At 38.2% G+C, this 62,665-nt stretch overlaps 1 protein-coding gene and 1 long non-coding RNA gene across 2 annotated transcripts; both read right to left on the bottom strand.

Annotated features, from left to right (window-relative positions):
* Nucleotides 1-2,290: 2,290 nt before the first annotated feature.
* Nucleotides 2,291-47,860, bottom strand: DMAP1 (DNA methyltransferase 1 associated protein 1). The gene is made up of 12 exons (XM_039323251.1): nt 47,763-47,860; nt 46,807-46,867; nt 45,351-45,461; nt 43,498-43,589; nt 41,145-41,340; nt 40,527-40,685; nt 38,998-39,165; nt 34,605-34,790; nt 29,385-29,456; nt 10,151-10,223; nt 9,106-9,389; nt 2,291-3,541 (listed from the first exon to the last, which is right to left on the bottom strand). The coding sequence occupies exons 3-12, from the start codon at nt 45,450-45,452 to the stop codon at nt 3,482-3,484; spliced, it is 1,392 nt and encodes a 463-aa protein (XP_039179185.1). The 5' UTR covers nt 45,453-45,461; nt 46,807-46,867; nt 47,763-47,860; the 3' UTR covers nt 2,291-3,481.
* Nucleotides 47,861-55,198: 7,338 nt separating this feature from the next.
* Nucleotides 55,199-57,003, bottom strand: LOC120298946. Its single transcript, XR_005554279.1, has 3 exons — nt 56,821-57,003; nt 55,430-55,510; nt 55,199-55,294 (listed from the first exon to the last, which is right to left on the bottom strand). It is a non-coding gene; the product is annotated as an uncharacterized LOC120298946 (long non-coding RNA).
* Nucleotides 57,004-62,665: the final 5,662 nt, after the last annotated feature.

Here is a 62,665-nt window from a genome sequence, read left to right as displayed (position 1 = left end):
CTGACAGTTAGAACAATTAATCAGTGGAACAGCTTGCCTCCAGAAGCAGTAAATGCTGCAACACTGGAAGTTTTTAAGAAGAGACTGGACAGCCATTTGTCCGAAATGGTATAGGGTTTCCTGCCCGAGCAGGGGGTTGGACTAGATGACCTCCAAGGTCCCTTCCAACTTTACTACTATTATTATTATAAATGGTCGTTCAACCGCAAATGGGGTCCCGACCCACAGGTTGAGAACCACTGCTGTAAGCAGACTTCTTTCAGTTCCTGCCTTGTGCTTTTGAAGAAGGGGAGTTGCCATAGGTAGTGGGAAGACACTAGTATGAAGCCTAGGCATCAGGCAACAGTTAAAAAAAAACCCCATGAAATTATTAAAGGGTTTTTGTGTGAAATGAGAATCTTGAGCTGGCAAATATTTACACCTCATCTCTAGCTCATTGCACAACCAGGGATAATTTGTACATGGATATTTTGATTCTGGGACCACATGAAATGGGAGAGCAAATTCCCTATCTTAAATATAGAAGTAAAATAGCATAAGATTATATATACTGCTAACAACTGGTCATTGATACTGCTTATACACAGTACAGATAGTCCTTCACTTACAAACACAGTTGAGCCCCACATTTCTGTTAATAAGTGAGTTTTGCACCATTTTATAACCTTTCTTGCCACAATTATTGATTCACTCTAGTTGTTAAGTTAGTAACACAGTTGTCAAGTGAATCTGGCTTCCCCATTGACTTTGCTTGTCAAAGGGTCACAAAAAGATGATCACATGACCCCAGACATTCGTAAATACATGTCAGTTGCCAAGTGTCCGAATTTTGATCACGTGACCATGGGGATGCTAAAATGGTTAAGTGTGAAAAATGGTCACAAGTCACTTTTTTCAGTGCCATTGTAAGTTCCAATGGTCACTAAATGGATAGTTCTTATGTCCAGGACTACCTGTACATATTTTTTGCACCAGTTTCAGAAATACACAATATGCAGTACAGCTAGGGCAGAGGTTGTCAACCTTGGCTGTTTTATGACTCGTGGACGTCAACTCCCAAAATGGCTGGCTCAGGAATTCTGGGAGTTGACGTCCATGAGTCATAAAAGAGCCAAGGTTGTCTACCCTTGAGCTAGGGCAAGAACTATAGGTTTTTTTAAAAAAACAATAATTCAGTTTTAAAGTAGTCAAACACCAAAGGCCAATGATTGCTAAGCATTTGTTGATTGCTACATGAGATCTGATTTGGGGAACAATGATAGATGGATGACTGGAAACTTCAAGTGTATGAAGAACATATTGAATGGTTGTTTAGAATCAGTGTTCATAGAATCAAATGATTGCTTAGACTTCGTGCTCTTTTTTTTCCTCCATGATCTATATTATAGCTTTTCAGTAGGCCTATGGCAGCATTCCTGTAGATCAGTGTTTCTCAACCTTGACAATTTTAAGGCATGTGGACTTCAACTCCCAGAATTCCACAGCCAGCATTGCTGGCTGTGGAATTCTGGGAGTTGAAGTCCACATGCCTTAAAATTGTCAAGGTTGAGAAACATTGCTGTGGATGATTTGGCCAATGGCATGTTTGGCAGTAGCATATGAGCCCATGACAGGCAGAGTCCATGTTTCCTCCCTTCAGACCAGTCCATCTTTACTTTGCAGGTTCTGCCCTCCAAGGCACTAGGGAATGTAACCAAGCCTCTTCCTTCTCAGGTTAGGGACTCAGGATCAAAGGTCACAGGGATTTTAATGGCTCCCTCTGTGTAATCACCTGATCAGTTTTATTGATTCAGTGTCGATGGAGTCATCTAATTAGTTTTCTATGAAAACGAAGAACTTGGCCTTTGACCTTTCTTTCTGCCAGCAAGAATGTAAATCAAAGGGCGTTGTCATGCACTATTGATTCCCAGTTGCACTTGAGGGGAAAAGGAGGCAAGCACATGAGTTAGGCCTGACAGCTGCAGGCCAGGGGTGTCATAGTCCTCTTTTGACATGTATCTGAAAGAAGATGAATATTCAAAAGGGGAGGGGAAGAAGCAGCTTTCTATGTAGCAACAGGGACATCCAGCCATTAAAAAGTCAGCAAGCTGGAGCTAGCTTTTCAGGCATTAGCAAACCAGGGTCTGTAGTGTTGATTTATTACTAAATATTTGAGTTTCCTATAGCCAAGGCAGGGCTAAATCACACAACCATGAGTTCCTCCATTTCCAAAGAATATTCTGAGTATATTCTGCCTTAGTAACAAAACTAGAATTCTTTAATCTAGATGAATTATGCATAAATACAGGTGTTTTCTATTTTGCATAGTTTATTCTACTAAGAAAATACCATTAGTAGTTTTACAAAGAGCCTCTCTGATAATTGGACCTCTTATTCTATATACATTTCTGGCTTTGGAGTTCTCACCTTACTTAATTCTCCCAACCAAAGCTACTCCCAAGTATGGGATAATAATGTTTTTTTTTTTTAACTAACCAGCATTTATTTAGCTCAGTGCTTTAGAGGAAGTGACACACCTGTCACACCAGACAGCAATTTTAGATGGTACAAATGAAAACTGGACCATCAACAGCATTACAATAAAAATGAGATCTTCACATTTCTCAATATCTATGCAGAACAAAGAGGAATTTGCTTCTCAGTAAATAGAAAGGTTTGTGCTGTGAGGAGCCTTAAGAACAATTATTTCATAGTATCCAGAAATCCCAACCCACTTGGAGGGCATCAAGTTAGAAATGGCTGAGCCAATGTTTTATGTAAAGGTACTTACAGACTAATCTGACAATGGATGCTATAATTGCAAAAGGAGTCTTTCAGTCCAGCAGAGAATGATCCTAAAAATAATGGTTATTGCAGTGTATATTTGCCTCACCAACTGTCAAGGGGGGTAAAAATTCCTTGCTTTAATACCGAATTTAGATGCAGGGACTCTGAATTAATAAGCAAGTTTTCTTTAACAAGATGAAACCTTGGGAGGACAATTTAGGTTGTGTGTATTCTATAAACTGGTCTGCTAAACCACAAAGAAACATATGCCAACTTTATGAGAATGGGAGGAAGCAGTTAGAATTACTGCTCAACCAGGGGTCAGTTTTCTCCACTGATAATGTGATACATGTCTACCATAACTTTAATTACACAGCCCTTGCCCATTCCAGTACAAAACTCCTGTTAACAAAGGGTCTATCCTTCTGCCCTTCCCTCTCAATGACTACTGATTCTGGAACAAGAGATTACAGATTCTATATTTACATCAACATTTACAAAACTCAGGAATAGGAAAAAATATACAGCAAAATCACAGCAACAATCAATTCAGGATTATGAGCTCAGCCTCTTCTTTACCAGGGCAGTAAACACCTTCTTCGTGATGTAAGCAAAGGCAAACAAAACTCTTCAACATAGGAGGAGACATATCCTTCTTTCGCTTGCAGTCAGTAATTTGGTCCTCCAAGATCCTGAACTTGGATCATCATGGTGTTCACGGCTTCTTCATTTTCTTGACAGACGAGGAACTGGAAGCAGATTCCCTGCGCTTTCTCTGTTCCAACAAGAAACAAATGAGAAGCGGAAGAGGAGTCAGTTTCTCAGGCAAAACTCCCTGAATCAATTAAAAACCTTGCTAAACAAAAAAATGACATATATTCAGGCAGAAAATGCAGGAGAAAGCCTTACATATAGATCCTATGTAGTTAAAAGAACATAACAACTTACTTGAGGCTATCCACAAGAAGAGGGAGCCAGTTGATCATTACAGGGACATGAGAAAAAGGACATTTATAATTCTGATAGACAAAGCCATAGCACGAAAAATATGGTTACTTGTGGCTTGTACATATTGGATAATGGAGGGAACATATGACATCAGCTTGCTTAAAGACGGGGGACACTACACATGTGTGAGGCACATAATTTCCTTGGCTGATCCATATTCTCTCCTTTAAGCAAACTGCATTTCCAAAGGATACAGGAATTCCACTTCCACTGTCCTAACGGGTTGTGGATATTTCATTTGGACTGCGAAGTGCCTAAAATAATAATTCAGTTGTTCAACAACTTGAAATCAAGAGGCCAGTGGGAAGAAACTGAATAATTTATTGATACGACCAAGGATTATAGAGCATCTTAATGAATGAATGAATGAATGAATGAATGAATGAAAATCCTTTTCTAAAGAACATCGGGGACTGTAATCAAGAAGAGAAGAAAATTGTAATTAGGTCTCTTGGAACATTCATTCATTCCCACCTAGGCTTGTTTTAAAAGTCTGCGGCATAAATGATTAAGAACTTCAGTAAATAAAGTCCATCCTCCCAATTTTTTTCCCCCATTCAATCATGTCTGATCTTTGGAGACTGCCTGGACAAGTCCCTGCAGTTTTTCTGACAAGATTTTTCTGAAGTGCCTGGCCTCTTGCCTCCTTTCTAGGGCTGAGAGAAACTGACTAGCCCAAGGTCACACAGCTATCTTTATGCCTAAGGTGGAACTAGAACTCAAAGTTTCCTGGGTTCTACAGATACTTTAACCACTACACCAAACTGGCTCTCATCTTATGGATGAGAGCACCTACTTCTTAGGAATGCATAATTGTATTCTCTGAAACAGCCAGGTCCTGGTGGACTCAACAAAGCAGCCTTTTATTATTTTGTTGTTTAAGTGGTACCTGCTAGCATTTGAGGAAATGAGATCAAAAGATATGCTTTAAATAGCCAGCACAATCTGAAAACAAAGGCACGGAAACTTCAGAGCTACTCAGTGAGGCTGCTGAATTAATGGGGATGAGTGCATGTGTTTGATAGTCTTGATATGGCAAAAGAGCGATCTTTCAAATATGTCACAAATTCATATCAATCACCTTCCCTAGCTTGGCTTTTCTGTCGCTATGGGCGAAAACGAAAAGTGCTTAGAAAAAAATGTTCTACGTTATAATTTGCAAGAATCTGGGAGCCTGCCTCGCTGTTAATGGAAAGGAATTATTTTAAAATGAGAATACATACATCCCCCTCTCCCGCCATGACAGACATACACATTTTATAGAGACACATGAGTGAGTTTTTCTAACTCCATCCTTAAAGGAAAGATTTTTGATGTTAACAATGTAACTCTGCACTTTCAAGTAGGCTCAGAAAACAAGGAGCCAGCAGGAGTTCAGATAAAGGCAGCTTAAAAGTCAAATGATTCTGACTCTGAACCCAAGACTTCTTAGAGGCAAGGTCCTTTCGTTTCCCCATTAATAGGCTGACTTGTGAGCCTAGGAACAAAGAGTGCTGATGTGAGGAATTCTGAGGAGAGTCAACTCATTATGGATGGGCAAGTAGAGTCTGAGTTGTGCAAATCAAAGGCCCTAATCTGGAGTAACTGGCTGTACTTGTGCTTGGAACTAATTTGTTCCAAGTTATAACTCACCTTTTGCCCCTTTAAGGCCTAGAGCAACGTCCTTTCTGGGTCAGCCAGAATGAGGGAGAGAATGATCTTCATTGGGAACCTTCAGTAGTGGACCTTGTTCCCAACTAAAAGGAAAAGTCACCCTCAAAATGTTGACCTCCAGCCAGCTGAAATCACTGACAGCAAACATGTATGGCTTAATCTGAGAATGCAGGTCACCAACTGGTCAGGAGCTATTTCTTTTTAAAGTTTTAGGTTGGAGAAGAAATGTTGTCAAGTGAAGAGAACCAGAAAAAATAAACCAGAACTTTTAGACTATGTAATCTAGATAAATTTGAATGCCTGCTTCAGATATTGTCTGGACCAGGGTGTCTCCACTCCATGCCTCTGATGAAACAGAAACTGTAATCCATGGATATATGTAGCAATGAATATCTTTGGTAAAAGAAGGGTCTATGTTTTACTTGGAAGACAAACAGCTAAATATTTAGAATCCCAGTCATGCCATTGATAGATGTAAAAGACTCATAGTTCATAGCCACTATCTGTCACTGAATATTTGGCAATGTGAACTATACTTTACTTCTACTACTTAAATTCACTCGAGACTCAAAACGTAACCAGGATAAGAACCCACTGCTGTGGCCATCATACCCTAACCATAACTAGCTCCCATGTTTAAATATGGCAAAACATTTGGAGGTTTTGACAGTGGGACAATCATCAGTAACTGAGTTAAGGGATTAAACACATGTCCATCATCCAACAAAAAAATAATAAAAAAAATAACTAAATAAATAAACTAAAAAGAAAAGAAAACTCAAAGGGCAGACTTAATGGACCTCTAGGTCCTTTTCTACCACCAATTGTTTATCTTTCTATTTGCTCATTGAGATCTATTTCATTCAATTGTCTACTTATTCACTCAAATCTTATGAAATATATTGTCAGTATTACAGGTAGTCCTCGTTTAGCAACACTAACAGGGACTGGAATCTGTCATTAAGTGATATGATTGCTAAGTCAAAAAAACACACGACCCCACTGCTTAGCAGTTCCAGCAGTCCGAGTTGCTATTGTTAAAAAAGAAATTTATGAAGATCTTGTTTAATCACAATTTCCAACTTCCTGCCAGCTTTGCATTGCCTTTCCTTCTGGGAAGCTCATGGGGAAAGACATAAATTGCAATCGTGTGATTGCAGGACATCACGACTTCTATATGAGGTTGTAACTATCACCTGTAGTAACCTTTTCCCACACCAATGAATCCATACTCTTTCTACAAGAAAAAAAATCAAGCTGGTTTCAATATTAGGAACTGGCCATCTCCTCAGCGTTATCTCCAGACTAGGTGCCAATCTTACAAAAATATGTCAAAACAATTGGACTCATGGTGCTTACCTAAAGTAAAGCCCAAAATGCATGTGAAATATGGTAAGTCTTTGCAACATGCTATCTAACTAATAGAATGGACATCCAGGGAGTATTCTTTTCCCCAAATTCATAAAGGAAAATTCTTCTCTACTCTCCAACCGATGCACGCCTCTCCTCTCCATCCTCAAAATAACAGCAAACCTTCTTGAGCTGCCCCCTCTTGTTGGGTGAAATTTCTTTCCTTTCCAAAGACGGTGTAAAGTGGTCACAGTGTGAATGCGCTTGACCTTTTGTCTTGAACTAATCTAATTGTGTCGTCTTTGTGTAACCAGCTGGTAAAGGTCAGAGCTGTATTTAACAGGGGGGCCTTTTAGGTACCAAACTTGCCTTGCAGTGAATTAACTAGATTATATTTCTTTCAAATACATCACAGTCCAGATCATGTTAACCCTCTTGGTGCTGTTCTCTCTGTTCCTGTTCCAAGTCCGGAATGAGAAAATCAAGTGCCATACAAGAGTCCAGCATTTTGTAATAGAAGATTGCTATACAGAAAAAATGGCTTGGTACTGGATAATAAGAACTGATTGTGAGAATGGCTAAAACCCAGACATGGATAGGACTTTGAGTTTCCCCAAAACAGCAGGGGAATGGTACTCAGCAACATGGTTTAGACCGGAGTGGATAGGTTGTGGGCTTCAACTTCAATTCTGGGATTTGAAGTCCACAAGTCATAAAAGAGCAAAGGTTCCCCAAGGTTTAGACCATTCCCAGGAATGCCTTCTATCCTCCCCCTAAAAATGAGCTGCTACATAAAATTCCCATTTAATCTCTTAACATTTTGTAAAGACTGTGGCATGCCATTATGCCAACGCGCTGGATAGCTGCACTACAATGAGCAAGAAGGGAGTAATGACCAGCTGACTAATAGCCTGATCACAAATGTAACTAATAACTCACTGACCCCATTATAATAAAGTTTGTATCTTAGAAATTAAACTTAGCAGTTGGAGATTTAACATAATATCAGTTTAAAGAGCAGGGTGATGAGGCCCTAGATTGAAGGGGGGGGGCATTTGGAGTACATTGCATATACTGAAGGAAGCATCCTGGAAGTCTGTCCTTGAGAAAAATGCCCATGTCTTTGTGATGTCATCAGATGAACCTGGTTCCAGGGGCTCATGACTGCATGGCAAATTGCTCCCTTCTTGCTTAAGGTTCAGCAAGCAGTTCTTGGGCAGACAAGAAACAATGGATGGAAACTAATCAAGAGAGAAGCAACCTGGCATTAAGGAGAACAATTAACTAGTGCAGCGGTTCTCAACCTATAGGTCGCGACCCCATTTGGAGTCGATCGACCATTTCACGGGGGTCGCCAAGCAAGGCTGTCCGCCATTTTTTTTCCCCTTTTCCGGCGGGTGCCTTACCTCCCTTGGGCTGGGCCAGCTGGTGGCCCAGCCAGTGGTCGGCCTGCTCCATCTCTGCCGCTTGCCAGCTACGCCTCGGCCGGCGCAGGGGGCGCACCACGCATGCACGACGCTCCCGGGCAGGGAAAGTCCTCGACTTACGACCTGTTTAAGTCCTCGGCTACAACCGGTTTAGTCCTCGACTTACGACCGGTTGGGGGTCGCGGCATTAAAAAGGTTGAGAACTACTGAACTAGTGGAACAACTTGCCTTGTGGGTACTTCATCACTACAGGTTTTTAAGAAGAGACTGGACAGTCTCTTCTCTGAAATGATACAGGGCAGTGATGGCGAATCTTTTAGAGTCCGAGTGCCCAAACTGCAACCCCAAATCCACTTATGTATCATCGGGTGCCGGATGGGAGTGACCCATTGGGTGGGCATGGTCCATTGGGTGGATGTGGTTGCAGTGGGAACAGCAGGCTGGGTGGGACTAAAAAATTCAATCAATCAATTCCAACTTTGTGAGATCTTTTTTTCCCCGCAAGAAGTTAAAATTGATTGATTGATTGAACCTTTTTTATTTTTTTGCACACGGCGGTGGAGGCCTAAAGTGAAAAGGTTTTATAAAACCCAGCTGAAAGCCTAGGACTGGGCAACGGCGCACGTCCCCACAGAGAGGGCTCTGCATGCCACCTGTGGCATACGTGCCATAGGTTCGCCACCACGGATATAGGATCTCCTGCTTGAGCAGGGGGTTGGACTAGAAGACCTCCAAGGTCCCTTCCAGCTCTATTCTGATTGTATATCTCCTGAGAGTGAAAATAAGCCTCTTTCCCAAAGGCCCAACATCTTGTTATTTCAAGTAGCTCCCCAAAGGCTGTATCTTCCGATGATAAAAACCAGGCAATGGCAAAAAAAAAAATCTTTCGAATAATACTCACTGAATTAGGGGTGAGGGGTGCTCCCACCACATCAATGATCTGCTCCTTGCTGTCACCCTTGCCTTCTTCTGTGCACAAGCCTGACTGTCCATCGGGATGTGAGCCACCGTCGGTGCTGGGTCCTGTGCTACCTGCTTTGGCTAGTGCCTCATAGCGGTGGCGCAGCATCTGCAGCTCATATTCACAGTTTGCAAAGGCTTGCTTGAGCTCATATAGTAGCACCAGATCACTGCGCAACTCGTTGAACATCTGAACAATTTCTTCTGTTGGCATCGGGTTCAAATCTAGGCAAAGCAGGAGAAGAAAACTAAATGAGGGAGACCCAGAACCTGTTTTTAGCTGTGTGGTTGCTGTAATCTTACTTTATTCTTAGCCAGCTAGAGGAATAAACCCAAACTCTATTGCCCAGGTCATTGGCCATACAAGGAATTTGCCTTCAGGCCAAGCCTCAAAAGTAGGAGAAGAGGTTTTAGATACTGGTTCATCTTGCAAGGAAGGCACTAACTGAACACTCAGTTCATTACTCAAGCTAACTGCTAGAGCCAAGGATTCCTAGACTCAATGAATCAAGGAAGCTGCTATTCTCTGGAGGTAAAGGTAGATGTAAAGGCAACTATTTGTGCTTTGGAGGTATTCACAGTATTCCAGATAGACCCTTGTTCTGGCCCTGTACGATCTGTCCAAAATGATAGGGGCAAGGTACTAAAAGGGGGGTCAGAGATTTTTGAGCAACGGTCACTGACTCCTTCCTAGGTACTTCTCTCTACATGATGAGATTTACCTCCTTAATACTCTTCCATGACTTCTGATGCCTTAAAGAACCCACACAAGAGAGAAAACGACAAAGACTATTCTAATACTTTTCTACCGGAAAAGTATTTTTTCTCCCCTTAAACAAAAATACATATTATTTTTCAAATCCATTCACATACAGTGTTCGTGAAGGAACTGGCTATATTACTCGGGGGAAAAATAGCCCATCTTGACTACAAAGGCACTGCTCCATGGGTCTCTCCCCCTCCCTCCCCCTGCCCTCTTTACTCACCTACTCCGAGTTCCATCAGCATCTGCTCCAAGGCTTTAATCTTCTTCTGTCCCACGGAGCTTGGCAGTTTCATCTGGAATACAAAGGTAGCAGCCACACAGCTCTGAGCTAGCCCTCACTCACAGCCGCCTAGTTCAAACAGCACGGGAGCTTTGCTTTTTACGGTGCACGGGGAAGAAAGCGAACCAAAGAAAGAAAGAGGAAAGGGAAATCAAGTGCTGAGAACCAGAGGCAGAGCGAAGGCCTGAAAGTTTGCAGACTAAGGCCAAGGGCAGGGACTGGAAAAGGCTGCTTGCGAGGGCTTTTCAGTTCTCTAGGCACCAAGATGCAGAGGGGTACGGCTTTACAGCTTCCATGGGTGACTGAATTAACAACAAAAGTTCTGCTCCGCTTGGCACCCTCTCCTGCAGTGCCCTGACCATCAAAGAGCTCAATTACACAGTAGCTAATGTGTGATGCTGCCCTACTTTACTTGCTCTTGCCAGCCTGATTAGGCTCACGCACTAACAGACTTCCTTCTTCCTTTACCTGCTGAGCCCAGAGCCATGGGATTCATTTACAGAGCCAGTTTTCTAACAAAAGATGCCAAGAGTCACAAAGCATGTCACACTCTTACTCAATTCATAGAAGTATGAGCATACATTCGCATTAGAGCCAAAGAGGCCACAAAGTAGGGGCTGGAAACCTACGCTTGGCATGAGATCATACTTAGCAGGACCCTCATGCTACAATTCGATGGATAGGAGCTCGGAAAAACTGTTGCAGATAAGAACGTAAGGATAAAAGCAACTGCAGATGACTGGACGGCTCATTTCAGGATGGTTTATTTTTTAGATGTTAATCACTACTGTCTCTTTTTTTACCCAAATCTCTCGAAGCGGCATAGTTATTCCTTTGGAAGTTAATAATTGTATAGCTCAAAATTTGGGAAGGCTCTGGAAACAAATTTTCTACCACCCGATTTAATAAAACCTAAAAGATCGGGTGGGCTTCAATATGGTCTACCTTTCTACCAAGCATAAAGCTCACATCCCTTGGAGGACAGCAAACATCTGTCAAGCATTAACCCATCAACCTGTTGAGTACTATCAGCAAACTGTTATGTTTCATATGTTTTATGGAAATTCCTGGACTGGCTAAGATGCCATAAAGCCTTAAAAAAAAGATGACTGGATTCTAACCATGTCAAATCTACCTGGAATCAGTACTGTAATCATCATAAAAATATACAAGCTTGCCCACGTTGTCTCTACAAGTAGGATTTTAAATCAGTCTTTTATTGGATCTCTACAGAGATGTTCTAGATCAGTGGCTCTTAACCTTTTTGAACAAATCGCCCCCTTGAGCCAATGAGGAAGTTGTCATCGCCCCCCCTCCCCCAACATAACCTCTCAATCACAACATAGGAAACAATTCTTCAATTTATGCAAACACTTTTTTTGTTTTCTTTAAAATTGTCATCAGAACATATCGATGCAAATAATTTATTTCCAGTCTTTTCCCCATAGCTCCCATATTCTGGCCAATGGCGTGCCACTGTATGGGTAGAGGCTGCTGTGCAATGCGCATGAAGATAAGTGATGCGTCACATATGTACGGCGTTCTGTACTGAAGCTAGCTGGAGGAACATTTGAAAACACAATTCAATCCATTAATAGCGATCATCTGATGTTTTTGTACGACAGATATACAGCTATTCACTGTACGAAAAAATCTCAAAAGTGTCCCCAAAACTTCTCGCTCCATTGCCCCCATATCGCCCCCTTTTCGTTCCTTCGCCCCCTTGAAAAACGAAATTGCCCCCTGGGGGGCCAATATCGCCCAGGTTAAGAACCACTGTTCTAGATGAAGCTTGGTATCTTCTCCATTAAACCATAATTACTTCTGCTTTTTAACCAGCTTTATAGTAACACTTCTTATGGTCAGATGCAATTTTCAGGAACTACTCTCTGATATAGTACAGGCACCAGAATAGTCTAATCTCCATGTCTTCTAACTCCAACATTATTTAAAGTTTGCATTTATTCACCAGTTGCAGACTTTTAACACTTTGCAATTTGATTACGCCAAACTAGCCAGGAGATATATTTCAACTTCAAATTTCAAACTCCATATCAGAATCGGGTAGCATATAAGAATTTTTTTGTTAGCATTACTCCAAAGTTTTATAACAAGGAGCATAATCTCAGTCTTAGTTACATACAGCAGGCAGAAATTTCTTCCCATTAATTATAATAAGACCAAAATGAAGATTTTTCATAAAATGTCTTCAAATCATACATGGCATATAGACATAAATATTATAGATCCAGTTACAAATATTTGCAAGGAATTATATTTTTTGCAACAGGTTTATGGAGGGCGCAAGAATATCCATTGTACTGCAACAGACAGACATTATTCCTAACTAAAGGTGGACATTATATCTCAGCAGCTATCAAAATCATAAAACTCCAGCTATCTCAAGTCTGTTCTTACCAAAGTGGAAGAGGTTTAATCAAGATTTCTTCAACCTCTGTTTCCAGTATCTTCCTGCATAACAAATTCAGCATCACAACTGGAAGCAGAACTGGGGATGAACCTAGAGCTTGGACTTGTTTTTCTTTTTTAGATCAACCACTGATTTAAGCTAAGCTTATTATTCATAAGGTTCATAATTTCTCATTTTGCTAGATTATTATCAGTCCACGTGGCACAGAAATGTAACCTCTAAATTGGCTTCATATAGTTTCATCCAATGTTTTATTACCTCTGAGGTTGGAAAAGGCTAAACAAAGCATTAGACAAAACATTTCAGTAAGGTCATCAACCAAATTTAGCTAAGTTAAAAGGTATCACCTATCCCAGTGGAGTTTTGAATCTTTTCAAACCAAGCACATACCTAAAATATTTAACTACTCTAAGGCAGCATAGGGCCTGTATTAGCTTGTCTTAATACTGTGCACTTGGCAATCTAAGAAGGCAGATATAGTAATATATGGAAGACCTCGCTTGTCCTTATAGTGCAAGAGAAATTGAGACCTAATGGATAATCACCTAAATATGAGCCAGCAGTGTGCTGCAGCTGCCAAAAAGGCCAACACAGTGCTAGGCTGCATTAACAGAGGGATAGAATCAAGATCACGTGAAGTATTAATACCACTCTTCAATGCCTTGGTAAAGCCACATTTGGAATACTGCATCCAGTTTTGGTCACCATGCTGTAAAAAAGATGTTGAGACTCTCGAAAGAGTACAGAGAAAAGCAACAAAGATGATTAGGGGACTGGAGGCTAAAGCATATAAGGAACGGCTGCTGGAATTGGGTATGTCTGGTTTAACGAAGAGAAGGATGGGGGGGGGGACATGATAGCAGTGTTCCAATATCTCAGGGGCTGCCACAAAGAAGAGGGAGTCAAGTTATTCTCCAAAGCGCCTGAAGGCAGGACAAGAAGCAATGGGTGGAAACTAATCAAGGAGAAAAGCAACCTAGAACTAAGGAGAAACTTCCTGATAGTTAGAACAATTAACCTGCCTCCAGAAGCGGTGAATGCTCCAACACTGGAAGTTTTTAAGAAGAGACTGGACAGCCATTTGTCCGAAATGGTATAGGGTTTCCTGCCTGAGCAGGGGGTTGAACTAGATGAACTATTATTATTATGTTACTGTAGTATTTATTTTATCAAGGCCATTGTGCTGGCTATATTATAGGAGCCTTTAGCCTTTTGCTTTATTCTTATATTAGTGCAGTGGTTTGAATTTTGCATATACTCAAATGGTATCCAGCATCAAGATAGAGATAGGCCTGCCATATTCCCAGCCCATTACACTTCAAATTTTGGGGAGAAAGAATCTCAAAAACTTTGCAACTTATCTCAACTTCTATTCAGAGATACATCTTAGAAGTGATTCATAATAGCATCTTTCATAGTTATTCTTGGAGCATAACACAATACAATGCCCACGTTACACAGGTTTCATATGAATGTACCAGTACATAATAGTTATATCGTACTGAGAAGACAGTGTTAAAAAACCTATGTGGGTCCACACAAGCACAATTACTATCACATAAGACTAAAAATGAGGCCAAGTCCATCAGCTTCACTCTGAACCTCACAATGAGAAAGGCTAACAGCTGCTGCAGCATACCACTTTTACTTAAGAAGCTCCATCAGTCTACAAACAGAATTCTGATTTTCCAGGATTCCAAACCTACATGCTGAGAAGGGCCTTTAATACAGATCATTTTCCCCAGCTTAACATAGAAACAATGCAAGCAGAAATGAGAAACTGGGAAGTGATGGCAGAAGCCAATGAGTTTATTCTTGTTCTGCCTTCAGATGAGATGGGATGTAGAAGCAGAATGCTGAAACAGGGGGATTCATTAATCTAAATTTGGGGAAAGATGCAGTACAGATATGTGTAGCTCAGTCCTATGATCAGCTACAGCAACAGAGTAAAAGCCAAACGTTTGGCGGTAGAAATAATATCCTTCTAGTATCTGTGCTTGTCTTCCACTCTGGGTCGCCAATCTCTTTTTTTTTTTTTACATCTCTACATTTTCCGCCAGACACAAGCTTTCTTGTAGCAGTACCTTGAACTCTGTGAGATTCTCCAATCTTCTCTAAACTAGATGACAGCATACCGACGACGCCAGCAAAAGTTAACAATGGAATGTGAAAGCTTCACTTTGTATTACTTTGTTTGATTTTATTATTCCTAACCACTTAAATATGGAAACACCAGTATTCTTTTCAGTAAATGCCATAGGCTCATAAAAACATTACAGGTAGTCCTTGACTTACGACAGTTCATTTAGTGACGGTTCGAAGCTACAACGGCACTGAAATAAGTGACTTATGACCGTTTTTTCATACTTACAACCTTTGCAGCATTCCCCATGGTAATGTGATCAAAATTCAGACACTTTGCAACTGACTCATTTTATGACTGTTGCAGTGTCCTGGGATCGTGCGATCACCTTTTGCGACCTTCTGACAAGCAAGGTCCAGAGGGAAGCCAGATTCACCTCACAACTGTGTTACTAATTTAACACCTGCGGTGACTCACTTAACAACAGTGACAAGAAAGTCGTACAATGGGGCCAAAGTCACTGAACAAATGTCTCACTTAACAACAGAAATGTTGGGCTCAATTGTGGTCGTAAGTCAAGGACTACCTGTATTTTATCTTCCACATCCTGTTTGACAGTCTTGCCGTGTACTGGTCAAGGTGTCCCCATTTGTCTTCTTTTGTTTCCCGCTCTCAGGACCAGTTTCATTATGTAGCTCTCTGGATCCAGCAGGATTTTAGAGCACTGGTGGATCAAAGTCACTACAAGAGTGAGCTACAAATCAGGAAGTTTCAAATTCAAGTGTTACTGATGCCACAGAATGTGAATTGGGCTTTTGTCTCACTTCTTCCACAAATTTGGACATGTTCTCTCTTGTAATTTTTTTCAAACATACTAAAATAAAATGGAGAAAGACACAGGAAAGATGTCCCTCATAAGCCAAGTGGAGTTTTACCAATGGTAAATGATTCCCCTTATCTAGGCAATAAAATGAAAGACTGACAGCCCAGGAAAGACACTTGCATAATGCCTTCATGCTAGCCAAGAGCAGAAGTGATATGGATGGATTTATACACGTTAATAGAACACAGAAGATATATAGGGACAACTGAGAAGAAATGTTACTGTTTGAATTGGCTTTGGAAAACATCAATTAAGCTTCCCTTTAATTTTGGGGGAGGATTTGGCCTGTGAATATTAAAGCTCCATTGGCTTCTTCAAGCAAGAGTATATTTTAATTTTACCATCATTAAGAAAACGTTATGATTTATGTGACTGCTGTTGGACTAATATCTTTAAAATTTAGCTGGCTAAGCCAATTTATCTTTAAGACTGATGAAGGTTGATTGCTCTCTATGCAAAATGTATTAAAACTAAATGAGGAGTCTATTACTCACAGGGCGCTGATAATCTGTTAGGTAGGCTCCGTTAGCCTGGCACTCTCAATGGTGGGGAAGGCCCAATGCTCCATTCGCCTCAATACCAGAAAGCACAAAGCAGTTTAGACAGCTGCGGTTTGGAAAAGCTAATTTGACAAAAACAATAAGGCTTCATACCAATAAACCTACGGATTTGCATGTTATACAATTAAGGTGTTTTTGTACTGCTTTGAGAGTTGAGGGTGTTGCTTGCTTGCTTTAGTGTTGGGGGGGGAAACATCCAATATCGATTTCTATATAAAACGATTCTGAATAACCTAATTTTGCAACAGCACTCTCATTCTGATATCTATGGAGTTCACTAAAACTCTGGAGTATTTATATGTGGACTAAATTATAAAAACTGTAATAACTGAAAGGAAAGGGATTACCTTACATTAAATTAAAATAACTACCAGACACAGATCTACTGGACATACTGAAATACCCATCCAAAAAAATAGTAGGAGCAAATATTTTGCTCTGACTGAATTTCAGCAGAGGGAAAGAGTATGGCATTAAACCACTACCACTGACCTCATACTTTGATCAAGTCTCACATTGTGATATGTAGCTATTAAGGTCTTCCAGACAATCAGAGTGCCAAGTCACAAAAATTACTTCTAATCCCTCTGGAAAACCAAAAATGTTTAATAATTTAAGTAACAATACTGGAGACAGAGATAGAGAAATTCTTGGGTATGTAATATCCAAGTTAAAAAAAATCCAAGTGGTAGCCTCAACTATGCAATTAAATCTCCACCTCATTTTAAATGGGGGCAGGGTTTTTATTATCCAGCCATGGCTTCAATTTTGCCTTTTTGACCAGCTCCCTCAGGATGCACCGGGCAAAAGTGCATACAAAAACTCCCCCACATCATCCTTTGACAATTGATGGCCTAGCTCATCTATTGACGGTCATCTGATACAATTGCTTTGACAATTCAACCTGAAGACTCTCCCAAAAGAACAAGAAAAACTAAAAATCCAGACGATAAGAAAACTAGTCTAGTAATTTTCTTAGAATAGTACTGTATTCTTAACATGCTAATTTACTAATAGCCAGAAGCAACCCCAGAAGAGTCAGAAGACAAGAAAATGGTAGCTGCAGTCAAAGCCTCATTCCCCTTTAATGTGCCCATAAAAAGGATGGGGTTTCTGTTGTATGATCATAGTGCCATATTGACTTTTTTGACCACTCCCGTAGAGACTCCTGCTATTAGCTATAATTTTGATCTGAGGAGCATTCAATCTGGTGATCTTTAGAGTAGATAAGAGCAACCAAAGTAAATAACATTTCTGAATGAACAGTTTGCTCCCGAGAGCCAAAAAACATGAGCTAGATTAGTGGAAAAGAAAAACTTGTTATAAAGATAAGGCAAAACAAAAAATTATTTGAATGCTTTTATGCCAAACTTAATTCGATCAAATGGTTTAATTCATTACAGTATTCTACATGAGTATTTCAGTAGATACTCATCAATCTCCCATCAATTACAAAAAAAGATCCAGTGCGATTCTGTTCTCGAATGTTGAGCTTTTCTGTTTTGGTAACTATGAATGTTTGCTCATCCGTATGAAGAACTGTACTACATTATGACTGTAAAGTCTTGTCCACATCCTATAATCTCTGGTTTTAATTCTAAAATCATATGGGCTATGGGCAAGCCTTCACGGTTACAACATAGTACAGTTCTCCATTCCTTTTCAGGGCAAGACAGGGTCAGATTAATATAATCTTTCAAGTGGCTCATAGTGGAAGAAAAATAATGAAATATGAAGCAGAACTGAAAATATAAATCAATTTGGCAAAGATCTGTCAAAAATGTTAATGGAACCCAAAAGACAAGTCTGTGGCCTCCCAGATGTGACATGTCTGTATCCTGATCCCTTATCATTCAGCTCAGAACAGCCATTAGACAATGTGGCCTAATAGTACTTAAATTTACTGTGTTTGATTAACAACTACTACTTTTTTCCACAATGCAACAAAGCACTTCTTGACAGCAGTTCAGTACAACGTAGGGAATACTTTCGTTCTAAGTAAGTGCAATAGCCAACAGCTAACCTTCAGTCCTTCTTCTTTCTAACAACCTACCAGAATTATTTATTATTGCTCAGGTCCCCAAATAACCATGTGTCAAATTTTTTTAAAAAATGGATTGCTCAAGCTGAAGAAGTGATTAGCTAAGATCTTTTGGGTTAATATATTGTGGGTGCTTTCTTCCTCTGACAACCTCTCCCTGCAGCCCTCTTTGCAACGCCAGCTTGTGCTTATAATTATGCCAACATCGCTTTTGATTTAAGGACTCGGAGTCTTTGTCCTCACTATAAACAACCAGTAAATGTATGAACTGTGCAGCAAGAGAAAAATAAATAAAAGGACAACACATCAATATATGAATCAAAGCCACATGACTAGATGAGCAGAGAGATTTGCAGAATGGCAGCAGTCTGGAGGTTTCTCTTGCTTAGCTACCAGTGAAATACAAGCAGTCCAATAAGCAAAAACCTGAATGGTCCTAGGTTGACCCTAAGAATAATAAAGACTTGTATTTGACTCACTTCCATAACCCCTTCTCCATCCTTCAAACTGGAAATGCTTGCAGTACTAAATCACATTGTCATGAAAGATAACATTACCCATCTCAACTAGAATAGAATAATAACTTTATTGTCACTTTGAGTGTACACTAATCGGCATACATTAAAATGAAATTTCGTTGCATTCAGCTCTCAAAGGGTCACCACCTCCAATATACCATGACATAAATGTGACAAAAATAAATACAGAATTATGCATATACCCATATATATTATATGAAATAACACAGTCTAGTTCGGATTATGTATAGATGTGCATGGCGAGAAAAACGAATCTTGCGAGTTTACCAGACGGATGGCATAGGGAACAAAGCTATTACAGAATCGGGTAGTCCTGCTACAAATACTTCAAAACCTCCTCCCAGAGGGGAGCAACAGAAACAGACTGTGAAGAGGGTGTGCGGCGTCTCTAACAATGCTTTCTAAGAATATAGTGCTTATAAGCAGCATCCTGAATACCAGGGAGCAAGCTTCCTACAATCTTCTCAGCTGTCCTTACCAGTCTCTGTATGGACTTTCTAGCTGAGGCTCTGCTGCCACCAAACCAGATAATGATGCAGTGATGCAGTTTGTTAAGATGCTCTCAATCGTGCCTCTGTAAAAAGTGGCCTGGACAGAAGGAGAAAGATGTGCTCTCCTCATCTGACACAGGAAATGCAAACGCTGGTTTGCACACTTCACTAAGGATGATGTGTGTAGAGACCAATTCAGATTGTTAGTTATCTACATCCCCAGATATTTAATACTGTTGACCATCTCTACAGCTGCATTCTTGATACTGAGTGGAGTAGCTACAATGATCTCTTTTGTTTTATCAACATTTAGAATCAGGATACTTTTATTGCACCTGTCCACCAGAGCCTTCATCTCTTCCCTATAAGCATCTTCACTATCATCCCGGATAAGACCCACCACTGCTCTGTCATCTGCATACTTCACAATATGATTCGTAGCACAGCAGTCGTGGGTCATCAAGGTGTACAGTAGTGGACTCAGGACATAGCCCTGTGGGGAACCACACTCAAGGAGATGGAGTTGGAAACTTTCTTTCCAACTCGCACAAACTGGGGCCTATCAATAAGGAAATTGTATCCAATTACATAAAGGAGTATTAAAACCTAAAAGGCCCAACTCTAAACATTTATCTCTTGGAAAATGATTTGATGGGTAAGAATAGATAAAATTCTAGTTCAATAGCTGTCATTTCTAACATTTAACTTGCATTCAAAATTGTATAAGAAATTCTTTCCTAATAAGCAACTCCATCACTTTATTTTGTAAAATACTGTTATGTGTGAGTAAATAAAATAAGGCCTGTTTCTCTGAGGATTTTCCCAGCAAAGAAGTCATACTTAATTTTCACCTCAAAATGGACAAGCTGTTTGCCAAATACTAATAATCAGAGCATCACATGAAATTCCTTAGTAGTAGTCAATTGGCACCAAATCTGGGCTATAGGGGGATGATCAAAAACATCCCAATAGAACTGCTTCAAAAGTTCTTGGGTGCGTTTAGTGGTGTGCAGGCAAGCATTATTATGAACCAACACTACACCAGAAGTGTGCCATAGAAAATCCCGCCAAATGTGAAGATGCCAAAGGAGTACTGCTAGTGAAATTCATGGAGCGTGATTCGACCATCAATTCAGAAGTCTACTGTGAAACATTACAAAAACTCAGACAAGTCATCCATAATAAGCGTAAGGGCATGGTGACTTCCGGTGTGGTGTTGGTTCACAATAATGCCTGCTCGCACATTGCTAGATGCACCCAAGACCTTTTGAAGCAATTCTATTGGGATGTTTTTGATCACCCCCCCCCACCCAATAGTCCAGATTTGGTGCTGAACAACTACTACTAAGGAATTTCAAACTTTGTAAGATGTTACGACAAGTGCCTCAATTTGAATGGTGATTATGTCGAAAAATAATGTAATGTTGTAGTTTTCTAACGTGTATAATAAAAATTCTGTATCTGTGAGTGTCTGTCATTGATAAGCAAACAGAGGTTTATTTCTGAATTGCCCTCGTAAATGGAATTAACAGCACTTATTTATCTTAAGTTACCATACATTTAGATATGGTGCAAGTCATTGCCTGCACTCATAAATCTCTCCAAGAGGAATACCAATCTGGGTTGAGTAAAAGCCACTAGGAAAGGGCCAGATTCCTCTTACAAGGTAATTGTTCCACATTTCTACATCATTCGGAGATAGTAATAATCTCCCCAGGGTTGGATTTTTATACTCTATTAGCTACCCAGTTAGTTGAATTGCTCTTCATTAAAAGAAATTCTCAACTATGGTTTAAATTCCACAAAACAATCTGTGTCTCACTTATCCTGGAGGACATGAACATAAAAAAGGTAGATGGAGATGATCTACAAAATTCAAACCTAACCTTTGGGGGATTCAATATTATCATCTAAGACTGACTCTCCAAGTATGATTTTTGAAAATCCACCAGGTTCTGCTCTACCTCAGATTCTACACATTTACCAGCCAGAACTCACTTTCCATCTCTTCATATGAGCTGATGGTCAGCTGGCAAAAACCTTATTGCCACCTCAACCCCAGCCCTCCAAGTACCCTGATACTTGACCAGTATCCCTCAGCTCTGCTTCCTCATACACAATTGACTGTCAGCTGACCAGAAAACGTCTGCTCTTTCAATCAACACAAAACAGGCTCCAATGTAAGATCTAACATTCAGAAATCTGATAAATGGGAACAGGTCTTGATCACAATTAACCGGGATCAGCATGTGCTGTGTTAAGTGGATCTGTAATCTTGCACAAATAATCCGCTCATCTCTCACCTCTTCAGGCCCAGAGATTTCTACAGAAGGATATTCTTAAATTGTCAAATCTGTTAAAATGTCGCAAGTTATATAAAATAATTCAAACACATAAATAAATACTTCTAGATTAAATTTTTTAGAACAACCAAATTTTGGCATCTCAGTTTCAACAGCCCTAAAATGCTTATGAAACTTCCAACACATTTTAAATTGTCTGTATTTTCTCACACTCCAGCAGAGTAATTTCCTTTGAAACATAAAGCATGGAGTGACACAGCCTTTATTCAGATATGGGAATGAAATCATCAACAACATTAAGACATTTTCCCTTCCTTTATGTAATCCAACATCTGGCTGGCATTTCCTAATCACAGGTGCAGGTTCAGTACAGTTCTTTTAATGTTGGATTTTGGACAACTATGCAAAGTATTTACTCTTATCGAGCTGTTCTTTCTCATGCTTGGAATCTGGAATGTTATTTTTATAATAACAATGCACTTGTAAGGAAATTCTTTCATTCACACCTGATTTTATGACATGTAATTCTTGCAAACATTATTTCAAGGCCTTGTTAAGCAGAAATAATTCTGGCAAATATTCCTCTCCTATGATAGTTTTGTCATGAAATATGCCCCAAATGTTCAGCCAAATCCAAATTAAAAGTTATTCAGAGCTTCCCTTGCTTAAAAATCATACCTCACAACTGCACTATAAACAGAAATTATGAAACAAATGTAAACAAGTCTTAGTAACAAACTTGATTAGACAGAAATCAGTTTGTAATCAGTAAATACATTGAAAAATACATCCAATCAAGTCTTACTGAAATCAAAGTTAATCATCATGAGCTAAGTAACAATTACATACCGCAATCCTACTCTGTCCTATTCCATTCCATTTCATTCCAAAATTCAAAAAGAAAAAAAAGAAAAGAAAATATAACATAATCAAGGGCAACCCAGTCATTCAACTCCCAATCATTGCAACAGTTGAGTGTACTATGACCCATGCAACATCCCTGACTCAATGCCTGGGGAAAAAGCCAGGTCTTCAAGGCCTTATAAAAGGCCAACACGATTGGAATCATACAAATTTTGGGGATTATCCATAGGGCAAGTGTTGTGAGAGAGCAGGCAGGCCTGGCAGAACCTACGAGATGACACTGTTTTATTAAGGAGATTCAGAGCATTCCTTGTAGAATGTGTAAGGTCAATTGAAGATAGGCAGTCCTGCAAGTAACCTAGCTCTATGCCATGAAGAACTTCATAGGTAACAACCAGCACCTTGAATCGCAACCAGAAGCTACTGGAAATCAATTCAGCTTATGAAAGTTGGGGTTGCATGAGTGTAGTACTGTGCATCCAAAACTATCCATACTGCTGTATTTTGAACCAGTTTCAACTTCCAGATGCTTTTCAAGGGCAATAGAATGTGTCATGATAGTAGGAAGCAGCCATGGTATAAGTACTGTGAGTAATGCCTTAAAATTCAGGAAATAGTGTAATTAGTGAACAAGGTTGATTTATGTGGCCTCTTGGCCACAGCTGCCACCTGCTGTGGAGGACTTGCAAATCAGGCAATGTTGTCCTATCCAGAAGTAAAGATGGGAAGTCCCTGAATGCAGGAGCCCTAACATACACAACTACTTAGTTTTCCTGAGTTAAGCTGTTTTTTCTCCAACCTGACCCATATAGCTTCCAGACATTGGGAAGGAACCTTGACAGCATCATTTGGTCAGCCAGGGATAGAAATGTATTAGTTGAGTATCATCAGCATACTGGTGGTATTTAACCTCATAGGAATGGATAATCTCATCCAGTGGTTTCATGTAGATCAGACATGTCAAACTCTCAATGTCATGTGATGTCGCGCAATGTATCGGGACTGCTTTGCCATTGCCGGCAATGGGGTGGGCGCAGCTTCCGCATGATGCATCCGGCCCGTGGGCCGGCAGTTTGACACCCCTGATGTAGATGTTAGACAGAAGTAGAGAGGGGATAGAGCACTAAGGGGCTCCACAAGGTAGAACTCTAGGACTTGATAAATTTATTTATTAAACTTATACCCCGCTGCAATCTAATACATCTCAGTTGTTTGTATAACTTAAAACATCTACTATATGATTATAGTGATGACAAATAATATTGTAAAATCCTCCAAGTAAAAAAATATAAAGTGAAAAATAAAAAAGTAAAAGATGGTGCAGTGCTTAAACTTAAGAGAATGCCCTCTGAAATATCTCCATTTTTAATGTTAACAATGGAAGCCTATATAAGTGTAGTAAAAAGCTAGCCCCATTATGATCAAGATTTAGGTCCAAATAACTACACCCAGGATTGCAGCTAAAACATGCATCCTGACTGCATAATGATGCTAACAGAAAAAGAGAAAAAGCTATGATTTATGGAATACTACCAGGTAGAAGAAATAAGAACAAGAAAATTAACTACCACAGTTCCTTTTTTTAAAAAAAAAACCCTCAGGAACCAGAGACATTGCCTTCATTTTATAAAGCTTACCTATGTTATTGTAAGGTTAAAATGAATTCAATTTATTTTTTAAGATAAATAACAATTCTGTGCTCAAAGGCATATAGGTGGATAAAATTTATAGTAATTAAAAATAATTATAATAATACTAAAAGTATTCACGGGTTATAATCTAATCTATCAGAAAGTAGCTTTTTTAAAATAATTATAATTATTTATAATTGGCTTTAATATTTAAAAGATATGAATATACGAACGTATTAAATTGTACCCATAAAGAAATTAAAGCTTGCCAATACAATAACATTTGACATCATCTTTTCCATGCATGTCCCTCTACCACATAAAAATTCATAATTGGTCACCTTTACCAAAAGCCTGGAGGGCCACTGCATTATTGCTGATGAACTGCAAACCAACCACTTTTATTGGATTGCATCAGTGCTTACTACTTGTGAGTAAAACTGAGATGACATTCCATTTATGCCTACCTCCCCATCTAGCCCCATGCTCTGTGTCCCTAGCTTCATTTATGTAGTGGACTCTGGCTCTCAGTACAGTTACTACACAAACACGACAGAAAAAACAACTAAAACACTTCATCTTTCTATCCATCAGACATTTTCCCCTATAACAATGCACAATTTCCAGCTAATAAAAAGGTGCCGATTACCATTAGCTTATCTCACCAAAATGCCTTGCAGGACCATCAATACTACGAGATAAATTATTAATTGTTCCAAGTAATTAAATTTATCAAATCCAAGTAAATATTACTGGTATTTTATGTAACTGCTCTGAAGGCTCAGCTTCCGAAGGGACAGTATTGATCAAGCGAAGAAAGACAGATGTTTCTCCTGTTAGCAGCTGATGAGGTCTGGCTTTGCATTAATGTCAGAGAGAAGGCACTTGACAAAGAGCCTCTGCAGAAGAGCAAACAGGCATCACATCCAGCCATTTCATAGAGGGACAAGTCAAATATTGAGAATGTACATTTAATGCATACACATATTCAAGTGACCCCCTTCCCTTGTGCCCAGCACAGACAAAAATACACTTTTATCTTGAATAGTCCTAGCCCACACCCTCCTTCCCTGTGCTCAGAGAAAGCAAGCACCACAGTGGATTGTACCTCATTAATCAATGCTAAAAAAGTGCTCGGTTGGCTAGTAAATATTTAAAAGCCAGTAAGGCTGGATGTGTGAATCAATGGGAATGAAAGCTCCCTCTCCCCCCATTTCTTTTTAATTGGTCTGACCACCAATTTGTCTACAAGATCCTAGTTAGCAGGTAACAAGTAAAACTACCAGCTGGAAGCCTTTCTTGGTGGAAAGTGTCCAGCTGTGAACTAAACAATTGTACCACAGCATTCCCCAGTGAGCTCTGTGGATCTGAAATTGCTAAGAACTTTCTTTCATCCTACTGTTTTTCCCTCGTTATCAAAGACTTAGCAGGTTAGAGTCCAGCCCTCTTGACGCATGTCATGCAAGAGATCCAATGATACAACATTGAACCAGAACCCTCAAACATGCTTTTTCCCTTATAGTCTCTTCAGACGGGTGACTGAGAATTGCTTGATAATATATATTTACCCAGGGGAAATCATGTCTTAATAAAACTAAATTTATGAACTTTTTAACATGAAGCAATTGCATGTTTTCATTCTAGTTTGAACTGATAGTACGGTAATAAGAATCAAAGGAACACCATTTAAAAAGCGTCTAAGGCTGTTCAAAGATTTTAAATAAGTGACCCAAGTCGGCACGCAAGCATCTGGATGTTATACAAAACATTTTACAAGATGGCCGCTATATCTTACTATCGCAAAGAGAAATAAAAACCAAAGTGCCTAAAGGGAAAAATGTAAGTATTCTACACAGGAATAGCAACCAAACTTTGTCCTTTAACAATCAAAGGTAGCAGTTAAATTTTAATTAGAAATTGGCTGTAGCTAAAAGTACTCCTGTCTCTTCAAACTTCTCTAGGCAGCACAATTCCACCACAAATAAAATGTCTGCATTATAATATCACTGTCACCCTGGAAGTGATCACAAGTAGATTATCATGCATTTCTCAAAAACAGAAGGTCCTCAATAGGTGCAGTTTCACCAAACCTGAATTATGCTCTGCACATAAGAAATATTTCAATATCTGTGCCAATCTTACTAGGGGAGTGTTCTGTTAGAGTGCACCGAGTTTTTTTACTCACAAAGAACAGCCAAAATAAGCTGTACTTTATAGTAAATACACCCATTAATTTCTATGATCATCACCAACCTAAGGAGTAAAAAGCACGATGGAGGGGCAGGAAGCCTAAGCATTTTTAAAAAATGTTCCTTCTTCTTAAAAAAAAATACACCTCATGTTGATTTCTCTACTGCATTAAATGGAAAGACGGACTATGAACTTAAAGAGGATTTAATCCAGGCAATTAACAAATCCCCCCAATTGTTCCCCAGAGCTTCCATAACTATCTACCTTTGCATGTGTCCCACTCTACATTATTTCCAAATTTTGCCAATAAGGAACAGAAATAGAAAGTGGCTGACATAGGTAACATGTTAGCAGAAATGGGAATCCAATAAGCCTGCATGCTGAATTATCCAGGTATGGTGGATAAACTGGTTGGTCATGACAGAAACAGTCTAAAACAGGGGTGTCAAACTCGCAACATCACGTGACGTGTCGTGATGTATTGTGACTTTTTACCCATTGCCGGCAATGGGGTGGGCATGATGCATCCGGCCTGCGGGCTAGCAGTTTGACACCCCTGGTCTAAAACTGGTTCAGGAAACCAGTTTGAGAAAGCCTTAGAGCAGTAATGGTGAACCTTTTAGAGACTGAGTGCCCAAAAACTGGCCCCGCCCCTGCTCCACCCCCTGCCCTGCCCCTGCCCCATTCCCTGCCCTGCCCCCACTCCACCCCACCCTGCCTGCCCGCAGGGTCACTCACTGCCTCCAGCCCGCCGCAGATCGCCCAGGCAGCCCAGCAGCACCATGGCGATCATGCCCTCTGCCCATACCCTGCAGCATCAACCGTGCGCATTGGGGCATGAGGACAGAGTCTTGTCTACGCTGCCTGGCTGCCATGTCCTTGGCTGCGTTGCTCCACATGGGCCACGCTCAGGGGTGACTCTCCTTCAGGGAGGCTGTTGGTGAGGAGGGGGTCATGGATGGAGGCAAGGCTGGGGCAACAGCATGTGTGCCCACAGAGAGGGCTCTGAGTGTCGCCTCTGGCACCCGTGCCATAGGTTGGCCACCACTGCCTTAGAGCAATGTTTGTCAACACTGGCAACTTTAAGATATGTGGACTTTTCCTCACTTCATAGAAGCTCTTCTGTTAGAAAACCAACAATAACGTTTCAAAATTCTAAGTAGGTCTGCTGGCCCAAAGTTGACTGTTTATCAGAAAATTTTAGCCAAATGAGGATAACAAAATGTTAGTTTCAATTTCAGTTCAGAAGGAGGACCTTATTTGTAAATGTCCTAAGATTGCCATATACTTAAATTTAATTGGACTAATCAAAATCATTATTTACCGATCATGAGAGGCGCAGGCATCAGACAGAACCCATGACACCTAAATTAAGCCGCATATGTGAACCATGGTAGTCAGTTCATGATGTTGTGACCCATGCAATGCCACTTGCTATCTCTTGTTCAATGCCCAGATATATTTGGCTGATCCTTCTTAGCTCACACATTTTAAATTAATTTTTAATGCACAATTTCTTTCTTTTGTTTTTTCTTTAAATGTTTTTTCTAATTGTGTTTTGTTTTTGTAAAATTTGCTTTTTCTTTTCTTTTGGAGTTTGTATTTTAGCTATCTGACTGAAATAAAAAAATATAAAAAAAATAAAAGATCATTGATAAATCAAATCATTCATAACAACCCATGATTTGTTTGATGTGAACTTGATGAGTCTGACTCCAAAACTGAACCAGAGCCTCTTACCTTCTGCAACAGCACAAAATTTGGCCATACACAAATAGCATTCCAACATGATACAGAATTACTCTGATTAATCTCGTCTTAAATATAACTTTCCATATATTTTCCCAACTTTGTATTTGAAAACAGACCATACAAAATCACCCTTAAAGCTTTTGAAAGATAGCCCACAAAAATTCTTGACTAATCCACTTTGAAGTTGGGGGGGGGGGGTGGTATGCCACTTCGAAAATGGTGCCCGCTTCCGGAACCAGACCACGTGGCCTAGGGATCGAGCAGTTTCTTCTTCCCTAATGTGATCTGCAGAACTTACAGATCTACAGTAAAAGGTAAGCGAGTGATCGGTATGAGATGGGGAGCATTTTGAACCCACTTGGGATCCCAAAGGGTGGGAAGCAGAACATGGAGTGTCTCAGGGAGCGGGGTAGACCTTGAGAGGCCCAGGCCAGGGCCTGTGCTAGGTCTCCCAGGGGTTTCCCTGGGGCCTCTGAGGCACTTAATACTACATTGGAGAGAAAGGGGTGGGGGTTCATTAACTGAATCCAAGTTCACATGGGTGCTTCTGTGTTGACAGCTGTGCAACCTGTGACTGTACAGGCAGTCCTCGATTTATGACAACTGAGCCAAAAATTTCTGTTGTTAGTGAGACATTTGCTAAGTGAGTTTTGCCCCTTTTTATGACCTTTCTTGCCACAGTTGTTAAGTGAATCAGTTGATAAGTTACTAACCCGGATGTTAAGTGAATCTGGCTTCCTCATTAACTTGGTCAGGAGGTCACAAAAAGAGATTGCATGACTTTGGGCACTGCAATGGTCATAAATATGAACCAGTTGCCAAGGATTTGAATTTTGATCACATGACCATAAGGATGCTGCAAAGATCTGTGAAAAACGATCCTGAGTCACATTTTTCAGTGCCGTTGTAACTTTGAACTAAATGAACTGTTGTAAATCAAGGACTACCTGTAACGGGCAGGCTTCATTACACTTGTCGAGGACTACTATACTACTGATTTTCTACAGTGCCACAGCCTGAAAATGGGAGGCGAAGCACAAAATTTTTTAGTTAAAGCTCTGTAAGATTTAATACATCCATTTCACCACTTAAGAGGTCCCTCAAAAGCATTAAATCTTTTACCCTAGCATATGTCATGAAGTGACCCTCCAAGAGAAAAAATAATTTTAAAAACTGAAGTAAATCTCTTGACACCCCCCCCCCCAAGTTATCCACCCCTACTTAAGAGGAAACAGACAGGTTCAAAGATAAAAAAGCTACAGTCTATACTCCAGAAATTAGCTGAAACTCTTTTACTACAGTATTGCAATTCATGCTTCATTAGATCATTAACAGGAAAGGAAGAAGAAATGAAAGAGAGGAAGCAGGTATCCCTTTAGATCCCAAAGACTAGCACATTAACCTACCCTTTGACTCCTCAGCGTAACACCTGCAGACTTGAAATCTGGAAACTTGATGCCAGCAGTTTCAGGAACAGCCTAAAACAGAAGGACAATTCAAGATGAAGTGTGAAGGTAAGGCAAAACCTTAAGCAGAGTTTCTTGCTAGAAAAACACTTGTCAGAGATAAATTTGAATTCAAATGAAAACCTTTGGAAGGAGTTGATGGATAGGAAATGAGGAGAACTATTCATTTACCATACTGCTTCTAAGCCTGTCTGCTATTTTAAATCTAACTGAAATTGTAACAATATGGCTTTAATACATTAAGATAACAGCAATCTACAGTATCTAGTATATAGTATCTATGCATATACCTGTTTAAAATTATTCACAGCAAGTGAGCAAGGTGATATAACGATGAAATCTGATTATAGTCAGTGCATTCACAGTGATACATGGCATCTATATAGTTCCAACTATATATCTACATTACATTTGCTTCTAAATTAGATAACAGTGTTAGACATTCATTCCTTAAATAGTTAATAAACTTTGAAACTGAAAGTGAGAATAGTGCATAAAAACAAATATGAGCCTCTCCACAGAAATATTCTATAACAAAAGCTGAAAAGATGTGAACTCTTGGACTTGGATAAAGTATCATACTTAGGTATACTAGAGCTTATTTCCACATAAATTTATCTAGAATTGACTTTTCAACTAGATAAAGCAGGTACATTTCATTGTAGAATTCTCTCACATGGACTAAAATTAAGCCCTATGGAGCTGGCTAGCTTTCTTGTGACATTATGAGTTTAACACTTTGTGGACTGTATCAGTAGTGAGAAAATAGAATTGGAAAGTATGATATACTTTCTTAGAATTAGAATCATGTAACAAAACAAACATGTAGCGTGCTTAAAAATTAACAGAAGAAATTACTTTTTTACTGAAGTGAAATCAGAAAACTACTTTTAGAATGACTATTACAGATACTTTCATAGAATAGGATATATTTTTTAAAAAAATATTTTACTTGTGTGGGATGTTTATGGCCTTTAATTACTCAAAACTAGCCAACATTTATCAGATATAAGGCAAAGCATCTGAATCCACCCTTAAGGTTTTGGGGTTTTTTTACACTAAAGGCAGCACTATTCCTATAAGCTAAAATCCACCAGATCTTTCATTAACCAGGCCTTTAAAAGTCATATCTGGGCCCAAAGATCTTCAAATATGATTTATTTAGGGAATTAAACACATTATTTGCTTTAGCCCATTTTAAAATGTTTTGATTTGGACATCTTATCTTTTTACTTCAGTTCATAACTAGATGGCTCATTGTCAAATCCCATATCAACCTTCATGGAATGACACCTATTATAAAACTTTTTACCTCACTCCTATGATTCTGACTTTTCATAGTTTCCCAAGCAAATAATAACCCAAAGGTGTGATGTGCATGACTGTGTAAAATAAGAAAAATATGCAGAAAATCTGCTATACAGGAAAGCGTGAATTTTCCAGCCTCCAATCTGCTTTATACTGCAGCAAATGTACCCAACTCATCATTCTTCCCCTTCTAGCTACATATTCCCCGTAATATAATTTATAATTATAATTTATCTGCTGTTTAAACACTGCAGACTCACAAATGTTTCAATGTCATAAATTCTTACATATCTTCCTCCTCCTCCTCCTCCTCATTTTATCCATTGTCTATCCACTGCAGGATGAAGGCCTCTTCTGCCTGTTTCCAGCTATACGGGCCTGAGTTTTCTTTTGCCAACTCGGCCCACAATACTTGCTGATGTCATCGATCCATCTTGTTTTAGGTCTCTTTCGTAGAGGCTAATGTGAATTCTTACATAATTAAACTATAATTTTAAAAATGTATGTGGGTGGGGGTGAATCCCTAACACACATACACACACATACACAAAACCCCTCAAAAGAAGAGGCACTCTCACAGATTCTTTTTATTCTGTTCCTTTTTTGCAAGCAAATTCTACATCTACTAAAATAGGCATGGAATTTTCATTATAGAAATCCAGGCATTCGTGTATATCAAATATGATTCATTTGCTAACCATCTGGATTATATATTTACCATCTTTAATGTTACAATGATTCTACTCTGACATGAGCATTCCAACAAACCAGGATCCAAATATTAATAATGACAGTAAATACGCTTGTCTTTGCAATCCTTTTTCTTCAGCTTATGCCAGGTCCAGGATACTTTAGCTACAGTTTCAATTTCTCCATGTGGAAACTATGCCATTTAACTATCTTCTATTGATCAGAACTAGAAACTAGAACTGGAAACTAAATCTATAGCCAAAATATAAACCTTTATTTTGAATTTCATAAGTAACAGAAAAGAAACTGCAGAACTTCTACTGCAAAAAGTGCACAAGATAAGAGTGCACAATTGTTCATTCACATTTTAACAAACTATGATTCCTTGGAAAAACCCTATTACATCTGAATGGAATCAGAAAGAAAAATATGGTGCTGATTCAATGGGCTGATGGATCTTATCCACTTTCTTCACAGCTGAGTGATCCAATTTTTTTTACTTAGAGACTGCTCAAAGGTATTAAGGATAGAAAAGCTATCAAATATCAGACTTGCTTATTGGAAAAAGAAATACAATCCCCGCCTCCACAAACCCTCACAACTCACTAGAAAATGGGGATGATGTAGAAACTTTATATATGTTTCTTCAAAAGAAATACTATCAGCTCTTGATCATTTTTTTACTCCTCCTCAACAACAGTCTTAGAAGGTGTGTGAACTATGCATGAATTGGTTCATATATTCTCTACAATCAAGTATCCACTGAAGACAAATCCAGTAGTCAAGGGAATGAAACATACAAGAGAATTTCCTGGTATCACGCTCAGGCGTTCTTACTTGTATCTGGACAAAACCTATGGTACTAAAGACATCAAATTCAATTTACTCAAGCAGCAAGTAAAGAAAAAAACTCATTTTCTATGCAGAAAACCTGCCTCAATAACAGCAAACCAGTTATTCTGTCCTTGCTGAATACTGAAGAGTAGCTAAACTAATCCCTTTAAATACCTGAACCCATATCGGCAGGCCAAAATATGTTGGTATTAATTAATTAAATTTCACACCCAGGACAATTTGCAGTCAAAACCAAAATAATGTTTTATTAAAATAACAGGAAATATCAAATCACCTGGCGTGTATGCTAGATCCTGTACACTAAACACTGTGGAGGCATCTAAACTTCTTTTTTAAAAGCCCCGATTTATTGGGTTCGGGATAATCTCGGAATAGTTTTAGGCTAATTCTTACTAACTCCCCTCAACAATTTTCCACTGAATCCGTAATGAAAATATAGGGCAAGTTGACTCCCTCCCCACTGTAAAACCTGCTTTTATCATATCAGAGCAATTAAATAAGTTGCTATACTTCACATGCAAGCATGAGCTATAAAAGCTTCAACCTCAATTGACTCTTTGGTTAATGACGTCCCTTTGTTGAGATGATGCTGATACAACCCTCAATTCAAATTGTTAGTTAAAATGCATTTAAAAAAAAAAAAGCAGTTTCCTGCTACAATTGATAATTGACTCCTAATGGACTCTGTCATGGTTGAAACAGCACTTTTGCAACAACATAAACTGCCTTTAGGAATCCTGAAGTGTTTACTTCCATGCAGGCATAAGGGCCCCAGGCAATACTGAGGGAAGTACCCAGATATACCTAAAGCAAGTTGAATGGCTACTTAATTCTACATGTACTAGAATAGAAGAATCTGCCTAGTCAGGGATTGAGGACTAAGAAGCTAAGAGAAACGCAAGCCACTGATTTCAAATTTTCGAGGTCTTAAATCTTAAGTCTACTTGGTGGATTTACAGATACAAAGCCAGTCTTGCTCACACAAAATAATGCATTTTCATATGAAATTTGTTCTGAGGTCCCATCTTAATCACCGAAAGGCAAAATCTTCTTCAAATTATATGGCACGTTGCCATTCCACACTTTAAAAAAAAAAGCTAACCACAGTCTTAAGATTATAAGTAAGATATTCAAGAATGATAGGTAAAAAGTGTTAGACAGGCACTCAAGGTCAAAGTTGCTCCCTAAATTATCCAGTCTCATCTACCATCTGCAACCTTCAGGAAAACATCCTTCTGCAACTGGGATGGGGTGGGGAGAAAAACAGGCTTGGTAGCCTACAGAGAGGATTGCTTCAATTGTTCTTTAACCCTCTCACTTATCCCGAATCTTAGAAACTCACTGTCAGCACTAAGAGGAGATAATGTTTTTATTATCAACCATCTAACAATAAGTTTTCTACCTGGCAACAAGTTAGATGCTTTAGCAGTTCAGATTTTATACATTCCAATATGAATTGTTCTGGTCCTCTTGAGTTGATCAGAACAATTATCTTCTGGACTTCTTACTCTTGTGGTGCACATTTTAAGGGAAATCATCTTTAAAAGTACATTATCTGTGGTCTAGATTTAAGGATGTAATTAATTTTATATTAATATTACGTTGTATTAAATGGAACTTCTTTTTCTTTCCTTGTGTTAAATTAGCTTTTTTTCCATTTTTTGTTATGTTTAGTTTATTTGAATTACTATAATGTTCTTTTCTCTCCGCATAACCCACTATTTATTTGTATGAGTTGGTGCCTTGCCTATATTTCAATATTAACTTTTTTAAAAAAGAAATGTGTGTGTTTATATAAAATATTTTATGTGTGTTTACTTTAAAAGAAAATATATTCCAGTGTTAAACAAGCATCTGTATATTAATTTTTGAAAACAGGAAAGGAAGTAACTTAAATCAATGATCAAACGCAATTGTAAGTAGACTGCTCCATCCAATGTCTGCCTCTCATCTTCAGTGTTCACACTTACAGCTTAAAATTGGCATTTTTCACTGTCCATGTTTGTTGTGCAGAATGACACAGTGGAGAGCTACTTCCTGACTGTGTATTCACAATGCCCCTTGAGAGGGTTTGTCCTAAGCCTACTTTATCTCCTTTCCAGCCTAGAAATTTCAGTTTTTTTCCTTCCATCTTAACTGTGGCCATACTGCAGCTTCCTGTTTGACTGCTTCAAGAGATATTAAGGTCTGAAAAGAAACAAAACAAATCGCCCAAGCAAAACTTATACAGAAAACCAACCATTCCTGGCACTGAAACAGTAAGATAGCACCGTAAGAAAATGAGCAAGGGAAGTATAAGATGTTTACAGGTTTCTCGGTCTCTTTTTTCTGTGGCAGCTTTTTCTTAGGTGCCTTGCGTTCTGCACGTCTTTGTTCAGTGGTTGTGTCAGCAGCTGTAATGAGTTTTTGCAAATCTTGTGTCCGCTTCTCCCTCTCTTTCTTCCTAGCTTCAATTTTCCGCAGCTCCTGGATTAGATATTCTTCTTCTGCCACCTACAAATGAAAAAGAGGTAATGCAGCAGGTAATGAAGAGTAAAGCAATACTGGAGAGCCACCTAATGGCAACAATTTTATATCTAAGATTAGGAGCCCCTGTCCTATGATTTTCCAGGGATTATGTGTCTGTCTGCTTGCCTATCTTTCAGTCAGTCAGTCAGTCAGTCAGTCAATCAATCAATCAATCAATCAATTAATCATCTATCTAGATATATGCTGCCTCAATAAAAAAATGACTCTGTGGGCAAACTATTTGAAAAAGATGATTTGCAATACCCAGGAATAAAGTAGCAAGCAGAAGCAACATGCATTTCTAATCATATACACACAGAGATAGCCAAGAGCAGTTCTCAAAGCTGCCACAGAAACCTGGCAAAAACTGCAAGTACATCAACAATTCAAAAAGTGGTGTTTTCTATGTACTCCAGTGCATTGCGAAGTACTGCTTTCAAATGCTCTGCATGCCCCTTGAAAGTAATGCTGCAAAGATCACATAACATGTTCTTTTCCATACATAATTACAGGTTTATGTATATTATTTCCCTTTGGGTGAGCAATGTTATATAAAACATGTAAATGAAACAACAAATAAGCCAAATAAATTAAAAGCCTCAGTTAAGAAAAGAAATATAGTCTAATTTAGTAGACACAGCAACATTCATTATAAGCTTGCATGCTCCTAAAAACCATATTTGCTTCCACATCTACTATATCCATATACTGTTCCATGTACTGCCATTTATACTTTCTATGCCTTCTCAGTCTTGTTCTTCCTTTCAATCCACTCACTCTTCCTATTTGCTTTATGATTTTATATTGTAAACTGCCTAGAATATAGAAAATTACTGTACACATAAAGAATTTTGCTTTACATTCTTTCCCTCCATATGAGGAAACAATTGCATTTAACTTATTTTTAAGTTTCTTATGATATACCCAACTCAATACATCCACATGGGCAGAAGCATGTTTATTATATACATTTTTTTTTGCTTTTTTTTAACGATTCATGCATTCATTCTTCACCATAGATCCTGTACTACCTATTACCTTTCTACAAGCATTTTGCACATGTTAAAATTTCTTAATCCATTTTTTTTAATTTTCAGTAAACATTCTATCAGGATCCACAACTCATGTCCTTGCTGTAGTATGTAAAGTATCTTAATCTTTCCTGCATTTTCAGATCCATCCTCCTTGTTGCATCATAAAATCTATTAAACATTTACCGCAAATCATTCAAGTTGCTAGTCAACAACATGGCATTCTGTACATAGAAAAGTATTTACAGAGAGAGAAAGAGAGAGAGAGAGAAAACTCTTAGCAACATACCTCTATCATCATTAAAAAAATTCCTTATACTTTTTCTATAAGTATACTGAACACCAAGGAGACAACATACATTTTGTCTTACTCTGCCAAATAATAATTTGATAAGTATTCTATTTATTCTAACACATGATTTCCACCATATGTTGCCGTTATCGCATTGGTGATTCAACTTTCTATGCCACAATAATACAAAACTTTCCAAAATTCAATTCTCAGTGACCTGCCAGGACAAAAGACTTGCCAAATTTTGTCATGTTGTCTCATCTATCTTTTTTATCAGAATCCTGCCCAATATTTTCTCAAGCACACTCATCCCCAGGTAGCTTTTGTATTCTTTCTTTGTTTCTTTTTATATAGTTAAATAATAACAGCACTCTCCCAAGTGTCAGGCATTCCTCACATATATATTAAACAAGACACACACCCACTACAAAAAGGAAACCGTGCCCATACTTTAACATACATTTTCAGAGAATTTACGACTTCTTTATCCTCGATTTCTTTCTTGTATACTAACCTCTATAGCAATGGTTCTCAACCTTTTTAATGCTGCGACCCCCAACCGGTCGTAAGTCAAGGACTAAACCGGTCATAAGTCAAGGACTACCCAACCAGTCGCAAGTCGAGGACTTTCCCTGCTTGAGAGCGCCGCGCATGCGTGGTGCCGCCCCCTGCGCCAGCCGAGGCATAGCTGGCAAGCGGCAGAGACGGAGCAGGCCGACCACCGGCTGGGCCACCAGCTGGCCCAGCCCAAGGGAGATAAGGCACTCGCTGGAAAAGGGGGAAAAAATGGCGGACAGCCTTGCTTGGCGACCCCCATGAAATGGTCGATCGACCCCAAATGGGGTCGCGACCCATAGGTTGAGAACCGCTGCTCTATAGGGTTTGTTTTAATTTCACTCCTTGATATATCTCTTTTATTTGCATACAGATTCCTAGATACTTTTTCCAATCAGGATTGTTAGCAAAATTAAGTAACAATTTCCAGAGCAGGTAAGGGGTAAGGCAATCCAGTGAGAGATTAACCTGCTTGTGACTGTTCTTCCTGTCATGGGGCTCTCCAGAAAATGATGGGAATGGTCCTCCACCTTATACTTAATTCTTGTCATTGCAGACCCTTCAGGTGAGACTATTTTGCTGCCATTTGCCCTTCTAACATGGCCTACCATGGCCATCATTAAAGGTCATTAAATTTGGTTTTTGTCTCAGCATGGATGCAACATGATCTGAAACTGGAGAGTGTTGAAGTTTAATCCTTTATGGGCAGATGGCTTTCTGACTGCTGTGGAATTTGGTATCATAACCTCTCCTCTACAGAGGGGAAGGACTCATTAGATACTATCCCAGATACCTAATGGATTCCACAGGTTTTCAGAGAACTCTTAGAAGTGCCGTATGCAGTTCAACGTTGGTTGCCAATTGAAATAATAAGATACCTGGGGCTTTAGATTGGATTGAACTGGACTGGTCCCTGTTTATAAGTTTGCTACTGCTTCTTGATTTTCTGAGACGTCCAGGGAGATGAAATGACAAAAGAGATACCAAAACCCCAAAGGCAGAAAGACCTGAAATGATTAAGCTCACAATGACAATTTGGGTTCCCTATTTTAGTAGCTGAATGCCTCCCAGAAGTCTTTGTAGAACAACGAATTTCTTTTTAGGAAAGGATGTTTACCAGGATCACCTGAAATGCTATGAGGAATTTCATGGACCAAATCAGTCAGATTTAGGAGTAGAATTTAATGGATAGCATCCATTAAGATGACTTAGGATGCTTTAGATTTTGGATTCTTTTCTATAGAACATTTAAAGGTCTAGGAAGCCTTTCAAATTGCAAATCATGCAGCACTATATGCCATGGTTCAATGACCCATCACCTTCCCCAAGTTCTCTCGTCTATATTATTGATCATAATAGATGCACATTTGATGTCATTATTCCAGATCAATGAACTGTTGCCAGAAACCTCATGCCTAAATCTCTTAACAAAAATCTATTTCCAAAATAAAGTAAGGTGGCAATGCTTAATAACTGCATAATTGTGCACATTTTCATTTTTAATGAGAAAATTATCCAAATTAAGAAGTAGACTCTTGTAAGTATCATTAGCACACTATTAAACAACCTACTTCAGGCCTCCTCAAACAAAAACTGAGTAGCATGTTTCAACATACTGTGTTTCCCTGAAAATAAGATCTGGTATTATTTTTTTTTTTCCTCCAAAAGAGGCACCAGGTCTTATTTTCGGAGGAAATAGCCCGAAGTGCCACATGGCCTCCTGCCATGAGCAGAAGTAGCCTGAAGCGCTACACAAGCAGCAGAAGCAGCCCAAAGCGTGCGAGCAGCAGAAGCAGCCTGAAGTGCTGTGCAGCTTCTTGCCGCTAAAAGCAGAAGTGGCCTGAAGCACCATGTGGCATTACGCCACGAGCAGCGGCAACGGTGCAATGAGCCACATGGCGTCCGGCCACAAGTGGCAAGCAGTCATAGAAGTCAAGCAACAGCGCAACAAGTGTCAGGGTGTGGGAGGCCTGGCTGTGGTGGTCCTACCGGTTGGTGTGGGATGTGTGGGGCAGCTTCACCCCCCCAGCTTGATTTTTAGGGGTGGACCTTGCTCCTTGCTTAGTTTTGCTTAGTTTTAGGGTAGGGTTTATATTAGGCCCACCCCCGAAAATTAAGCTAGGGCTTACAATCGGGCTGGGTCTTACTTTCAGGGAAACATGGTAGTATGTTCATATCCACATAACTGATCTAATGGCAAGAATATCATATAATGTTACTAATTACTATCAAGAGGAATCATGTTAATGATTTCAAAGGATAATAAAACCAACAACCATTGGCCACTGCTACTACTCTGGCACAAATTCATTACCTGTTCTGGCGTTCGGTTGTACAGCCTTTCTAATTGTTCCTTCCGGCGCCTCTCATGGCCAGCATCAAAGACGGGGATTTTCAGGTCTGTACCTGGAGCTGTACGAATATTGGCTAACTTTGCACAGATATGATAATAGCGCTCCTTTAGGTCTTCTACTGACCGTTTCTTAGTTAAGAACCAGGATTAAAAATAGAAATGATTAAGAGATTAGGGATAAACATATATATGGGAAATTACTACAACTAGCACCAATACATTACCAGAATAAGATTTACTGGTTGGTTGGTAGTATAAAGTTACATACCGTAAATGCCGGCGTATAAGGCGACTTCCGCGAGCGCTGAAATCGGCGCCAAAGACGGGGGTCGTCTTATACGCCGAATCATCTTATACGCCGGAAATACTGGTAGTTTCCGGCGTATAAGACGACGTTTCGAGGAATGCGGCCCGGCTATAAAGACGGGGGTCGTCTTATACGCCGGGTCGCCTTGTACGCCGGCATTTACAGTATGTTGTCACACTATCATTAATTTAATGGTGAAAAAAAGAGGCAGTACATATTCTTTCCAATATTTAATGTTATTAAAAATGTACCTTTACAAACATATTTATTATTTAGCATTTGTTCTTAGATATATGTATCTTCCATTAAGAAAAACATTGAAAAACTACAACATGGACAATTCAAGGAATTGGAAACAAGAATACGAATCTGCCGAGGCTTCTATATTTCATTAAACAACCATTCTCCAAAATTATCTAATCTATGCAACTCTTGTTGATGCATCATATTATCCAATATTCTCCAGGACCATTCAATTAAGATGGGCCCAACTGTGAAATGCCCTAAGATGTTTGTGTAAGTTAGTCAACATCTTTTCTGCAGGTCTTTAAGTAAAAAGCTGGGTTTGCAAGACATGCTAACATCACAGTTTCGTATTTTACAATTGTTGCTTTTTATTTTTGTCTGCAAACAAAGAAACAAAAAGCATTCAAATCTCATATGAACCCTTACACAGTGTTAATTCCAGAGTTAAAGTTAAAATTTGGATTATAGTTGTGCATAATTTGGGTTGCTAAAAATCATTAACAGGAGAATGTGAATAAGTTTCATTTGATGTTCAGTATTTACTCTTCCATAGAATGACCATTGGGCAACTAATGGATTCTAAAAACTTTTAAGTTACTTGGCACATTGCACTAAAACAGCATTTATATAAAAGGTATTAGTCAACAGACCCTTTTCATGACATCCTTACCTATAAACTCTACTCATAAGGAGGAGCTGTACTGATACATGCATTAACTTCATATTTTTCTTGTCATTATATCTGGAGATGATTTCACATCGACAACTTCTATAGTGTTTTTGTAAAACTAAAACTCTCCTGGGCATACAGTTATCCCAGATAAATGACAATGAAAACAGTAAGATGAAAGAAGTGGAGCTAGCAAACTCATCCTGTTTCATCTTTTTACAAGCAGAACTTACATGTTAGAATGACTGAATGAGATTAGAGGCTTACTTTGAACTGCTGGTGATCATAGCGATCATGAATGACCACAAAACGGAGGTCAAAACGTCGTGATAAGTCAAATAGGTGGTCTGTTTCTGCTTTTGTCCAGGCATCATCATGAAGGTACATTTGATACTCTTGCTCTGAATAGACTGGAACTTGTACTGTCTATCCAAAAAGAGAAAAGACTATTCACATAATAGGTTCTTCTTACTCTTGCATATAATAGTTCCATCAAGCGGGGGGCATCTTGAGGCGTATAACAAAAAAATCATGATAGAAATCCAATTGTTCCAAAAACAAAAGTTCCTCAGAATACCCTTTTTACATCTTTCCACCATTTTTATAGTTCCTAAATTCAGTCATCATTTTGGCTGAACTTGAACAAGCTGTCTAAGCAATGTCTCAGATTCAAAGACAAAAAGATGATGTGGAACATATCTAGGAACTAATGTACATAGCAGCCATGAAAAATACAGTAGTAGATCACTAAAAACTGATGTGAGAGTTAGCACTAGACAAAGAAAGTAAAAGAATATTGGGAACTAATTTTTAAAGATTTTTATGCAATTCTATTAAGCATACCAATCCTACACATACAATATAACTCTTATTAAATCTCCATACTTTGTTGAATCTGGCAAAAGGGTAATCCTTGCCCTCTTCTGCCGCCCTTCTCCAGTGGTAGAACATAGCACCATCCTTTCTAGCAGGGTTTGTGAATGGCATCCACTTCCAAGGTCTCACTTTCTTGGAACCAAGTTTTGCCTTCACTGTACGATAACCCTGTGTTGTGTCACTTGGTAAAAGAGGGGGTGCATCCCTGAAAAAAAAAATACAAGGCCTAAATCAAACCAATTGTTAGCATAAGGTTCAGTGTATTGCCCAATCCATATTTTCTGAAGAATTAAAGACAACTTGAAGACAAGACAGCAATGCAGACCTTCAAATTATCTTAGATAACCTGTACAAAATTTTAGTTAGGTTAATTTGGAAGTAATTTATTATTAAGTCCTGCAGGTGCTACTTTATGCAATGGCCAATCAAAAGAGCTTAGAAGAATATGTTTATCTGAATAGTCTTGCTCATATAATTGACATTTATCTGTGTTTTAAGAAAACAAGAAATAAGAAAATAAGAGATGACGTAAGACAACAAAAAGAATAAAGATGTGAAAAAACCAGCTATACTGACAATGCTATTTATAGGAATGAATTTAAAAGTTACCTGATTGTATTATTTGTTTTTATTATACCCTAACAATTCATTCCCCATTTTATTTTATATATTTATATTATGATGCTATGGCTTTTTCTTTTTCTGCCTTTGAGTCAGTTTTGAGTCCTGGTGTGTGTCTGGACAGGTTCCTGCAGTTTTCTTGGTAGCATTTTCAGAAGGAGTTTGTCACTACCTTCTTCCTACGGCTGAGAGAGAGAGTTTGCCCAAATCACACAACTAGGTAAAGGTAGCCTAGAACTCTCCACCTTCTGTTTCTTGCCTGCTGTTTTTAACCACTATATCAAACTGACTCTCTGTAACAGCTTAGCAGAGTCCAAATTCACAGTATAGGACCGTGGTGGAAAACCTATGGCACGTGTGCCACAGGTGGCACACAGAGCCCTCTCTGTGGGCACGCATGCCGTTGCCCCAGTCTTAGGCCTTCAGTTGGGTTTTATAAAATCTTTTCACTTTAGGCCTCTGACGCCGTGTGTAAAACAAACCCCGGTTCAATCAATCAATCAATCAATCAATTTCAACTTTTCGCGGGGAAAAAAAAGATCTCGCAAAGTTGGAATTGATTGATTGCACTTTTTAATCCCACCCAGTCTGCCGTTATCACCGCAGCCATCCCCACCCAATTGGCCATGCCCACCCAATTGGCCACGCCCAGCCAGCACCCGACGACACCTAAGTGGGTTTTGGGTTGCAGTTTGTGCACTTGGTCTCTAAAAGGTTCGCCATCACTGGTATAGGATAAGCAAGTCCAATGCAGTCCTTCTGAAGTAGGGCGTGGTACGCTTCATGTTTTTCCTTCAGAGGTATCCTCTTTGTTAGGACAAAATTATGTTTGAAATATCTACAAATGTTTTTGAGAAATTAGTTCTTGCAAAATTATAATAGCTTAACATCCTTGGAAATCATGTTCTTTTTTAAAAAGGTAATTTGCTATTGACTAAAATCAAGTACTGGATGATTACATTATATTATCCATCAGGCCAATATAATCAATATTAAAATATAATGTTGTTCAGCATTATTTTCATAAGAGCTTACAAAATTTAAATGCCTCCAAAATATAAACGGTATCTATCTATCTATCTATCTATCTATCTATCTATCTATCTATCTATCTATCTATCTATCCATCCATCTATCTAAAAACTATCACTGAGAACAACTCCAAATTTCCTTGGACACATCAAATGAGTCTAGAATTGTTGGTTATGGAGACATATATATCAAAGCCTTACTTTTATTATAATAAATTAAAAATAATTGTAATGTTCACTTTTTGGTTCAATTGCTGTTTTTCTAATTAATAAATATATATATGCAGCTTAAGATGACTAGTTTGGGGGGAGAAAAAATGGATTTTACATTTTATAAATACCTCCCAAATTACAATTTCATCAGGCAAGTAAGCCACACACTTAGTTTAATTAAATAAATTCAGAAATTATTTTAAAGAAAATATTAAATATGTTTCAAATTTCATGCATGCCTTTTAAGATTTCTGCCAATGTTACAAATGAGCCTCTATTTGTAGTTCAGAAGGGCACAGGCTGTTCCCCACCAAGCCACAGAATCTCTTCAAAAGTTGTTGCTGAACTGTAATATTTAATGTTAATAGAAAGAAAAAGAATGTTTTATGTAAAAGGGGGACTCCTAGCAGTCTAATAATCTCTTAGGCGCACAAAATCTAGGATAGGAAGGTGGGAAGCTGACTGAATGTATACTTACGTCAGGCAAATTTACTTACTTTTTATCAGAATACAACAGCGCATAGACTTCTCGGTGCATTCCTTCTGGTCTCTTAAATGTTAGGGTCTCTGATGATTTCTTGGATTTTTTCTGAAATAAAAAAAATATTTATTTAAATCCTTTGTGGGAGCATTAATCTCAATTACTACAGTCGTTTGGGTTATTCTCCTTTTTGAATTCTTAAGGCAATGTTACATATATTTTCTTCTTACGCCTGTAATATTCTAAGCCAGTGGCTCCCAACCTTTTCTATATCCCGCTCCCCTAGAACCCTTCTGATATATTCTCGCACCTGGTACAAAAGTTCAAAATAATGGCAATGAATTATGCATACACACTATAATTTTGAAAACCCAAGTTTTTGCGCCCCTGGAATATCATCTCACGCCCCCAGTTGGGATCCGCTGTTCTAAGTTGTGTTCTTGTATTCCAAGTTCCTCTGTCTGTACTTCCCATTTCATTTTTATTTCTTAAAAAGTAAAACATGAGGATGCGGGGAGTTAGTGCAGATTCTACATGCAACTGACTGATGAACAAACGAATCTCTTTTGCCCCAGACCAATCACATTCTTTCTCATTCTAATATTCTTACTCATTCCTTTTATTGGGCTGGGTAACCTTGTTCCCCTACTGCCCGATAAGATAAACAAAGATATAAAGACAAAACTGGAGATAAATATACAAATGAGACATTAGGAAATGTATATAACTACACAACAGTTCTATGAATTTTAAAATTATGATGTGAAAAAATGCAGACTTTGTGGAAAAAAACAGAATAAAATCTTTAATCCTGACTAATAAATCAATCAGAGGCCATACAAATGATGTATTCTAGCTCTAAGTACCTGTAATATTGCACTGACTTAAACACAATGGAGTAAGTACAAAAACAGTATTTTCTTTACATATACAAATACATGAGGGCATCAGAATTAAAAGGCTAAAACTATTGTTAATTTTTATAAAAACACACAAAAATGTACTGTACTTTCCGGCGTATAAGACTTTTACAAGTGTTAAAATTGGCGCCAAAGTCGGGGGTTGTCTTATATGCCGAGTCGTCTTATACGCCGGAAATAACGGTAGTTTCCAGCGTATAAGACTTTCTAGGCATGAGACTCGGCGCCGAAGACAGGGGTCGTCTTATACGCCAGGTCGCCTTATACGTCGGAATATACAGTATTTCATTTTTATATTTTCTTTTAGATGCCCTCAAGGATAGAAGTAGCAAATTCCTTCAAGAGAAAATCGTTATGATCCTGAAGAGCAATAAAATGCTATATGTTTAAAGAAAAAAATCCACTTTCTTAGGCCATTTTCTACATAATTTCTGTACAACTAGTCCTCGATTTACAACAATAGAATTGAAAATTTATGTTGCTAAACAAGATAGTTATTAAGTGAGTTTGCCCCATTTTATGATCTTTCTTGCCACACTTGTTAAGTGAATAACCACAGTTGTTAAATGGGTATGGCTTCCCCACTGACTTCGCTTGTCAGGTCACAAAATGTGATCACATGACTCCAGGACAGTACAACCTTCATAAATATGAACCAGTCGCCAAGCACCCAAATTCTGCGCACATGACCATGGGGATGCTGCAATTGTCATTAAGTGTGAAAAATTATGATGTCCCTTTTTTCAGAGCTGCTGTAACTTTGAACGGTCACTAAATGAATGGTTGTAAATCAAGGACTACCTTAATTGATCGCTGGATATCATGCATGTGTAGCCTCGAGTGTGTTTAAGAAAGACTCAATGGAAATAGACCAAAACCAATGGAAATAGAACAAAAGTGAAATTTATCCCCTTGAATACTTATCTCAATTAACCATCCCCATCTATACCTTATCAGAATTGATGATGTCTTTCTTATTAATAGTTCCTATGTTTTCAGATTCTGGGCCACCCAGTTCAAGTATATCCCGGACATCTGCTCCTGTAGTCATTTTGATTGTCTAAAATTAGAAAAAGGAAAGATGGGTTTTAAAAAAGCAGATAATCTTTAGCTAGACATCCAGACACATAGAGTCACCTCTGCAAAATTAACTGCTTTCTTCACTCTAGATTCTCTACTAAATAACAGTTTGTTAGGTACCCAAAACATCTGTTTAAAAAATATCAATTGTATCTTAAGCATCAACATGTTTGCCATTCAAAACAGTACATGGAAATTGGAATTTGGCTCCTGAGAAAGTCTTTCATTTAAGAAATAGCTTCCAGGCATTAGTTACTTATTAATCAAATTTATGTAGCCGCCCATCTCACATAAAATGATTCTGAGCAGCGTACAACAATCCAATAGAACAATAAATGGAAAACAATCATTATGCAATATCATTATAGTTTTAATAAACATTGAAACTGTAAAAACAGAACTAAAGACACCTATCACCTGAGGTCACCAGACCTGCTGGCATAATCAGGTCTTGAAGGACCTTCAAAAGTTCAGGAATGATGAGGCCAACCTCACCTCAGGGAAGGAATTCTACAATGGGGCCACCAGAACAGAAATGTGGACCACAGGCAAAATATAAAATTTTCTTCCACAGGTAGTCTTAACTACTCCTCCGCATCCTAATTTTGAATAATCCTCCTCATCCTAATTGTTACCCAGTCCAGATATCCCTTTTTTTAACCTTATGAAAAGAAACATCAAATCCTGAAACAGGGATAAATATGGTCAAATGTGTGAAAAACCAACATTTAGACTTTTTGTTACAAATTCTGCATATGCGTGTTGAGTCTAACGAGAATTTTAGACTCGAAAGAGCTATTGTAAATAATGTTCAACTTATAGTGATGTCTATGCTTCACCAAATGTAATAACCAAGTCTACATAATTGTGATACAATAACTTTATTATTATCAGTAGTAGTAGCCAAAACACTCATATCTGCAAGAATAACTAATAGAGTTTATGAGGAAAAAGATGAGAAGCAAAAGACAGGCGTTTTTGGCTAGTTGAAATATTCTTAAATTAAGTCAATATAATATTGATTTAATATAAGGATATAAGAATTCTTAATATAAGAATAAATATTAAGCCAACTAAGAAGACCAAGTTGCATCCAAATTTTCAGTTCAACTGTTCACCATGAACAATATTAAACAAAGAAAATATATGTCTGAAGAGGACAAAAAAGAAGAGGTTATTAATATTTAATTCTTGACTAAAACAAAAGCTTTTTAAAAAAAATTCCCCACCATCATCAGTTTTCCTTTGCTGAACATCTTCTACGAGAAATAAAATGTTAATTTCCATTTTTATTTATAAAATGATAGTGAGGTTTGTCACCTTACCTTCTGAAGTTACACACACAAATGAATCTTTTTATACTGTCAAGACTGACACCAAGTGTACCTAAGAATGAATAAACTATTCAGTAAAGACATCATATAAACATACTGCAACTCTACGAATGATCACAGTAATATTTCAAAAGCTATTACTTCAGTTCAATGAGTGAACATTTCCATCAGTTGTTGTTTCTAGATGTATTCACTGTCTTATAACCATAATACACCAGTCCATATCTATTTCTTTGAGAAAAAGGCTCAATGAACTCGGTGAAACTGACATTTTGAGTAAACCGAAACAAAATAGTATTGCCAGTTTTACAGCTGGTGCATATAAAACACAATAGAATTCTTAAACGTTCTTATTTTTCTCATTGTGATATCTTTTCTTCAAATTCATGTATTACTTTGGACTTTTTTTGGATTTTTTTAAAAATATGAACTTGCTAATCTTCGGGGGGGAATCTAAGTGGAATTATTAAAAACTGTTTAAAAAGCACGGCATGTGATTGACTATAATATTGTTTTTATTAGCAATAATGCATTGCTTTAAAATCATATCGCCCTGTGATAGCTTGTCAGTAAATACTGAGTAACAGTGTAGGAAACCACATTTTACCATACACTCTGATTTAACAATCTAAGGACAAGATACTGATCCTACAGACATTTAATGCTACTCCATTTTCAGATTTCAAGGAAAAGAAACTAAAGAACTAAAATAAATGTTGTACCTATTGCCCTTCTAATTGCCTAAATTCTGTTCGCCCCAACTTTCCAACCCGAGAAGTTTATTTCTATTTTCTCGCCTTGGACTGACTATTCTCCACTAAGGAGTTCGTAGGTCCGCTGAGCCATTTTACTAACTCCGTTAATTTTATGTCTTGAGCTGTTCCTACTTCCTGATAAAATCCTCCATTCCCACGCTCTCCCATCCCTTCACATTTCCCCTTTTATACCTTCAACTTTATCTCGAACCAGTCCGAGATCCAGACCAGCACCGCCATAAACCGGCTGTGTAACATCTATAATAACCCTTCCAAGGCTACTTCCGGTCTCTCTCTCTCTCTCTCTCTCTCTCTCTCTCAGCACATTTCTTGAATAGCTTTCTTTCGATCCCACGATGCAGTGCAGCTCAAATCAAGGCTCGGATACTATTTGTAATCTGGTTTGCTAGTTCCGGAGCCTATTTGCACCATAGCCATCAGTACCAACGTTGGACTCTTTTAAAAAAAATAAATTTAAACGAAAGTCGAAGACGTTCGAAGGTAGCTATTTAATTAGCATCAACTCCACGTACAATTTTATACAAGTTATATGACAAGAGACAAACTTAATAATCAGTATCAAGAGTTTTTAGATTTACACCTGTTAATAATAATAATGGTGTCGGATAACAGAAATTTTATATTTGTATAATCCTTATGCCAGTACACTTTCTCTCCCCGTTTCTTTGCAGAAAATGCCGCCTGTATTTATTTATCCTTAAATAATTTATTCTTTGAAGCAAGCAGATCAATATTGGTTTCTAAAATAAAATGTCATAAAATCATAGAGCCATTTAGGTAAGGTGACCAACTTTTTTACAACAAAAAGGAGACACGAATAAATTGAAGAAAAAAATATCGTAAATAAAAGAAACATTGTATTTATTGCAACAATAATACAGAATACACTATAATATGATAAATGCATAATAAAAAACATTTGTAACAATAACATTTTATATTGTAGTTATGCTTACATACCTATTAATTATTTAAATGAGTACTTTTCCACTGAATGAATATTTTTTGTCAATGTATCATCTTCTAACAATATATTGGAAATATCTGAACAACAAATATCCTTCATATTGAATTTTACGGCAAGTGCTGCAGCTAGAGTATCAACATTCAATCTCGATTTCTCACTTGTCCAAAAATCTACAAGGCTGGATTGCGCGGGGGTGGGCAGCGGAGGCAGGTGTTTTGTGCCAGGTGCTCCAGGACGGCCATGTAGGTGCGCAGGGTGAGGTGGTGGCAGCGCAAGTCAGCACTGCGTAGACCACCAGCTGGTGCAGCCCATGGAAGGTCAACTGCCCGCCATGCCCCCGCCCATAGCCGCCCCGCCAGCACCGCTGCCCTGCCATGGAGAGCCGGCCCCGCGGCTCGCAAAGCACCAGCCGAGCCAGCTCTGGCCCTGCAGCCGCCCCCCAGCACCACTGCCCACCCTGCGCATCCCTGTAGAGCCAGCCCCGCGGCTTGCAAAGGCAAAGCACCAGCCACGCCGGCTCCGGCCCTGCAACCGCCCACCCCAGCTGCCCCCCAGCAGCACCGCCCACCCTGCATATCCCCGTAGACCCGGCCCCATGGCTCGCAAAGGCAAAGCACCAGCTGCCCCAGCTCCGGCCCTGCAACTGCCCCCCAGCCGCCCCCCAGTACCACTACCCACCCTGCGCATCCCCGTAGAGCCAGCCTTGCAGCTCATAAAGCACCAGCCGTGCTGGCTCCGGCCCTGCAGCCATCCCCCAGCCGCTCCCCAGCACTACCGCCTACCCTGTGCATTCCTGTGTAGAACCGAACAGGGAAGATCAAGAGAAACTTACCGCTCCAGTCTCCTCCAGCTATCTGCAGAACTAAGTAGGAGATGGTATAGTTGGGTAGCAGTGAGGGGTGCAAAGTTCCTGCAACTTGCACGTGCAAAGTTTGCCGCCCGGGTGTTTTGGCGCACTCAGCAGCAATTCCTATTGGCTTTCGAAAGCCAATGGAGGAGTAGCACAGCTCAGGCAATAGTTGAAAAAAAACATCAAAAAAAGGTCCCGGAACGCCTTCTGAGCGTTCTATGAGGGAAAAAAACCCCTGCAGATTAGTCTTCAAATATAGAAAAAGAGGACATTTAGGAGGACATTTTCGAGGGAGGACAGAACTCACAAAAGGAGGACTGTCCTCCCAAAAGGAGGACGGTACATGGAAAAGGAGGACATTTAGGAGGACACTTTTTGAGGGAGGACAGAACTCAAAAAAGGAGGACTGTCCTCCCAAAAGGAGGACGGTTGGTAACCTTAATTTAGGCTACATTGTCTAACTCCCTGCTCAGTGTAGAATCCAGATTAAAGCAATCTAAATATTTGCACACATCCAGTGAAGTTAAGCCCTAGAGGTACCTCTAGAGCAGTGGTCCTCATACATTTTGGTCTCAGAAACCCTCTACTTTCTTAAAAATGATTGATCACCCTAACAGCTTTGGTATACGAGTTATATCTATCAATGTTCACAGTGTTAGAAATTAAAACTGACAAATTTTAAAACATTTATTTTGTGGATCCCCTAAAAGGATCTTGAGGGCCCTCAGTGGTCCCCAGTCCATACTTGAGAATCACTGCTCTACATAATGTAATGATGTAATGTAATATAAACATCTAACATAAATATGTATGTCTATTGTTGAAAACTGCTTGTACCAAACAGAATAGGGCTCACCCTCGTGTGCTGCTAAAAGCAGCAAGATATCTCATTTTTTATGATGTCACCTTCATCGCAGCGGCAATATAAATTTTAATTCAGTTTTCCATTTTAAAATAGTGCATACAGCAGCAACTGTTGAGCCCCTTCTGAGTTGTATTGTCTCTGTTTCTCATCCAATCAAGAAACCATGTTTTGCTTATGGAAGAAAAAGTTTTAAATATCAAGATGGTTTTTGTATTTCCAAAAATACTTTAAATTAAATCCACATTTCTTGGATTGAGCATTCATTCACTACTGATATTTCATTTCAAAATTGAAATGTCTTTCTTTCTTTGTTTGCTTGTTTGATGTTTTACTCAATTTATAGGCCACTTGACTCCAAAGGTCTCTCGGCAGCTTACATTTTAACAAGTAGAGAACAATGAAATAAAAAAAGGAAAAGATCAGGCATGTACAGAAGAAAAAAATAAAATGTACAACAGAAAATTATCAGGATCAACCACCAACACCAGGCTTTTTGGAACATCATCAGGGTGGGAGCCATATGGATGTCACTGGGATGCTGTTCTAGAGGGCAATTGCTGCAACAGAGAAGGAATGCTTCCTAGGACCTATTAGATGGCATTGTTTAATTTAAGGGATTTGGAATATGCCAACTCTGCTCAATCCTAATGAATGAGTACAAAGTATTGGGAATAGGCAGACTCTCATATAACCAAGCCCTATGTCATAAAGGCCTGTATAGATAACAGCCAGCATCTTGAATTGCACCTGGAAACCAAGCTGTAGCATTTTCAAGTGGTATTCAAGGGCAGCCCTATGTGGAGTCAGTCAGTCAGCTTATTACAGTCTTAGAACAATACAAGCCCTATGTAAGGAATATTGCATTAACTATAGTCTGTTTGTGATATGACTGTAACATGAATGACAGTCTGAAGGGCCTCCAAATCTAAAATTGGGTGCAACTAGGTGAATCTGTGCAATGGTTTTTTTGGCTACAGCTCCCACCTGTTCTTTGAGTCCAGTGTGATTCCCAGATTGTGCATCAATCTTGAATGGGGAAGTACAACCCCAACCAAGGCAAAAGATGAAAAATCCCCAGATCCAGGTATCCCAAATAACCACAACTGCTTGGTCTTGTAAGGAATAAGACTGGGTTTACAGTCATCTCCCACTGTCCACGGGTAAGTGGTCATGTGAACAAAATTTGGGCTGACTTGGGCCTATCTGCATTTAAAAAGTGCCTTTGGGTTGCTGGCCTACTTACTGCTGCCAGGAGCTTTGCAGCTCAGCCCTGCCTACTACCCCGCCCACTGCAATGCACTCGATTATGGTACTGTCCGTAGCCTTTTTTCTGCATCTCCCTCTTTTGCATCAGGGCAGCCAGGATGTGTCTTGAATCCTGCCTAGGGCCTCCATTCATGCCTATAGGGGGAATTTAAGATGAGGCAGATAAGGCACTCCCTTACCTTACTGAGGCTCAGAGCTCAGGGTGGATCCTCATCTAACTACTGGTGGGATTTGGTTAACAACACCAATGGGAACCGCCAGGATTGCTGTTACTAAGCAATGCAGTCATATGATATCATTTACAACTGCATTGCTTAATGACAGAAATTGTGGTCCCAATTGCCATTGTTAACCAAGGATGACCTGTAATCTGCTCTCTCCGAGATCCTCTTCAACCATTGGTTGTACTACCTTTAAAACGATCTTCCCTAGAAATGCACCAAAGCAGAAAGAACATTCACTGCATATTTCAGCTTATCCCATTTTAATTTTGATATATTTCCCATTTTATCTGATGAAAGGTTTTGGAAAATTTGAACACCTATACGCTGTTTTGTCATCTGGGGTTGCTTTAAATAAGATCTTGGCTTCAAAGGAATTTGGATGATTAATTATATTGACACGACATTCTTAAAAATACTGTAACCAGCATCATTTTAAGCATTAATGCTGTCGGTTGTGTGGGAAGTCAGCCCCCCACCCAGAGAAAGAAATATTTTGGGGAATATTAAAAAGGCAGAATATTATATTTCCTCAAAGGATCTTAAAGGCAGAAAAGCAGGCCCAGTTTTTCTTAATAGCCCCAGGCAGAAACTAGGCAGAAACTAGGTCTTTAGAAATGTAGATTTGATAATCCTTTCAGAAAGATTGGAGCCAGGAAACTTAGAGTTTATGGGATTAGAAAGACAAAGATCCTAGAACCAACAATCCCTCACCCAAAAAATCCAATACAGGACATAGCCATTAGCCACAGCCCCAGGGAAGCAAGACATGACTTTAGGACATAATAGGATTAACCCACCACCATCAGAATACTAAAAGGGCACACTGAACTTCAGGTCAAAGTTCATGCCACAGGAACAACTTCAAACACAAAAGCCCAAGAAGATATAAAAACCCACCACTCCCAGTAACACGTGGTCAGCTGCTCCAGAGCCACATGTCTTGTGGTTCTGCTCTTCAATAAACTACAACCTTCTTTCTAAAGCAGTCTTCATTTTGTTTATTCCTGGCTTGGACTGGACCCTGATGAAGATTTTTCTTTCAACAGTTGCATATCTGCTCAAACAATATGTTGGACAATATTTCTGATCGTCCACCCTTTTTTATCCAGAATCAAGTAAGTAAATACAGATCTACTATGTTTGTATAACAGATCAAAACATTTTGTAATAAATGGAAGGATCTTTAGTTTGCTATGTTGAAAAGTAACTCTGAAAGTAATATTAAGCAGATTAAAGCGTTTTATAAAATCCAGCAGTCTCACTGGTTCTCTACCACTAATCAGGAGAGGGCAGTATTGACCACTGAATGGAACCATTGCTACCACTTCTATCTGTTCTTCAGAAAACTGCCAGTTCACATACCATAAGTAATAAGTAACGGGTCTTAACAATATAAAATTAAATGCATAAAAAATAAATATCTTACAAGAATTGTTGCTGTTAAACAGTCATAGTCATCTACTGTCATATTATCTACTTCATATGATCTCCCCAATTAACAATTACCAGACTGATTCTATGGAGAACTAGACATACTGAGTATAATCAGGCTATAATTAATAATAAGATCGAAAATTGATGTCATCATTGGTAAATCATAGTATGTGTCCAGTTTTGGAACTTTCTTTTATATATTATATAAAACTTCTCCGCTTCCAGCAAGTGAATTATAAATTAAAATGAATGTTTAATGTTATATTCTGAGCTGATGGAACTCAGCCAGAATATATTGCTGATATTCTTGCTGTAGAACAGTGGTTCTCAACCTGTGGGTCGGGACCCCATTTGGGGTCGAATGACCATTTCACGGGGGTCGCCAAACCATGCTGTCCGCCATTTTTTTCCCTTTTCCCTAGCTGTCCTACTCCCTCTTATTGGTGGCCACACCCACTTGGGGGTCACCACAACATGGGGAACTGTATTATGGGGTCACGGCATTAGAAAGGTTGAGAATCACTGCTGTAGAAAGAAATGAGGAAAAGTTGTATGGGCATTTCTATCATTTTTAACAATATTTTTAAAAGTGAAAGGTATACACTGATCAGCTGAAAACTGCAGCTATTAATAACTAAATTTGAAAAAATAAAGTATACAGATCTATAGATACAGTATATGATACCAAACAAAAAGTAAAATAAAAACTTGCTGCTGTTAGGTGCTATTCAATGAACTGCTAACTTGGTTTCATAAACTAGATTTTCACAAACACATCTATAAGATGAATGCTTTGCCTCTAAAGTTATTAATGGAAAATACATTTTGTATTTTGTATTTGTAAATTTACATAATTGCAAAGAGTGTAGGAGTTGCAATTGCGAATCTTGATGTCACAAATATTGGCCAATATAGCTTTAAACCACAGTTGTATTACTTGTGAATATGTACATGCAATTTCATTTACTTCATATTTTCCAGTGAAAAATATTGTGTCCTCAATATTTCATAAGTACTCAGTAAATATGAATGAAGAACTTTGGAATCTCTTAAATGAATTAGTAAACATTGAACAAGGAACACTCAGTTCTGAAAATCTCATTCAAATCTAAGGGTTTAGTATCCTATGATTTTATTGGATTTTTTTTCATTATTTTTCCAGAATATATGTTATAAAACATGATGTTTTAATGAAGTTTAGTCACGTCTGAATTTCTAAACTCTCTTTTTCTTCAGCAAAGGCATATTTTATGCTCTTTTAAGTTATCTTTGTAAAGGTATTCACAATTTGGGAAGATATCTTTGAAATATAAGAATTAGTTTGTGAGAAGAATGAAACTGATATCCTAATGCCAATGCCATCATTCCAAGAATAACAGCAGCATTGATAAACCTAGATGGAAAATTCACATAGACTTAACAGTGAAAAAACGGCAGGCAGAACTGAACAATTTGAAAAAAAAACTAAAATGAGGAGAATTGAAAATAAACAACTGAAGCTGGACTTTAAAAAGTGATATAATATTGGAATCACAATTATAGTTGAAGTCCCAGGCTTAAAACAGATATACTGTCAAGAAGATCAAGAAAACCAATGCTTATATAAGCAGTACAGGTAGCCCTTGACTTATGACCACAACTGAACCCAAAATTTTTAATTGAGTTTTTCACCATTTTATGACCTTTCTTGCCACAATTGTTAAATGAATCACTGCAGTTGTTAAGTTAGTAACACGGTTGTTAAGTGAATCTGACTTCTCCATTGATTTTGCTTGTCAGAAGGTTGCAAAAGGTGATCACATGACCCCAGGACACTAACCATCATAAGTATGAGTCAATTCCCCATGTCTGAATTTTGATCATGTGACCATGGAGATGCTGCAATAGTCATAAGTCACTTTTTCATGCCATTGTAACTTCAAACAGTCACGAATTGTTGTAAGTTGAGGACTACCTGTACAATCAACATTTACAGTTTAGAAAAAATCAGTATCGATTCTTCAGGATTATTGGCTCCAAGCACCATTAAAGTTAAAAAAATATATAAAACCTGACAATGAAGAAATTTTGCAGTTCTGCAGAGAAAGTCAGATCACCCTACAAAATAAAATAAGATGACTCAATGAATTTAAAATACACAAAATGAATTGAAAGGGAAAATGATGGAAAATTTAACTGTAACATTAGTAAAGATTCCGAAATAGTCAAAGAAAATCAAGAATTGAGGTATACCTTGGACTGAGAAGTTACATGGATTTTGGTTTAAATATCTAACCAGCCTACGTGTGTGGTTCGCTGATTGGTCATGTTGCACTAAAGTATAAAACAAACAAAGTTTAGATGACAACTGGAAGAACTTTGTAATGATGAAAGATACAGATACATGTCTTAAAACTACAGAACAATAATTTGAGTGTCTCTCATGCTTGAAAGTCTTAATGAAATAATAGCAAATTCAATGGTATGTTTCTCTCAAGGACAATTTTCTCTATCTAGTTGTGAAAACTGCAAAAATTTCACAAGATATGTATTGACAAAGCAATCCTAAACAATTAATTTTTCTAAAAAAGTGACTTATGTATGGCTTGGTAAAGTACTAGATTTCCTTTTACATGGATTGATCATGAAAAAGTCAGAAATTACAATATATCCAAAGTTTTATAAAAACAATAAAGCATGAAAGACAAAGCTAATGATGATGAATTAGATGAAGTCAAAATAAAAAGAATCTTTTAAAACAATAAAAGGTAATTTATTATCACTTTTATTATTTAAGTTTTGCTGCTCAGGAATAAGGACTATGCACAAATACTAATAAAAATGGAAAGACCAGTTTGAATAATAAATGGTACATGATAAGGAGAAAACAATTAACCATATAATAATTGTATGCAGCAAAATCACACAAACTATAAAAATTGCATTATCAACTTGGGAAAATATTACACTGGCATTTATGTAAAAATTCCCAGTCAGCTAGAATGACTGGATACATGAAATCCCAAATTATTGAGTTATTGAAAATGACAGAACAAAAAAAATATATGAGATTTTTAAAACCCAATTAATTGACACCTAGAGCATAACACTGCCATTAAAAACTAGCATGTTTGGTATATTGATATAGCCATCCTAGAAACAGTAATGTTGTAGACAAGAAATTGGAAAAGATTACAAAATATCAAGGTTTGCAAATAAGATTGCAAACAAGTGGGAGAGGACAGTGGCACCAACAGGTATTGAGACAATTGGTGCAATCCTTTGAGAATTTAGTAAAAAACAAAATTGCCTAAATTTGGAACACCTTACAATCTAACCACAAATGACAGTAATGTTGGGCACCTAACATGCAACATAAATGGCTACTTTTATGATTTCCAAGTCTTTGGAAAGGGTTTAAATCATGAAGAAGGAAGCTAGCCAATATACAATATAACACACAAGTAGTGGATTTGGAATAATACCAGTAACACCACAATATATTTTCTTTTCCTGCATGCTGATTAATTCCTGCCCAATCTATAAAACATCTTGAACCACAGAATATAATTATTTTTCCCTTACAGCTCAGATTCCTGCTTCCCTTATGCTCAAGATAATATTACTAAATTTCTTAGACTTACAAGAAATGCTTTTAAATGGAGTGTCACTGGGTTGGGATGTACCTCTTCTCTAGAAGAGTGCCGTTCCAGCATTATCCTAAAAGACTATTATTCCAGAAAACCTGAGGGCAAAAGGAGCCTGCCTAGATTCACTGTGAACATAGCTCTGCAAAACACTTGCACAAAACCAGAGCAAACCTGACACTCTAGCTATCTGTCAAAGCCCACCACCTCCCCAGTACTTCCTCATGTTAAGGACAGTTATTAGTGGTTATATTCTGGCAGCTGGTTGGTGGGAAAGCAGATTAGGTCAGGGGAAGACTACCAATCATCTTCCTTAACTTGTTCCATATTAAAACCACAAGAACTGCAACATTTCCTTGATACTTTACTATTAGACTTCTCCATACCACTATATTTGCATTGTCCCATCTTCTCTATATAATAATCTTAGTCCAAGGCAGAGAGGAATATTTAAAGCATAGGAGAGGGAGAAAAAGACTACTTGAGGTGTTTTTAGAAGATTTAAAATTTTTCCTGATGAAATCCTCTGTTTTCAAAACTTCGTTAGGGAAACTGCATATGTTACACTTTGTATTATTGAAAGTTTCATTTTATTTTTGATCCAAATTCTCTCTGGCAGGATCTCTTTAACCAGGACTTCTCTCTGTATGGAGGACCTTTTCTTTCATCCTTCTCAATTCCTCTGGCACAGCCTTTCCTACTTGGGAGTATTCTGGAGTCTGTCTGTGTATAAATAATATTCTGTATGCCTCAATAAACAAAGATAGATACTTCCTGCCAGCCACTAAGCAAAGTGTCTTCTTTGGTTCTGCTCCTTGAATTTGCAAGCAGCCAACTTAAGTGAAAAAAAAAATCTTCCAAAAAGTCCCAAAAGTGCTTTTCAAAAGGCAACTGGAGTTTCTTGGTTTCTTTTTCCTTGAAAATGTTTCTCTTCTCATCTTGAACCATGATCTGGATGGTTGAGATTCTCCACAGACATTCTTCCAGAGTTCGTAGTTTTGAAATGTACAATTACAGATTGACAGATATCTCCTTTTTAATTAAACTCATTCCTTGAGATCCAGCAATTAGTTCAGCACCTCAAATTCCTTCTTATTTGACCCTGGTGTTAACTGCATTGCTTTGCACCTGTGTGTGCCCCTTTCTTTGCATTAAATTCTAATATCTCCTGGAAAATTAAAATTAGTATTCTTTATCTGAAATGGAATATAGAATATGCCAGACTTTGAGAGAAAGCTTAATTATATTCTAAACTTATTCTAAGTGTTTATGTGGATGTGTGGATGTGTGTGTTTGTGACTGAGAGACTAAATAAATAAGGAGTATGATTCACTATTACAGCATTGGCAGAAGGTACACATGCTTTTGCATTGAACTAAAATAAGGAGTTAATATTCTTATACTGTCTAAAGTTGGTTAGCTTCTGGAACTTCTCCCTATAGATTTTAGCAATTTATCTGGCTTGCTAAGTTAAATTATGTCCAGCTGGTCTAGCATTATTGGGGTCTAGGCAGAAATGATGACACATGTGCAAAACATTACAACACAAACCTTGCCTTTTTGCATTTGTATTCTGATACTGATAAATATATAAATCATGGTGTTTATAGTATATTGCACATTTTGCCACATTGCTCTCCTCCATAAATGCTTATGTCCAGTATTCTTGTTTACAAAAGTATTTACAAAACTTTTGATAAAAATATAGTAAATATAGTAAGATTTTTAAAAGCCCAATTTGATAAAAGGAGTGTCCATTAAAGTCAAATTTTCATTAAATTATAATCTCTATAAGTGTATATGTGTATGTGTGTATGGTAAATTATATAATTTGGGGTAATATATCATTTTGAGGATAAATTATGTAGAACTGATAAATTATATCAGTTACATAAAATGTACACATTCATGTTTTGTCCATTGTATTCAAAATATGCTGAAAGTATATCAATAAAATCAAAGTCTTACTGTAGTGCTTTATGTTATATTGTTTCTACCTAATATGTATTAACATGCTTTTCTTAATTATAGACAATTTTATTAGTATAACCAGCTAATAGTCAAAGATTGATACATCCTCTCTGAATTTGTCCAGTCCTTCATCTTTTAGTAGTTATCCTAGCATCTTGTCTTCAGGATATTCATTGTTTTATTTTCCTGTAGCCAGTTTTATTGGATAATGTCATGGATTAATGTTCAATTAGTTTTCTTAACTGCTTTAGCAATGTTCACAATATTGTAATGTTCTATAGCTTATCCTTTTCCTAAGTCAATAAGCCTCAGTTTCTGCTGTCTTCCTTTTAAAGATGATTTATGCCACACACAGATAGACTTATATTTTATTGAGAACTATCATACTATTCTTAAGGTGGGTATACATTCTCATTCACTTTGTACAGTCCAAAAAAATGTACTTTGGGCCAGTTACCTCTCTCATATTAACCCACCTCATAGGGTTGTTGATGTGGGGAAAAGAAGAGAAAGAAGGAATTTTAGCTAAGTTTTGCTTTGAATTATTCATAAAAATATTGATAAAAATAATAAAGGCAGGATAAAAATGACATTTCTAATAGTGAGAAAGGAAGATGTTCTCTGGACACCTACAATAATATTATCTATAGTCTATCAGGTAACCCAACACAACTTCTCTGTGACTCAGGCAAATGGAAGCATATGCTGCTGTACAGATTATTCCAATAAAGAGTACTTTATTGTATTATGCTCTTGCTTACTGCATAAAGAGTCAAGCAGCATGGGGTTCCTACTAACAAAGAATCAATTTGTTTGGCTCCATTGCCTGGATGGAGAACTATCCAAAATCTATTTCCCACACCTGGAACTTTAGTTACCACAAAAGCCTATATCTATATGCTTTCCTGGACATATATACATACAGTTAACATTCCTATCTTTACAGTTTTTTCTGACACTCCTACTTGTACAGCATAGGACAAAAATGCTAAATAAACTTAACATGATTCACGCATCATGCTAAGAGAGTTGTACACAATAACATATGAAGGAAAGCTAACATACTTGAGATTTCATCAGAGATTGCCATGGCTGTTAAGATACATCACAATGTTGACGATTATGAGTTTTTTCTTCTTTTTCGTGTAGGAATGTTGAGGATCATGAACTTTTCTTTTAATGAATGCTATATCTATCAACTTTGTAACATGACTACAGAATTTCACTCTGTCCATGACTACAAAATTCTATGAATCCTTTATCAGGTTTATTTATCACTAGAATATTGGCACTAGATTATTGGCATTGCTCACTATATTGGTGGCAGTGGACACAAAGACATATTGATGAACTCCATGCAGTTAGCTTTGAGATCTTTTCAGTGTTGAAGTAAAATAGGAATTGTAAACATAACCTGTGGAAAAGGAAGGTAAAGGTTTTGGAAGATGGTATCAAACATTGGAGAAAGAATATTGTATTTCATTAGGAATAAATATTCTCTGCTCACATGAAGCCCTATAATTGCACATTCAATTTTGTATAAGAGATGCTGGCAACTTGTAGTTGGCGCTACCAAACTGTTCCCATGGCACAGTGCCAGTTCCTTGCCATCTGTGGTTAGAGGTTAATGATCAGCCTACTGTACACAGCGAGAAAGGTCATTAAACAGCAGGAAGACAAGCTAGGCAAAACAAAGGGACTTGGTTTACTTGTACTTGCCTAGAAATAATATTTATCTGACAGAGAAGAATTGTTTGTAGAGAATAACTGTGGGGAAAGAGAATTTGAGAAGGTGGTCATGGTGCTAAGTGCAGAAGTGGCTGTTATGTTTAGCGACTATAACCATCCATCTACTTGGCTACATCATCAATTGCACAAGAAAATGGAATCTTGATAGACAGGAAGGCATGACAGGAAAGTATTATGAGTGTCAGACAGAACAAGCATTCACCACCATGGGGTACTTAAAAATTCACAACTTGACAACCTCTGGAATGACCTTCGGTTGGAGGTCCTTCTCTCTCCAACACTGTCTACATTCCAGAAAATGATGAAGATGAAGCTTTTCCGGAGGGCTTTTGGAACCTGATGTCATGTATTTTGTTTGGATGTTATCTATTTTAGTCTTACGTTTTTATATTTAAAAACGTAAGACTATTTTTGTATCTTGTTAGCTACCAAGTATCCTGTGATGGTTACAGTAGTGAAATGTGATTAATAAAATAAACATACTTATTTTCTGGGAGTGCTGCTATGGCTGCAACAATTGCATAGGCAGAAGTTGGAGAGTTGACATATTTCCTGTCCTGCAGGGTCAATGATAAGACAAGTCTTACTTATTGAATTTGGTTAACACAGTTTCTTAAGCACAACATTCCTAACAGGAAAAAAAATTCATAGCAGCATTTTACACAGAATGATTATGAGATATCACTGTTCCTTAGGGCTGACAAATAAAGCAGAAGAGTGAGAAGCAGCTGCATTCCTATTTGTTTCATTTATGCATTTGGTTGCTAGAAATAGAATACTTTACATACCTTCTGTGAAAGAGCATAATTAAACATTAAACATTCTCTATTAGGAAACAGAGACAAGTTATAAATACGCTCATCGGAATACAAGATCCAATTAATGAGGATGAGGGAAGAAACATCAGAATGTGATTTTTTTGTTGTTGTTGTTGCCTACCCTAATAAAGGCCTTGTGTCTTGAATAATGAATTCAGGACAGTAATCTTAACAGTTGTGCTTCTTATTACTGGGCTTCTATGAGTTCACTTCCCTGTAGATTTTTGCTACCTTTTGACTTTGGTAGGATACAGTGACCAAATTCATAGACATATTGGGGAGTGTGAATCCCAGTGTGAATTCCCCCCCCCCCATGATAGGTATTTATCTGCTTGAATGGTATCTGTCAATGTTATGTATAAGCTTTGAAAAGAAAAGGTTGAAGATGAATATAACTTCTTACAGGATCTTTGTTAGCTGGGCACAAGAACAACTAACCCAAGATCATACACTTAAGTTCTAGACTCCTTAGATCTTGGCTATAAGAGAGAACATAATGTCTTTGGAACTTCCAAGTAACACTGTATTATTGGCCCATTTTTATTTAATTCTGAATTTTATGTAGTATTTAATTTAGGGTTTTAATAGGGGAGTTATTAACATTTTGGGAAATAACATAACTTACATAATTATTCATTCCCAACTGTGTGTGATTGCCTATTTAGCATTTTCAAAATTATAAGGTCAGGGAAGGGCTCAGATGTTTTCAAAACAACCATTGTGTTATTATTTCCATTTGCCTTCTCCTTTCTAAGCCAAAATTTCCAGCTTTCCCGAGCAAACATGTGGGGACAAGGATGGAAATATGAAGATCATATCTTTTTGACAGGTGGAAAAATATTCCTGTGATCCTTAAAAAGAACAAAAAGCATATGAACTTTTGTTCAGATTTTAAGTTCTGTCAATTCGGAAATCCATTTGTAACATTAATCAAATGCATCTCTTTGAAGGATGGAGCATAGTGTTAAAGGCTAGTTCTAGATCAGTGTTTCTCAATCTTGGTGACTTTAAAGTGTGCAGACTTCAACTCCTAGCATCTGGCTGGGGAATTATGGGAGTTGAAGTCTGCACACTTTAAAGTGGCCAGGTTGAGAAACACTGGTCTATATTACAATGGAAGTTGTTCCCCAAGTAAAGTTAATGGTTATGAGCTGTGGTATCATTCATTCATTCATTTCTAAACCACCCATCTCCTTTGGAGATGGATAATTTTGCTATGATTGTCTGTTTCCCAAAACCTGTTTGTGACTGGAATGAAATCAGAGGTTATCTTTGATATGCTTTTAGGTCTATCATTCTTGAAA

This window comes from Crotalus tigris, unplaced genomic scaffold, assembly GCF_016545835.1.
Source record: "Crotalus tigris isolate CLP2741 ecotype Arizona unplaced genomic scaffold, ASM1654583v1 scf7180000024167.7108832, whole genome shotgun sequence".
In the NCBI taxonomy this organism is placed as follows: Eukaryota; Metazoa; Chordata; class Lepidosauria; order Squamata; family Viperidae; genus Crotalus; species Crotalus tigris.
The sequence above is the reverse complement of the archived record's forward strand: the minus strand, read 5'-3'. Positions and strand labels throughout refer to the sequence as shown.

Bases quoted from the DNA above. Each gene is read 5' to 3' on its own strand.
- DMAP1 (XM_039323251.1), bottom strand. From the start codon at position 45,452: ATGACTACAGGAGCAGATGTCCGGGATATACTTGAACTGGGTGGCCCA. The intron at 34,791-38,997 runs GTAATGAATTTG...TTTCATTTGTAG, and splicing joins ACAACCGAACGCCAGAACAG to GTGGCAGAAGAAGAATATCT. The intron at 29,457-34,604 runs GTAAACATCTTA...CTTCTGTTTTAG, and splicing joins AAAAAGAGACCGAGAAACCT to GCTGTTCCTGAAACTGCTGG.